The following is a 60,948-nucleotide window of genomic DNA, read 5'->3' as shown; positions in this document are numbered from 1 at the left end:
CCATCAAGCTTATTTGTTTAACTAATAGCTAAGCTGTCCCAAAATGTCATCCAGATACCTTCTGTTGTTGTTGAGGTGTCTTCTTCAACCAATTTCAGTAGTTTGTTTCAGATTCCCACAACTTTGTGTAAAGAAGTGCTTCCTGGCTTCAGTCCTAAATGCACCTATACTTGTGAATACAAGGTGCCACAATTCACACTGCATCTCAGGACAAAAAACAAACCATGAAGTCTAAGAAACTATTTATAGACCTCCATAAACAAAATGTGGTGAGGTATAGATCAGGGCAAGGAGATAACACCATTTGTAAAACTTTGAGTGTTTGCTAGGGACACATTGGCCTCAATAATTATGAAATGGAATAAGTTTGAATCCACCAGGACTGGACAAACTGTGTAATCAGGTAAGAAGAGTCTTGTTCAAGGAGGAAACCAAAAACCTAATGGTCACTCTAATAGAGCTCAAACGTCCTCTGCTGATATGGGAGAACCTATCAGAAGGCTGTCCATCTCAATAACACATCATCAATCAGCTGTTTATGATAAAGTGGTTAACTCCATCTTGGAGTATTCCAAACAGTATTTAATTTATTCTTCCTTGTAGTGTTGAAATAGAGAATACACTGCAAAAAATAAAATCTAAGAAGGTGAAAGGTATTTACAGTATATCATGCCATTAAATCTTATTTTCCTAATTGTAAGAATTACTGAATTATCAAAAAATTTGTATTTGCTTACTTTAAGAAATGGTGTCAAGTAAATTTAGCTTACCCCATTGGCAGATATTATTTTCTAAATTAAAGCAAAACAATTCCCATTTAAATTTTCTTTTTTTATCTGGCTTTTGTATATGCCTTTTTGGCAGTGCGGGGTCAGAGTTGGTGTGAACTTAATGGATAAGCAATTATGATAAACTGAATTCACATGGTTACAGTTGAGTTACTCAGTGCACTCTTTTGCCCCCATCCCTCCAATAGTTAATTTGGATTTTGTTGTAATAATGTCTCTCGTTAAAGAAATTTGAATATGTAAAACTGCTGTAATAGTATTTCATCTGGTTCATTAGCATACCAACCTCTTGTTCCATGTTGCAAAGTAGGATAATACTTAATGCAGTGGTTCTCAACCTGTGGGGTGGGCCCCCTAGTGGGGTGCGAAGTAACAAAAAGGGGGGCGCGAAAATGTGAAAAAAAGAAAACAAGAATCAAAAATATGAAAAAAACATCAGTTGAAACCAAAACAAATGAACTTAAACTACATTCTGATACTAGAACAATAAATATAGAGTTAGATAAATGTCGATAAAAGTAAAGTAGGTATAATAAAATATGCATCTACATTTCAAAAAAATGTTAGGCGGGCGCGATTTAAACTGTTATGAAAACTCGGTTGCAAATGCTTAAAGGTTGAGAAACAATGACATAATGTAAATAACCTTCAGCAAAAACTATTTTAATTTGGGCATTATGAGTCATAATATATATTCATATTTCACATGCTTTATGACTTTGTTTCTTGTCTTACTAAAGTTTAGTTTCAGTTTGAGTGTGTGGACTTACAGCACCTAAAATCAGTCATCAGAATATTGTCAATTTCTGGTTGAGCAAGTTTTCATATTTATTTTTGTACTTTTCTAACTTTCATTGTTTCTTTAATTGTTCTAACTGTTGGAAAATATGATTAATGGGTCTTGTGGGTCTTTTGCCCAAAGAGCAAACGCCATTTAATTGTTTGGAAGAAAACAAGATTAACAAGTCTTAATGTCTTCTCAGATACAAGTCCTATTGGGACTGTTCTAAGATGGTGGATCTTCTGGCTTGGAGGACTTCAGGCTAGAAGAGGCAGGTCCAGGCAGATGGACACCAGGAGTGACGTCAGTGGTGATAAGGCCATCAATCTTCCAGTCTGCAGAGGGAGGAAGTGAAGTGAAGAGACATTAGTACATCCATCCATCCATTATCCAACCCGCTATATCCTAACTAGAAGGTCACAGGGGTCTGCCAAAGCCAATCCCAGCCAACACAGGACACAAGGCAGGAAACAAACCCCGGGCAGGGCGCCACACACACACACACACACACACACTAGGGACAATTTAGAATTGCCAATGCACCTAACCTGCATGTCATTGGACTGTGGGAGGAAACCCACACAGACACGGGGAGAACATGCAAACTCCACACAGTGAACCCGGGTCTCCTAACTGCGAGGCAGCAGCGCTACCCACTGCGCCACCGTGCCACTCATTATTACATGTATTCATGAATTTTATTTTTATTCAGACTTTTGAAGTTGTGTTTCCACTTAACTAGGTGACATATTTACTCCCTAATTTTAGTGTACACAAAGAGAAACACATATGAAACAATATAATACTGAATTTACACTACAGTTCAATATTCTTTTCACAAAAATAGACAAATACTAAATTTCCTACAAATGGAATGGTCTAAAATACCTAAAATACCTGCTAATACCTGCAGATAACAAATATGTAAAATATGCATTTAATATAATGCTAAAATAAGCCTGTGAAGGGGATGCATCTAATTAGCCCAGGTGTAGAAATTAAACTTTTTAAATTAATATTCCACAATTAAAAAAAAAAATGTTAAAACACATGTGAAATACTGAATTTTTATCCTAGAATCTGTTATAATGTCAATGCTTATGGAAAGTGGAGATGGTTGCCAATCACTATGAACATCTTCTTGTACTTGTTTGCTGGGGATACTGTGTACATTAAAATGTATTTCCTTAGTAGATGATTTTATTGAAAGCAACTTACAAAAGAGGTCAGCACAGTCGGGTAAACATTACTCTGGAAGACTATTTGGGAACAAGTGTTACAGGATAAGGGGACAAAAATTGATCATCAAAAGGGAAAACCTCAGAACCAAATAAACTACACAAAAAAAAAAATAAATGGACCCCTTTTTAATCTGAGTATAGCATCAAGTCAATGAAACTTGTAGGATATTGATCTGGTCAATTAAGTAGCAGAGGGGCTTGTTCATCAGTTTCAGGTGCTTTGGTGCACTTGAGGAGCAACACTGAGATGACCTCCCAAAACAGGAATGAATGATTTAACAGGTGGAGGGAGGCCAGTGACATTTTTCCTTCCTCATCTGTTTTTTTCACTCTTTTTTTTTTTCATTTGACTACGGTCAGTGTCACTACTGGTAGCATGAGGCCATACCTGGACCCTACAGAGGTTGCCCAGGTAGGCCAACTTCTCCAGGATGGCACATCAATACGTGTCATTGCCAGAAGGTTTGCTGTGTCTACCAGCACAGTCTCAAGGGCATGGAGGAGATTCCAGGAGACAGACAGTTACTCTAGGAAAACTGGACAGGGCCCCTCGTAGAAAGAATGGCCAATGTCCACTAGTGGGCCCTGTGCTCACTGCCCACCCAGCACAGTGGAGCTCGATTGACATTTGCCATAGAATACCAGAATTGGCAGGTCCACCACTGGCGCCCTGTGCTTTTCACAGATGAGAGCAGGTTCACCCTGAGCACGTGACAGATGTGAAAGGGTCTGGGGAAGCCGTGGAGAATCAGATCAGAATCAGAATCTCCATCAGATTAAAGTGTTCTATCATATTCATTTCTTACTCACTTATACAGTGCCTTTTGAGTATGCTCACCATGAAAGACGATTTTGAACATAAATACTTATATCTGTATAAGAAGATAGTTGTTTTAATAGAGTAACTGTAAAGGTAGTTGTCCAGTTATAACACTGGTCTACAAAAAATATTTTTTGTTTGCTTCTGGGACCTTCAGAGCAGCTCTTAATTAAGTTTTTTTTTTACACTGTGATTTCATATATGAAATCGGAATTAAGCCAGCACGTCAGGTTTTTGAAATACACATCATTGACATTTGACACTTTTGAATATCAATATATCAACATGATATCTTGAGTTTACGTTAAAGCATATTTATGTCAATTTACCTCAATATAAAAGTGAGGTCACCGTGCCCAAAAATGTCTCTCTTTGCAAAAACCAACAGTAGTTACCCATCATGCTCGGAGTGAATTTTACCCGATATCAGTTTTCAGTTTAATTTTGGTTTCGCTTTTCTTGACACCAAACTTATTTCTTAAATGCTGAAATGCGCCGCCTTTACTGTCCAGTCACCAGTTGTCCAAGACCTGGAACATCATAACTGAAAAATGGGACGTGCTGGACGAAAACGGTTTTCAGATTTGGAGTCAGCAAGCGAAATTTGTTCAAGTACGGGTGAAAGAATCCCAGTATCAAAACGCTTGTTGACCAGTGTTATCTTTAATGCACAGTAGTTACAAGATTGTCATTTGCAGGAAGTAGGAAGTCTCGTCTTTGCGGTTAAATACTTTAAAATCCATTCATAAAGTTCTTTTTTATTCGTGTTTGTATGTATTTTATTTTGTTTCATTTAGAAGTTCAGTGGTAACTTGATGTGCGAATTTAATTAATATTTCTTCAGAGAAGGTGACGAGCATTTAAGGAGTAGGCTACTAGCTGATCAGCCATCAGGACTTCAAAGAGAAATGCCGGCTGTCTAAGAAGCCATGACACTTTTCATCGCACTCTTTTTTATTCCCAGTAAGTATCTGATAATAAAAATCGCCAGCCTATTTAAGATCACTATTAAACGGAAAATCGGGGGTCCTATTTTTTGATAATACAGTATATTTTTTAACGTACCTACTGGATAAACCCAGGTAAGCTTCGATTGTGCACAAGTATGGAAAACGCACATACTTCAAAATATTCCTCTTTCCATTTTTCTTAGCCGTCACTGGCCAGTTCAGCGTCTCTGTCCCAAAACCCGAAGTGACTGCGGCTCTTTATTCGGACGTACTGCTGCCATGCACGTTTTCTTTGGAAAAGCCTCAACATCAGATAAAGTACGTCGCTGTGATCTGGAGACACAAAAACAAGCAGCTGGCCGCGTGCACGTTTGAAATAATAACACACAGCATCAAGGTAGAACTGAAAAAAAGTGATCTGGAGAGGAATAACGCGTCTCTGCTTCTGAAGAATGTCTCCATTGACGATGAAGGGGTCTATGAGTGCTACGTTTTAGAGGCGCCAAACGAAGACAAGGGAAATGTCCGACTCAGAGTTACAGGTAAGAAGCATCTTCGACTGGGAACGTGACTTTCATTAATTCGATGTGCCAGGCTTTCTATTCGTTTTAGGAAATGCAGGTTTGTTTGTTTTTTTTGTTTTTTTTTTTACAAAGGGTCAGTAATGGCGCTGGGTCCATTTATATATATAAAAGAAGAAAAACTTACATTAAGATCGAAAATAATATTTATTTTTTGTATATTCCGCTTTATTTATATTTGAAGAGTTTTCTCTTACTTTTTCTAATTGCAAAGTCTTTGATCGGATCCTCAAAACTTGTATTATATGCGTAACACATCTGCTTCTATACTTAGCATAGACAAGGCATCCAGCCCGTCTCTATTATTACTATTTCATTATTATTTTTATTATTGTATACTGTATGCATGTGTGTTTATAATTTTTTCAATGAATGTGGAAACTATTTCAGCTACACCATTTGCAGTTTTACACTATATGGCCGGAAAATTTCTGCGGTGAAATTAGGGCGATGCCCATAAACACGTGCTTACTGTGCTTGATGGTTAATCCAGTCCTGCTTAGGAGCCAGTATGACTTGACTCGGCACAATATGAGAACAGCAAATAGTATGTGTGTATGTAATAGGTGTATACAAATCCAGAAAAATATTGAAACAGCATGTGAGATTATGAAAGGGTATATATTGATATAGCTGTAGCAAAGGATTATTTTATCTGTAGTGTGTTCAGGACTTATAGTGTCGGTCAGGACACTGGTAAATGATGCAGAAAATTCCACACAGCAGCTCAGAATGAAATTGACTTATTTATCTGAAGATATACACCTGTATTTGAATAGGTATGTATGTGTATGTGTGGTCTACAATAAAAGAATGCACAGTATAAAACTTGATGGCAAATTACACAGAAGTCCACTAGATGTCAGTATTACTCAAATTAGGCACTAGCTTATCGGCAGTATGAAATCCAAATCAATAAAGTATCAGTAAACAGTTTTAACAAACTTACAGTAAAGTACATTGATGTAATACCATAAACTATTATTAAATAATATTTCTACATGTAACTAACACTAAGGCACATTCCTAAAATATAAACGCTAAACAGCACACTTAAACAACTTTGCATCTGAATGTATAAAAACATACAATGCAAGTAAAATGCAAATCACAACCCCTCTGGTCATTAACGCACACTACTTATTAATTCAGGACACTACTGACTCTTAGTTATTACAAACAAATATTCATCTAAACGGAAATGCCTATAGTACACGTGCATCTCTTTCACTTTTTGAACATCCCATAATATGTGCTCCCGTGCATGATGAGAGGTGCACCTTGAAATGTGAGCCGTGTCTCTGTATTATTATTGTCTTTCTTACAATACCAAATATTAAAAACACAGTCTGATCCCTAAACTACTTATTGTGTGTGTGTGAGAGAGAGAGGGAGGAAAGAATATTTTAAAAGATTATTCTGGGAATGGCACAGTGGCATAGGGAATGGTGGGCGTGGCTGGGCCCAGGCCTACCCTGATTGGCCTTAGACGCAGCCAATCAGTTCATTGTATATGAAATTTTCTGTTCAATGTTGCAATTGATTGGGGATTTGTTATTTTATTTTCCTTTGGTTTCAAAGTGGTATGCCAAGTACAACTTGCAGTGTTGAGAGAGTTTTTTCATCTGTTAATCGGATCAGGATGTGTTTGAGTTCATCAGTTTGTCTCAACAACTTGACTATCTCATCATTTGAACATGATCTTGCTGAAAATCAAGATCATGATGAAATCATCGACTAGTTCGATCTAAAGCCCCAATGCATGCATCTGGCATAAAATTTTACAGGACAGGGAGGGACTGATTTTTTGTGTGTGTGTGTCCGCCATGGCAAAACAACACTCGATTGCCTTGATAATTTTGCTCAAATTTTGCATGGTCCTAATAATTCAGTTATGTGAATGTACCACAGTTTGAATAGATGTATTGTTTGGAAAAGCGCCCTTATATATCCTGATAAAAACTAAAACATCTATTTTTTCACAGGCCCACCCTAAAATATATTCCTGGCTATGCCCCTGGGTTCCACTACAGCTTAGCAATAAGGAAACCAGGGTTCAAGTTCTCATGGTCTCCATGTGTCTGCATGGGTTTCCTCCCACAGTCCAAAGACATGCAGGTTATGTGAATTGGTGGTGCTAAATTGTTCTGTGAGTTTTTTCCACTGTGATTAACTGGCACCCTGTCCAGGGGATTGTTCCTGCCTTGCACCCTGTGCTAACTGGGATAGGCTCCTGTAACCCCCCATGACCCAGGATTAAGCAGGTTAGTAAATGACATGACATTGTTCCAAACAGACTTTAGCATTAGACCCCTAGAGCTTCACTCCATTGAGGAGGTTGTTGTTTTATAGTATACGTCAGTGATGACGCCTGGTTACACTGTGGTTAAGATCAGGACTAAGGGAGGATTACCTAAATCAAGTCAATAGTACTAGGGTGTTGTACCGTGTTAGCCATTACGAATGTAGTGACAACTCAAGTAAAATGACTCCTTTTATTGACTTTCTAAAAAAGATTACAATATGCAAGCTTTCAAGGCAACTCAGGTCCCTTCTTCGATGACATTCTTTTGATAACATCTTGCCTGAAGAAGGGGCCAGAGTTGCCTTGAAAGCTTGCATATTGTAATCTTTTTTAGAAAGTCAATAAAAAGGAGTCATTTTACTTGACTTTTCACAACATTCATAATGGCTAACACAGTACAACACTTTAGTGTTACTGGTAGTCAAAGAAACACTTTCAGGGCCTTGTGAGCTCAACTTTTATAATTTTTAGCAAGTTGTGTGAATACCAATTGATGAACTGAGTTGGGCTGTAAACACATTTTCCCATAAAGGGCCTGGAACAGATCACCAAGTCAGATGGCACCATGAGAGCATTTAAAACATAACCAGTTAAAAAACTGGGAACCGTTAGCACATAAAAAGGTTAATAGGCTTCACACATAGAATGAGTTGACCTTTCTATCTGAAACTGGATTCGTTTTTTATATTAGTCTTTGCATTATTTTTCATAGGGTGCCAATTAGTGTTGAAACTCTTTTCTTTTTTATTCAGCTGCTCCTCACATCTCTCTGAAGCCATCCCTAGTTGAGACAGATGTACCAACTATAGTGGAATGCAGTGCCAAGAACTTCTACCCTGGAAATATCACTCTGGAGTGGCTGGTGGATTCAACACCTCTGCTTAATCAGGAACATCAGCAGTTGTGCCCTAATCCAGATGGCACTTTTAATGTGGTGACACACTACAACATAACAGCAGGTGGAGGTCAGCTATCCTGTCGGGTTAATCATGAGTCCCTGGAGGGAAGACCTCTAGAGAAATCGCTACAAATCTGCAGTAAGAGTCATTTTCAATGTCAATATTCCCACTCACCATGACTTATGATTCTAGATCCAAATTGCTTTCCTATTTCATTTTACACTTCTTCTGTTTCACTTATTCTCCCCACATGTACATTTTTTATTTTCCTCTGAATACGCCCGTTTTCCTCCTTAATGGAATACTCTAACTAAAAATGATAAGTTATTTTATGTTACTTACTCCATGTAGTTTAAAAAGTTTCAAGTTTTAATACAGAATGAGAGAGAAAAATGTTTATGATATAATAGAAGCCTGTAATGTTCTGTAACAATGGCAAAAAATGTGAAAAACGTTAATGGAAGAAAAAAATCTCACATTACTTTTGTTGCGCAATCCACATATCGGGTATCCATTCGGATGCTCAAGGCAGGGCTCTTGACCAATGAACGAGGGAGAGAGGTGAATGCCTTTCCAGCTTATGTTGTATGCTGATATTTCTGGAAGTAACTATCTCTGTCTGTCCACTATATAATAAAACACTAAGATCTGTGAGTCCAGTCCCTCAGAACACTCTGATTGGTCAGTTTAACTTTGGTGTGATTGGTGAGTTTTTTTTAATGATGCAATAAAAAAGGACGTGTAAGTGTGAGATTCATGAAGAAAAGTAAAAGCACACGCTGAAAGAATCGCGATAAGACGTCCTTCTATCTGGTCGGTGTCCATGCCTCTGCATGAGCGTAACGTCATTCTGCATTTATAACAGGGTGGGGATGTCCAATGGAAAGAGGCATCAAGACGTAGTAAGATAAACGTTTGTAAATACAAGATGCCATTGAGACAGATGGGCTTACCATACTACCATTAAACCTGTTTTACTAAATCAGTGTTTCAATTTGTGTGAATTTCCCCTTGGGATTAATAAAGTATCTATCTATCTATCTATCTATCTATCTATCTATCTATCTATCTATCTATCTATCTATCTATCTATCTATCTATCTATCTATCTATCTATCTATCTATCTATCTATCACTTTGCTAGTTAGTAATATTTTAGGAAATAATGCATGGTATTTGCTCATTTTTGAGCATATGAATGGATAACAGACATGTGGATTATGCAATATAAGTAACGAGAGAGTTTTTTACTTTGTTTCCACAGACGTTTTTCACTTTGCTTGACATTGCATAGCATTGGTTACCATTAGGGTCTCTTATATCAAACTTTTTTTTCCTCTCGTTCTGCATAAAGATATGAGATACATTTTTTTTATGCCATCACTACAAACTACATGGGGTAACGAACATATAATAAATACATCATTTTTCCCTGAATGCTACCCTGATAGCCCCCAACAACAACACTAAACTAGACCTAACAGGTACTGGTGGTTAATGCTTGTTGTAAAAGTTAACACTAAGAGTAATAAATCCAAAAATGTAATGACATTGGGGTTTGTAGTTATTCCAAGTTAGTATGATCTTATTTAAATCTTTCAGGGCTGATGTTGACTTTTTTCAAAAGGAGGATGAGTTGATGATGGTAATCAATTGTAAACTGTGACAAAATCAACCGTTACATTTTAGTTAGACTCTCGTTGCTAGAAGGAAAGTTAGCTTCATTGGTTTGACTGAGATTTCCTCCACTTGTGTGAGTAGTAAGGCGCAAACAAGAGCAAAAATGGCACTGACATAATGGCGAGAGATCAAAGCAAATGCATAAAGCAAACTACTCCATGGACGAAGTTTTGCCTATTATCTCTGAACCGGACTATGACTTGCCGGACTCCAATTTTGATGCAAGTGATCCAAAATGAATGTGAGGTTCCAGCTTCAGCCGACTGGTCTCCAGATAATTGTGGTGCTGTACAGGTTCATGTAGCTGACACACCTACGTCAATGTTCATCAGGAGGAATGCCACTTAACAATGATAAGAAGTAGAAACCAGATTGCAATGCACTGAGACTGTGACTGCTGCTTCTACTGCCCCAGCCACGTGAAGACAGCCTGGCAGCAAGCCTCCCGCACATTCTTGGCAAACTGGCAGTCTCATAATGCAGCAACAGATGTTTAATGTTGATTTTCTGTGTGAAACCATTGCTTTTCAGAAACTATGTTTTTTGGAAAAAATAGTCAGCCCTCAAAAAGTTAAAAGATATTCAAACAGCTTTTCTATAATTTGCATATACTGTACCATAACAAAAGTATCAGCATTGTGGTGGTACAGGGATTAACTCTGCTGCCCCACGGATTTACTGTCTTGGGTTCGACACCTGGTCCTACTGTTCATGTAGAATGTGAATGTTCTTCTAATATGTGCTTGGTGTTTCTCTAGGTGTTCATTCTCATGAATGAAGGAGTCTCAGGCAAGTGGTCTCCTCTCACCCCTCCATCCCAGGCACTGCACAGCATGTGTGTCTCAGTTTCTGTCTCTCAGGTTCAGTCTGCCAACATTACCATATTTTATTTTTGGTAAACTTGTTTCGGGTACCTTTATGTTTAGAACAGTTCTAGAAACTGGCAGAATAAGGCAGAAGAATATGCAATGAACAACAGAGACAAATGTTAGCAATTGGTATAATTAAATATACATATCTAACATGACATTTTAGTGTTATTAATAATAATAATCTTCGTTTGTATCTTGATCTTTGTTTAGAGACAGCTAAAACATAGGCATTGCATTAAGAATCTCCTCCAGGCTTATACTACTGAAGACTGTAGTACGCCAGTCACACCTCAAAACACAGACATTCAAACTAAACAAATTGTTGTGCTTTAAATTAACTAAAGACATCTTCATTTAGATCTTGATCTTTGTTTGTCCGCGAATTCCACTCATGCATAGACCACCGTCCAGTTTAGTACGTTGTTGTTACTCACGGATGTCAACAATGTGCCGGAATAACGAAAGGGGTGGTGAACAGTGTTACGCTGGTTAGAGAATGAGGCCTGGTTAGAGAATGAGATTGCCGAAGATAAAAGGTACGTGCCTACGTAACATATGAATGAAAGAAAGACAGTGGGTAAAATGAATGACAACATAACAACACGTTGTAGCCGGCAAGTGCGGCGCGTCTCACAGTTGTACCGTGGCTTGCTCACATGTCAGTAAAGTGATCCCTATTTATGCTTTAAAGAGCCTGGATACCTATGTGTCACCCTTTTATAACCATTGCTCCGTGTATATTGCCTTACTCTTTGGATTGCCACAAAGCAACCTGCGAGATTGGAGAAGGGTTGGGAAGAGATTGTGAGAGGAAACGACAACGTCGTGAAAACGAAGATGGACTGTGAACAGACAGAAGCATAAATGCTCCTACACCACCACATAATTACGATTCGGACAGAGATTCTGAGTAGGCCGTTCCTATCGAATCAATATCCAAAGGTTTTCTTTTGTAATTTTGTTTCCCTTATAAAAAATCATAATGCTGTGCGACGAAGGGCCCAGTTCACGACTGGCAGCCGCGTTTAAAGAGGGAGCCCTTCACAGACAACTTTAACACATGCAACGTAGTTGGCCGCACATGGCTAGTTAATAATAATCAGCAACAGAAAGCTTTTGGTTCAAATAGAGTTGCAATGTTTGGTAGCCTCCATCCTTCCTTTAAAAATAAATACAGGAATAGGCTAAACGTAGGAGCAGAACTCTGCTTAAAGTTAAGTTTCCAGGTTCCCAAAGTAAAGCAGCTACTAAGTTGGTTTAGTAGGATCCAGCATGAGTCAAACCTATAACAAAAGAAATTCCACAGTCCAATAAAGTTCTTTTCTAAAAAGTTTAGCGAAAGTTTAACAAAACAACCTGGCACAAAATTCAGGATAAAAGTTATTACACAAGCAGAATAAAAGGCAAAAGTGAAAAAAAAAATGTTTCTTGTCTGTTACTTTACAGTCTTAGCTTTTTAGTTTTAAACTTCTGTTATGTTCTATACTTACTGTAAAAGCTTTGTTACTTATTCATGGTGAACTTACATAGGCTTCACTTCTGTACGTCAGTATGTTCAATAAAGTTTGAAACTGTTTGCCCTCCATGCCTTACCAACTGCAAGGCAGATCATAGACTGAACTAAACTTTAAAATGACAAGAAATAATTAGAATAGTCCATTTACATGTTGGGCAGCACAGTACCACACTGGAAGCATTTTTGCTTTGCAGTAAGGTGACCAGGGTTCACATCTCAGGTTCTATTTATGATAAAATGTTTGCCTAAATAGTAGTGCATAGTGAATGGAAGGTCCTATTATAACCCCTACAAGCTGACTTGTAAATGTCTGTTAGTCGTTATCTAACCCACTAACCCCAACCACACACTAAGGCTAATTTAGTATTGCCAGTAACCTGCATCATCTTTGGAAGGAAATCGTTGCACTCCGAGGTCTACCCACACAAACATGGAGAGAACATGTAAACTCCGCATATGAGGGATCCAGGATGCAAACTCTGGTCTCCTTTCTGCGAGGCAGTGGAACTATCACTGTGCCACCGTTTATTAGAATTATTAACTTGAAAGAAATAAAGTATGAAACATATACAGTGGAGAAATAAAACTAATCAAAACAAAGGCTAAACAGAACAATAAGAGACATAAACTATTCAAACCATTGTAAGTATAATAAAGAGTAGATATATCTTCATAAGTCATCATTGACCAAAGGAAAACACAAGTCTAATCTACAAAAATAAATGAATAATGTCAAATGAAATCAAAAAAACTTTGCCAACAAGTTGTATAATTCTATTACAACAACTGTATTAGTTATAATGGATATAAAAGTAAAACTTTTGTTTGGTATTAAAGGTGTTTCTCATAGTTGGATTTACTCTGCACCTGACAGTAGGTTTGTAAGCTCACTTTAATTTTTCCCTGCCCTCTCTTTCTAAAACAGAGCCATCACTCTCGGTGTCACACAGAACTCTCTTGAGGAGCGAGAAGCAGAATGTGACATGTAAGCTGGATGGCTGCCTTTTCAGTCAAGTCAACATTAGCTGGATTCACAATAGCACCACTTATAATGAATCGAATTGCAAAAATGCTACAGAGTGTTCAGGCACAGTGGCCTTAATGCTTCCCCATGAAGAAAATGAATTGACTTTTACTTGTAAGGCTGAAGTGGAGGGGTTTGACAAGCTACTTACTGAAGATGTCACCTTTAGTCTCGAAGGTAAGGCACACACTCACACACACACTGTTTCTTGAAAGATTCTGTGAGTGATATTGTGGTGAAGTGACAAAAAAACATAATCATAAGTTCAGTAGTAAAATATTATAATCATTAGTAATGAGAGAGATTGTACGTGAAAAAATTATCTAATCAGCCAATCAAGCAGATATTAGTTAGGAACTTCAGCTAATGTTCACATCAGCTAAACAGAGAGATACTGTAGGTGATACTTTAGTTGTCTGCAAAGAGAAATGAAAATTTTACGGAAAAATGGAAAAAATAGATATTATAATAATAACAATCCCCCAAACTCACATAGAAATGTCTGGCTTGGATAACATAGAGCTGCTGCCATCAATAACGGATTTGTAGGTGGAAGTAAATGAGGCAAGACCTCCTCGAATGATACCACAGAAGTCAAATCTTAATATTAATAATTAATGACATTACAAATCGATAATTGCAGAAAACAACAACAAAGTGAGAGAGAGATCAAGCTTCTGTAAAGGCTGTCACAAGCAAACACTAGAATAGGGATCTGTGATCTCAGTGATTTCGACCATGGTAGATAATTGATGCCAGATTGTCTGCTTTCAGTATTTCTGTAACTGCTGATCTCTTGGAACTTTAATGCTCAGCAGTCTCTAGAGTTAGCTCACAATGGTACAAAAAGCAAAAGAACATCTATTGAGTGTCAGTTATGCAGATGTAAATGCCTTGTTGATTAGAAAAGTCAAAAGAGAATGGCCTGACTGTCAGTAAGTCAGTCAGTCATTACCCAACCCGCTATATCCTAACTACAGGGTCACAGGGGTCTGCTGGAGCCAATCCCAGACAGCACAGGGCACAAGGCAGGAAACAAACCCCAGGCAGGGTGCCTGCCTACCGCAGGATGTACACCCACACACCAAGCACACACTAGGGACAATTTAGGATCGCCAATGCACCTAACCTGCATGTTTTTGGACTGTGGGAGGAAACCGGAGCAGACATGGGGAGAACATGCAAACTCCACGCAGGGAGGACCCAGGAAGCAAACTCAGGTCTCCTTACTATGAGGCAGCAGTGCTACCACTGTGCCACTGTGCCGTCCATGGCCAAACTGGTTCAAGCAAATAGAAAGGCTACAGTAAATCAGGTAACCTCCCTGCTCAACTGTGGTGAGTGGAAAAGCATCTTTGAATGCAGAAGATGTAAGACCTTGAAGCGGACAGGCTACAACAGCAGAACACCACATTGGGATCCTCTGTTGTCAGCCAAAAACAGAAAGCTGAGGCTGCAGTCGGAAGAGGCTCAACAAAACTGGACAGCTGAAGGCTATAAAGGCTTAGCCTAGTCTGATGAATCTCGATTTCTGCTGAGGCACACAGACAGTAGGGTCACCAATATGAATCCATGCAACCAACCTGCCTTGTATCAACAGTCCAGGCTGCTGCTGGTGGTGTAATGGTGTGGACAATGGTTTCTTGGCAGACTTTGGGCCAATTACCCCTTGAATGTCCACCCTATCTGGGTATTGTTGCTGAGCGTCTTCATACCTTCATGGCTACAATTTTCCCATCTTATAATGGCTACTTCCTGCATGATAATGCACCATGTCAAAAAGCAAAAGTCATCTCCGGGTGGTTCCATAAACATGACATTGAGTTCAATGTTCTTCGGTGGCCTTTCCAGTCATCAGATCTGAATCTAATTGAACACCTTTGGGATGTGGGGGAATAGGAGATTTGCAGCATGAATGTGCAGCTGACAAAAGGTAATCAACGTAAACCTTGGCGTATTCAGCATTTTTGTTAAATGTTTCATTGCACCATCTATTGGAATGTATTTTGTAATGCATGTAGTAATAAAATACATAGCATTTTTCATTCTAACAGATGGAACTTCATAAACATTAGCACTAGTAATCCCATACCAAGTGGCATTTAAGAGAGACATAGCAGCCAGATGGACAAACAGATACACAGACATTACTCCTTTGTTTAAGGTGGATTCTATAACCAGCATAATCAGAAAGCCATTTGCAAAGTATTCAGAAAGAACTTCTCACAGCAAATCATTCTTGAACACATAATGCCTCGTCATACAGTGTCTTGCAAAAGTTTTCGTCCATTCGGTCATCAGAATTCTGGTTGGGTTGTAGGGGATTAAATACTTATTTCTCTCAATTACATGCAAATCAATTTATAACTTTTATGTAATGTGTTTTTTCTGGACCTTTGGCTGATATTATGTCTCTCTCCATTAAAATAAAACTAACATAAGATTAGAGACTGTTCATTGTTTTGTAGGTGAGCAAACTTACAAATTCAGCAGGGGATCAAATAATTGTTTCTCCCACTGTATACACCCCTAAATAAGATCTGGTCCAAACAATTAACTGCAGAAGTCACATGGTTAGTTGATTAGGGTCCACCTGTGTGCCATCAAAGTGTCACATGATCTGTCACATGATGTCTGTATAAATAGACCTGTTCTGAAAGGCCCTGACTGTGTAAGGAGCACTCAGAGACAGTTCAGAGACACAGTGGTGGAGAAGAATTATAGGATGGCCACATGTTAAGAGCCATTGGCAAGAATTAACATGAGTGGCCAACTGAGTCTTAAGCTGACAACCTGTTTTAGAAATGTTGATTTTTATTATAGAGTCACAGCAGCACAGTAATGGGTCATGCCACTACACGATGCTTTAATCTGGACTCGGTACTACATTCTTCTTATGTCTACCTTGGTTTCCTGAGTGAATTATGATTTCCTGTCACAATCAAAAGACATACCATCAATGGAATAGAAAACACGTAAAGGGATACTTCAGCCAAAAATGATATTTTGAACTTTTCAACTGAAGACAAGACTCTTCACCAGTGAATCAGGGAAGATGCAGGTCTACAATTCAAAAGCACAACCTAATGAGAAAGGCCTTTTGGGTTTTTTTAGAGGCATTGATTTAACAATATTTTAGTAAAAAATGCATATGTTTTGTATGATGTGAGCATAGGACGGGATGACTTGACATGTGGATTATAAGACACAAGTAGCATGACAGTTTTTCATAAATGTTTTTGATTGGTGTTGTCAAGCAAGTATGCTTCCATTTAAGCATAAACTTCCCATGGAAATGTAACATTAAAATTTTTCTTGGACATTACTACAAATGACATGAGGTTAGCATCCATCCATTATACAACCCGCTATATTCTAACTACAGGGTCACAGGGGTCTGCTGGAGCCAATCCTAGGAAACAAACCCCGCGCAGGTCGCCAGCCTACCGCAGGACACACACACACACACACACACACTAGGGACAATTTAGGATCGCCAATGCACCTAACCTGCATGTCTTTGGACTGCAGGAGGAAACCGGAGCACCCGGATGAAACCCACGCAGATATGCAGGGAGGACCTGGGAAGCAATCTCCGGTCTCCTAACTGCAAGGCAGTAGCACTACCCACTGTGCCACTGTGCCACACTATGAGGTTAGCAACATATAAAAAATTATAATTTTTGAGTGGAGTATTCCTTACATTGGCCAACAGAAATCCAAGTGTATAGGTTTATGTGTAACTTTACTTTGTGATGGACTGAAGTTTTGGCCAAGATTATATTCTATCTGAAGCCCCCTAAATTCAGGATAAGCTACAGTACCCCAATGGCATGAACAGGAAAAACAAGGTTCATAAAATGAATGGATGGATGTCAGTCATCGGTTGGTCATTTTCAAAATTATTTCATCTAATTTAGCATTGCAAAGGGATGACGACTAAGGGATATACATATACATACACATACACTTGTGGACTGTGCTGCTACGCAAGCAGTGTACTGACTATACTTGCATGCGTGCTTTATGTAAATCTGGAGGATTCCACCAGGTGGCAGTGTAAGATGCTGTTGTGAAAGCACAAAAAAATTAAAAAAGACAGCAACAGTGTCACAGAGAATGGTATGTGAGACCTTTAGATATATTGTGTCATTATGATGGGAAATATGCAAGGCTTATATTGCCTATGTAGGAAATGGATGAAGAAAAGCACCACAAATACTTTCATATGTCAGCATTTAATTTTGATGATTTGCTTCACCGCATCGAATTATTCATTAAACATTGAAGCACACACATCAGTCCTATTGGAGCTGCAATGTGGCTTGCCGTCACACTGCGTTATTTTGCAACGTCCGAATCCCGACTTCTTTTCTGTGCCATTTTTTGCTTTGCACAGACGTATTTATCTCAAATTTACTTCAATTTCATCTTGCACATTTCCACCTACTTTCAAAGGGCTGCCGATTTAATGCCAGCTGTTCTAACAGACATTCGTCATTATGGAGATGTTGATAGTAACAATGCTGATGTCATGTGCCAAAACTTGATCATACACGCCACCCAAATATTTCCTGGTACCGCACTTGGTGCACACATCTCGTTAATTTCTGATGACGTGCTCAGAGGACACGTCAAAAGAACGAGTGGCAGCCATGATGCCTGTATGTAAGCATTCGGAGCAACAAGTATATCCCGGACAAACAACTATTGGAACAAGGCAGGAAAATCTGTGGACAGGGTGCCAGGCCACTGAATGAATATATATTTTAATTTTTGTTTTAAACAGGTGCAACCATGCCTGAGAACAAAAGGAATAGGATCTTCATCATCCTGGCCATTGTTGTACTTGTAGTAGTAATATTAATACTACTATTCAAACTATGTAAGTATTGAGTTTCTTTACTCTTATTAAAACAATTTTCATTTCTCATATCACAGCAGCTGTGGTGATTAGCAGTTGTGCTTAATCTTTCCACCATCCTGGGTTTGATCCCACACAGCTGATGTGGATTGTATGGAGTTCATATGTTCTCTGTGTGGCTTTTCCTCTGCAAAGCTTAGTTTTCTTCCTACATTATCACATTATGCATTTTTGTTAAATTTTCAATACTAAATAATGCTGGACCCTATCCAGTTCTGCTTCCTGCTTTAAACCCATTACTATCATGATAGACTCTAATCTGCCATGATATTGGATTGAATTCAAAGTTATGTTACTACTCAAGCACCATTCTAGTGAAGTTGACAGCCATTCTGATTGCAAAAAAGAATTTCTTTGTAATTCCATTGGCTTTGAAATACCTGTTTTACCAATGCTTCTCTGTTTGTGTTCTTCTGCCATCAGAGTAAATTCACACTTAAAATTTAAACTCCCCATTCTTTCATTATTTCCTAGTCCTGTTTTCATAAGGCAGCGTTTCTCAACCTTTAAGTATTTGCGACCCGAGTTTTTATAACAGTTTTAATCGCGCCCCCCTAACATTTTTTTTTGAAAGGAGCCCATTAATACCAATTTGTTCTTTTTTAACTAATGTAATATCATAGATGCATATTTTATTATACCTACTTAACTTTTATCAACATTTATCTAGTTCTATATTTTTTTTTCTAGTATCAGAATGTAGTTTAAGTTAATTTGTTTTGGTTTCAATAGATGGATTTTTCATACAGGTATTATCGATTCTTGTCTTCTTTTTTTCACATCTTCGCACCCCCTTTTTTGTTATTTTGCGTCCCCCTAGGGGGGCCCGGCCCACAGTTTGAGAACCACTGACATAAGGTATCAGATTATAACTTTCCACAGCATAGTACTTTTCTGAATATATGTTTGGAGACGGTGGCCTGGCTGATGTAGCGGTTGGAGTCCTGGGTTCACATCCATGGTCGCTATCTCTGGGGAGTTTACACATTTTCCCCATTCCTGTACAGGTATCCCTCAATGGAACTTTAATTTTCATCCTAAAGCTGTACAGGTTAGGTCAAGTGGTGAATGTAAGAAGACGAAGGGTGAGTGTGGATATGTATATTAGTTGGACCTGTTATGGAGTCACCTTCAGTCCAAGGTAGCTTTGTGCTTTGGTAGCAATGTTACAGAGACAAGCCACCCGTGACCGTGAATTGAATTGAAAAAGTGCATAAAATGTATATTATATTTAGAGAACGATCCTCTTGTGACGATGCCATCCCAGGTGCAAAATACAAGGTGCCCATTATCTGGTAATTAACACTTTGAAACCCTTGAAAGCCAGAACATCAAAATAACAGGGCTCCGGAAATTAATTTTTAAAAACTTGTAATTGTGTTATAAGTCAGTCTGTGCCCATTGCTGGGTTTGTGAGAAGCTAGTGTAGCTCGTTGGTATGGTGGGAAGACAGTGGTCTGTGAGCATTTCAAGTGTTTAGGAGGGGCTGGATATTTTATAGGCAGCAGGCTAAGCTGGGCTGAACATTTTAGTGTCAGCAACACATCCAGCAAGTTAAGAGAGTGTTTCTGTTGACAAGCCTTGAAAGGATTCAAAATTTCAGAAAGAGCCCAAAGATCTTTACAAAAAGTACAAAAAGGACCTCAACACAAGCATTAGTGCATGCCTTGACCTCAATGATGCCAAAGAATGTTAACAGTGGACAGCAGAAAGTAACAGAGATTGCTGATAAGTGCCGTACCTTCCCTTGGCATCCATGTTCTAAATTAACTAAAGCTGCAGCTCTGTTCTGTGTCAGGAGGGCGAAAAGGTTCACGACACACAATATTCCTAACCGGCATGAGGAAATAGCCATTTTAGTGTTGCACGCATATTTTGTAAATGTGTATGTCTTACGAAAAGTGGTTGATCTGTAGGATGGTGGTCAGAAGTAAAAGGTAGCATGGCCTTTGTTTACAGATTGTATATCCACATGTGGTCTGATTTGACTAGTTAAGCCTGGTCCTAGCTGGTTAAGGCTGGTCCAAGCTGACAGCATTCCCATAGCTTATTTATTGTATATTCCAGAACCCAGCTATAGGGGATGCACAAACCAGTGTGTTTCTTCGCGCCGGTCCCAAGCCCAGATCAATGGGGAGGCTTACGTCAGGAAGGGCATCCAGTGTAAAATTTTACCAGCATCGTACCAACTTTTTAATGCCATCAGCAAAACACGTAGCCACAGATGCAAAAAGTACAGAAACTTTTTGAAAGGCCCTCGTATAAAAAATGCTGTATACACCTTTCCTTGCAATTTACCTTTACATATCACAATCATCTTGTAAATGTCAGTTTAATGAATGTCAAGACTCATGATTCAGGCAGTTCTTGCACATACGCTTGAAACATCTACCATCATCAGCGAAACAAGAGACGACTGAAGGCATCACACAGGACATGCATTCGCTTTAGCACTCCCAATGAAGTCCACTAACTCATATGATTCACTGTAAAAAGTCATTCAAAAAGAATGAATCCCGTCTAAATTGCTCATCACTAGAAGTCATTCCATTTAGTGCTGTGTTATAAAATAAAAATGAACATAATATTAGGATAGAGATGCGGGGCCACAGTCACACTCACTATTACAATTATTTGGCTTCTGAGAGGAAACCAGAATCTCTACACCATAATTAATAAGGATGACATATAAATTCCATAGAGACAATGACCACTAGAGATTTTGGTTCGGCCACTTTAACCTTTCCTAAAACTCGATCACATAACTATGGGAGCTGCTAGGTCTTAACAATGAGATCTGAACAAGAAAATAATTTTCTTAATTTTTTTATTACCCAATAAGAAATACTATTCACTAATAATAATTATAAAAGGGAATTGCTTCATCTTAGTAAGGGACTTCAGACTTTCCAGGTCTGTTATGTTTTTCCACTAACATGGGACATTTAAAATTTTGTAATGCATTTACAAAATGGATGACTACCCACAATTCTGATTGAGGATTGTGGGTAGCCAGTGTCTTGTCCAGAAGCATTAGATAAACATAAGATAAGAAGGAACATAATATCTTAGGTTATATTGTAAAAAACATTGAATATAACTTGAATGACCTTGTGCTCAGACAATATAACACACTAGTATGAACACATCCAGAGGATTGTCTGCAGTTCTCATCATCACACTACAAGAAAGACATAGCAGCACTTGAAGCTGTTCAGACAAGAGAACTAAGTGTATCCTAGGCAATGCGAACGTGGCCCGGACACAGACAGGCAGACATGTTATTTTTGCCACACGTTTATTTGCAATATTTACAAAAGTCCTGGCCACACAACACCTTTCTTCGGGCCGCCTCTACTCTCTCTTCTCCTGCCTTGTCCTGCCTCCACCCAACTCCAGCCTCGAATGAAGGGAGGTGGCCCCTTTTATTAGCACCCGGATGTGCTCCAGGTGAATTCCGGCAATCACCCACCGACACGCCCCTGTGTGGCGGAAGTGCCGGCTGTACTCCCGGAAGCTCTCCGGGTGTCCCTTCTTCTCTTCCTCCCAGCACTTCCTGGTGTGGCGGAAGTGCTGAGGTCCAGGGCTCCAAAGGCATCAGGGCGCCCCCTGGCGGTGACCACAGGCCCCTCAAGGGTTGGGCTTCCAAGCCCTCTACCCGTGGCCCCAAAAGCAACCAGGGTGGCAGCCCCCATGTGATCCAGGGCTGGTGTAGACCCTCTTCCGGTCCTTCAGGGCATCCCGGCCGGGTCGTCACCCCTGGCATCCCTGACAGCACATAAGGACCAATTATATTCTGACAGCCACAGAGAATTAAACCCGTTTATTCTCAAGTAGAGAAGACTAAGTGGGGACCTCATCCAGGTCCTCAGATCTTAAAAGGCATTGATAAAGTAGATCCAGCAGAGTTCTTTCAACTTAAAAATGAATCAGATAGTCGAAGACACCGTTGGAAATGAAGGGAAAGCACTTTTTCATTCAAATGGAAATCTGGAAACAGACTCCCAAAACATGTAGTTGAAGCTGAAGCAGAGTTCCTTGAGTTATTCAAGGGATGAAAAACAATAACAGATTCTACATTCCCCGCCTCTGCTAATGCTGGCTGCAGGAAGCAGCTTTTGAAGCTCCAGAAGAGTTTCCCGGTCCTTTTGTTAAATATGACCCAGCAATCTGGCAGAGATACTTGGGTTTACCAGATGGGGCTCTGGGCAGATGACCCCAGAAGTTTTGTAGGGCTATGTCTGACCTGGAGGTACTTCAGAAGACACTAGAAGTGACCTCAGAAATACTCCAGAGATGTGACTTAGGAATAAGAGTTCACTTGGGAGAAGGAAGGCTAAGAGAGGTGTAACACAGGAGAAAGGTAGAAGGTGTAGACAGGGGAGGTGTAAAAGGTAGTTTTAGTGTCTTGTTTGTTGTATGTGCCTCCAAAACCATGAACCCTTCTTTGTTATTGATTTTAGTTGTAATAAAAACCCTTTCAATTTCTTATATTTTTAGTTTCTTTAGCATTTGTTAGTTTTTGGAATGGCAAGAGCACCACACATAGGCCACCATAATAATAAAAACAAAACACAGCTCTGTATAATGTAAAGGGAAAGCAAGCAATGTAACATAATAATAATAATAATAATAATAATAATAATAATAATAATAATAAGTAGAAATATATATTATATTTGAAAGAGTAATATTTCCTAAGCAGGTTTCGTATAAAATTGTATACGACTACATAGCTTGTTGTATTCCCAGACCACAGCAATACATTTAAATATTGATTGAACTTCATGGATGCCTACAGCAGGTTTAATGGATGAGACCACAACTGATCCAATGGACAGACTTATTTGTCAAATTTCTGATGATCTCCACTTCCCCATTACTACATTTTTGTTCTAGTTCATCCTCCCTGTTTACTGACATCTTAAGTGGAACACCTTATAGCTAACAGCCTTGTCTCTGTCTCTCTTTCTGACAGGTCACAAGTCCTCTGCTGCTGACACTGAAAGAGGGGCAAAATCCACACAAGATGGTGGGAATTCAATTCGTCCAATCCTGAGAACCATACAAAATGAGAGTAGAATAGAAAGAAAACCGCTCTTGAAAAGAGCTGGAAAAGCAACGTTCAGAAACCAAAGTGCTACAAAAAAGGGTAAAACCAAACAAAATCACAAAGGTCAACAAAAATAACAAAGGAAAGGACACTAGCATATATCAGTCACTCTGAAGAGTCTGCGGTCCATTGAACTGTCAGCTGTTTTTTTCCTGCCCCCCTCGTTTTCGGTGTTATCTGCCTAGCACTGCTCCCCAAAAAGTTTTAGGTGCTTACAGGTTAAGAGTTTTTGTCTCCTTTTTGCCTAAGAAACCTTCCGTGAGAACCCTAAATCCAAAGAGGACTGTTTCATTTATGTTAGGTAGAATGCCCAGAGGGGACTGGGCAGTCTAATGGTCTGGTACCCCTGCAGATTTTATTTTTTTTCTCCAGCTATCTGGAGTTTTTTTTTTTTTGTTTGTTTTTTCTGTCCTCCCTGACCATTGGACCTTACTCTTATTCTATGTTAATTAATGTTGACTTATTTTATTTTCTTACTGTGTCTTTGATTTTTCTTTTCTTCATTATGTCAAGCATGTTGAGCTACTTTTTGTATGAAAATGTGCTATAGAAATACATGTTGTTGTTGTAAGAAACCTGCCTTTTTTTTTAAAGAACACAAACCCTCAATAGCCAGATGTGGATTAGAGCCCAAACACTGTGCAGCAGCAACAATGACCACCATGCCACTCAAATCTTAGCTTTATCCCATATCTCAAAGGTATGCAAGTTGGGTTGACTGTTGATTCTAAATTGGCCCAGTAAAGGTATGTTCATGATTGGATTGTGCCTTGTTCCTGGTACAGCATGGAAAGGTTTTGCTGCTCGTAATAAATGTGTAAGTAACATTACAACGACAACAACAGCAACATTTATTTATATAGCATATTTTCATACAAATAATGTAGCTCAAAGTGCTTTACATGATGAAGAAAAGAGAAATAAAAGACAAAATAAAAATTTAAATAAGAGAACACTAATTAACATAGAATAAAAGTAAGGTCTGATGGCCAGGGAGGACAGAAAAAGCAAAAAAGAAACTCCAGACGGCTGGAGAAAAAATAAAATCTGCAGGGGGTCAGACCATGAGACCGCCCAGCCTCCTCTAAGCATAACATAATGATCAGATGGAAAAAAAATGGAAAAAACGGAAAAAGAATAGAAGAGAGAGTACGGGTTAGTACGGATTTTGAAGCCACCATGAATAGTAATAATTAATTGAATTTACAGAGCTTCAGGACTAAAATAAAGCTGTGAGAAAGCCATATTAAAGTAATGTGTTTTCAGCAGTGTTTTAAAGTGCTCCACTGTATTAGCCTGGCGAATTCCTATTGGCAGGCTATTCCAGATTTTAGGTGCATAACAGCAGAAGGCCACCTGCCCGCCTCACCACTTCTTTTAAGTTTAGCTTTTGGAATTCTAAGCAGACACTCATTTGAAGATCTAAGGTTACGATTTGGAGTGTAATGTGTCAGACGTTCCGAAATATAAAATGGAGCGAGATTATTTAAGAGTTTATAGACCAGCAGCAGTATTTTAAAGTCAATTCTGAATGACACAGGTAACCAGTGTAGTGACATCAAAACTGGAGAAATATGCTCAGATTTTCTTTTCCTAGTTAAGATTCTACCAGCTACATTTTGCACTCGTTACAATCGATTGATGTCTTTTTTGGGTGGTCCTAAGAGGAGTGTGTTACAGTAACCTAGCAGGCTGAAAACAAAAGCGTGAACTAATTTCTCAGCATCTTTCAATGATATAAGAGGTCTAACTTTTGCTATATTTCTTAAGTGAAAAAATGTTGTCCTAGTGGTCTGATGAATATGCGATTTAAAATTCAGGTCACAGTCAACAGTTAGCCCTAAGTTCTTTACCTCCGTCTTGACTTTTAATCCTAATGCATCAAGTTTATTTCTAATAACCTCATTATAGCCATTATTGACAATCAATAAAATTTCAGTTTTCTCTTTATTTAGCTTGAGAAAATTAATACTCATCCATTCAGAAACACAAGTAAGACATTGTGTCAGTGAATCAAGAGAGTCGGGGTCGTCAGGTGCTATTGATAAGTACAGCTGCGTGTCATCAGCATAGCTGAAGTAGCTCACGTTATGCCCCAAGATGATCTGAGCTAACGGAAGCATGTAAATCGAAAAGATCAGCAGACCTAGGATAGAGCCTTGTGGACCACCATATAGAATATCATGTGTCTTTGAAGTACAATTACCACAACTAACAAAGAGTTGTCTACCTGCCAGGTAGGTTTCAAATCAATTTAAGACTGTGCCAGGGAGGCCCACCCACTAACTAATGTGATTTCTAAGAATATTCTGATCAATGGTATTGAATGCGGCACTCAGATCTAAGAGGATGAGAACAGATAAATGGCCTCTGTCTGCATTTACCCGCAAGTCATTTACTACTTTAACGAGTGCAGTTTCTGTGCTGTGATTTGTTCTGAAACCCGACTGAAATGTATCAAGAATAGCATGTTTATTGAGGTGGTCATTTAACTGCATAATGACTGCCTTCTCTAGAATTTTACTTAAGAAAGGCAAATTAGAGATGGGTCTAAAATTTTCAAAAGTAGAGGGGTCAAGATTATTTTTCTTGAGTAAGGGTTTAACTACAGCAGTCTTAAGACAGTCTAATAACAAGTTTACTATGTCAAGAATATTGTCAATTAGCACGCCGGATACTTCTTCGAAATTAATTTACACTTGGGGCCTCATTTATAAAATTTTGCATGAATTTGATTGTGGAAATGTGCACATGCCTAAAACAGGGCAATGCATATGCTAAACAAAAATCAGATTTATAAAAAATGGCATACACACATTTCTTCACACTTAACCTTTATAAATCACAATCATCTTGTAAATATCCATTTGTGAACACAACTCATTGCTAATGCAATCACAATTCTGCAGATGTTAATTGACTGGTAGAGCAGCCTCCCACCTGATGCATTGAAACCCCTCCACCTGCATTCAAGACTATCCTTCAGTCCACAACTGAGCATGCAACATCATGAGTGGTATTATAGCTTGTCTCCTCTGCCTTCTGAGGGTCCAGCAAAGGCATAAGTTGCCAGCATCTGAGCGTGATGCCACTATTACCCAGCTCATGTAATGACGGGATTGCTGTTACAATAAATAGTACAGGTGATATGAAAAACTGAGGGTTCAGCCAGTTAGTTAGCTTACCAGCAAGCCATTCACCACATACAGCACCGTCATGTCTGCCAAAGGTAGTATGCCTCAAAATAAATGAATCACGGGTAGAATGGATCTTTATCAAGCAATGGTTCTATGTGGAACCACACAACCCAGTAAACGGTAGAACTTTCAGTTTCAAGAGTGTTGATGCTATACTGAGCACTGATGGCAGGCCAGAAAAAGCATAGCAACTCTACTTTGCTGTCAGTAAATAATTCCTAAATAAGAAATAAGTGCCAGGTCAAACAAAATTTGCATCTTTGAAACAGTATTTGTCCTGTTGCTGACCAATGGATGTGAATCATAAGCAAATAGACCTGAAGGTTACAGACAATGGAGATGATGTACTTGTGGAAAGATGTTGGAAAAACCAGATAGAAAAAGATCTGAATCAAGATGATTAGAATATAGTTAGAGATAGGGAAGATAGTTTAGTCATGTTATCCAAAATTAATGCTGGAGGCAAGAGTTGAAGGAAGTTAGGGCAAGGGGATGCAGAAAAAATATCTGGGTAGACTGTGAAGAAAACAGGAAAGACTGCAAGAAAGATAAGACACTGGTGAAGGATCGAACCCAATGGCAACACATCCAAGACATAGAAGAGGATCACTTTAAGTTATTTATTTATTTTTTTAATAAATGTACAATTAAATGAGACTGCAGGGGCAAGACCATGATTAGACTTGAAATAACACTGATTGCAAAATTTTAGTGGAAGCAGTTATGTTGTTGATGTGGGAGCAATGCATTCCAGTGTTTAGGATGAGTGCTTTACATAGTCAGAGGAACGAAACACCAAGCAGAACAGCCTGAGCTAGTCCAATTGAGATGGAAAAAGGCATAGATGAGAGTCAAGAATGATCTTGTCTCAAGACCCTGTCACGTTACGTGATTTTTCCAGACATTTTAGTTTTTCTGAGTTGCTTTGGCCAATTCTCATATGGCAGTTAAGGTTCTCAAAACTAAATGAAAACCCAACACCATTTGGACATACAGCAGAAGGGCATTTCTTATTGTTTCTCAACACTTGAAAATGCTTTAGTCCAGTTCTTCAAATGGCAAAGTACAATTCTTGTTAAAATGGCACAATTATCAGTTGTGTTAATCATATTGTTACAATAGATTATATTCCTTCTCAATAGAATTATTTTACTCTGGCATATATTTAGGTGCCTATGCATTTTTGTGAATTATCGCAAGCAAAAAGGTTTATACAATTTTCAAAATCGGTCAAGTATATTGATGTTGTATTATTGTAATGACTATTAAATCTATAAACTGCATATCAGGTTATTCTTGAAATTCATTTACAGAGATGGGGTTTCAAAATGTTATTTTAAACAATATTTTCCATTCCTAAATCCACTTGGGGAATTCTTTTTCTCATGGACGTGGAAGTGTACAATCTTCAGGCTTGCAACTAAGTGTCTTTTTTTACTGCAATGGATGCTGGCTGTAAGGACAACACACCAGAGGCATGTAATATTGTCTTGTTATACAGTACTTTTCTCCCGCAATGTACAACAAGATGTACTACCTTATGTGAGGTCGATGAAAGTCTGTGGTCAGACAGATGGGAGTGACAGGATGTCTGATGATGTGGAATGCATCTACAGTAGAGCACAGTGTCTTTTCTTTGGGTTTCTAGATAGTATATTTGGTCACCAAAATACACTTGCTTGGTAGCAAAGGGTACAACAACAACATTTATTTATATAGCACATTTTCATACAAACAGTAGCTCAAAGTGCTTTACATAATAAAGAATAGAAAAATAAAAGACACAATAAGAAAACAAAATAAATCAACATTAATTAACATCGAAAAAGAGTAAGGTTCAATGGCCAGGGGGGACAGAAAAAAAAAAACTCCAGACGGCTGGAGAAAAAATAAAATCTGTAGGGATTCCAGACCATGAGACCGCCCAGTCCCCTCTGGGCATTCTACCTAACATAAATGAAACAGTCCTCTTTGGATTTAGGGTTCTCACGGAAGGACTTGATGATGATGGTCACGTAGACTTCTGCCTTTTAATCCATCCATCATTGTTGGAGCATCATGAAGCTTTGAGTAGGTGGAGGTGGCGCAGGCCACCACCACAAAGAAAAACGGAAAAAGAAACAGAAAAGAGAGTAGGGGTCAGTACGGATTTTAGAGCCACCATGAATAGTTATTTTGAGGAGATTGAACATACAGAGTATCAGTATTAAGTTAAATTAAGTTAAATTGAAGTTATAAAAAGGCCATGTTAAAGTAATGTGTTTTCAGCAGTGTTTTAAAGTGCTCTACTGTATCAGCCTGGTGAATTCCTATTGGCAGGCTATTCCAGATTTTAGGTGCATAACAGCAGAAGGCCGCCTCACCACTTCTTTTAAGCTTTGTTCTTGGAGGATCTGAGGTTCTGATTTGGAATATAACATGTCAGACATTCCGATATGGAGCGAGATTATTTAAGGCTTTATAAACCATAAGCAGAATTTTAAAGTCAATCCTGAATGACACAGGTAACCAGTGTAGTGACATCAAAACTGGAGAAATGTGTTCGGATTTTCTTTTCCTAGTTAGGATTCTAGCAGCTGCATTCTGCACTCGTTGTAAACGATTTATGTCTTTTTTGGGTCCTGAGAGGAGTGCGTTACTGTAATCTAGTCGACTGAAAACAAATGCGTGAACTAATTTCTCAGCATCTTTCAGTGATATAAGAGGTCTAACTTTACTTATGTTTCTTAAGTGAAAAAATTCTGTCCTAGTGGTCTGATGAATATGCGATTTAAAATTCAGATTACAGTCAACAATCACCCCTAAACGTTTTACCTCCGTCTTGACTTTTAATCCTAATGTATCCAGTTTATTTCTAATAGCCTCATTGTATCCATTATTGCTAATCACTAAGATTTCAGTTTTCTCTTTATTTAACTTGAGAAAGTTACTATTCATCCATTCTGAGATACAAGTCAGAAGCAAGTCAGGGTAGCTTTATTGCCTTGGAGGAAGGAGACTGGGGTTCATGCCCTGGGTCCTCACTGCGGAGAGTTTGCATGTTCTCTATGTGTCTCTGTGGGCTTTCTCTGGGTGCTCCACTTTCCTCCAAACTGTACAGACATGCTAGTTAGATAAAGTGGGGTTGCTAAATTAGCACTGGTGTGTTAGTTTGTGTGTGTTTGTTCGCCCTGGAATGGACTGGTACCCTATCCAAGGGATTGTTCCTGTCTTGAGCCCTATTCAGGCTGGAGTAGGCTCCGACACTTCCCTCAACCATGGTCTGGTAATAAATAGTTTATCCACTTAGTGTACAAGTAGAGCTCTCTTAGATTCACCAGTAGGAAACCATCAAAATTTATAGATCTAGGACTAGTCTCAGTGGTTAAGTTGAAGAACTTGTTCAATTTTTCGGACAGGAAGGACAGCTGTTGGATTGGCAGCTACAAATTTGAAAATATTAATTCTATGACATAAATCACTCAAGAATAGAATGAGCAATAACTACAGATTTGACGAGAATTATTTGAGTCACCAAACTGAATACACAACCACCAACACGTCTGTACGGAGGTTACAGTTTTCTTGATCACTTTGATGCAATTCACACATCAGAAACATCCTTCTCCACACACTTGATTACATCTTGCCTGAAGAAGGGGCCTGAGTTGTCTCGAAAGCTTGCATATTGTAATCTCTTTAGTTAGCCAATAAAAGGTGTCATTTTGCTTGACTTCTCACTACATTTATAATGGCTAACATGGTACAACACCCACGTACTACACACTCTTAATGCAGTTCTGAAATCAGTAACACATTTCTCTATACACATTAGTATTTCTCATTGTGTTTTTACAAATTACCATTGCGTCGACACAAATTTCACTACTTAAAATTTTGTTGTGGTTGTGTTGACTCATTTATCATCTGACTCTGGCAACTCATGACAATAATTTCTACAGTATGTTCGTCAGTCAGAATTACAGACTGCTAATTTAATTTGATGCTGTCTTGCATTGCATTTTGTTTTCAATCAAATTACTTTAAACTTTTTTTTTTCAAAATGTTTGGAAATGCAAGGCCAAACACACACTGTCATGGGTAGCAGTACTGTAAAATCACCTCTCATATGAAAATTCACAATGCAGCAGTCACTGGGTGTTGCAACACAGACCGGCTCCTTCACTTCTTGGATAGGCTTTACAATGCCCTCATTCCAGAAAATGAAAGGGGGATTTGTGACGCCCAACATGCAGGTCATGTGGTGGTTTGGGAAAATGTAAGTTGGAATAGTTTGAAACCCATCAGCGCATGTTAAAGGTGTTCCTGCCTGTATCCAGCAGGGGGCACTAGCTCCCTTGTTGGAATGAGTTCTGTTTTTAATTGCGGCATGTTATATAAACCAAATCTATACAGATATAATATAAAAAGGTGATATCCCTCCCTTAGTGATATGGCGGTAAGAAATCACATAGGAGAAATAACTTAGCTTTCTTTAATGACTATTTACGCAGCATTACAGATGAAAGAAGTCAATGGCAAGAACCCAATTGGGGAGTGGGGGCCCGATGTGTAGAGTCTGCCATTTTGGCCGCTGCGTTGGAAAGATTTTTGGGATTGGATGACGTTATCTCACATCCGTCCGTCGGCTTCAAAGATGTGCCGGGCAATGTTCCAAGGCTTTATACTCTTTCTTTACATGCAGGACCCTAGGCAAAGAGAGGATACAATTTTATGCTGAGTTTGACGCACAGAAATAGTATACAACAGTCTTCAATCTGACTGCCCATTTCGCAGTTGTCCCTAAGTGTCTTGTCTTAAAATGCTTGCCTAGCAGTTCTTATATGGTGAACCCCTGTGCTAAAGCTGGCTCTGTGTCAACTGTGCATGTGAGTAGAAAAAGGCAGATTTATAAAATATATTTGCAAAGAGCACAGTGACATAATAAACTTATATATTTATTACACTGCCACCTTATACACCATTAACCCACCCAATTGAGAACTTTGTCTCTGCTTAGAGGTTGAAGGTGAATAATCAGATGGTATTATTGCAGGCCATGGATACTGGCCGTGAAGACATTAGGTGTAATATAGACACAAAGATGTGGCCTAATAGGGGCTGGATGCTCCTTGACAGATTTCAAACTTTGCATTTTGTAGCAATGCTTTTGATTTATAAAGGTATATGCAAATATTCTTATATATGTAGTGTGAATTTACTGTACTATAATTGGTGTATATATTCTATATTTGATTGTATGTTTTTCTTTGTCTATTTTCCAATGCATAGCTCCACGTGTATTGTTTAGCTGTTCTCTGTTACAGAAATTGTATTGTGCAAATTTACAAGTAAATCATTCACATTTTTGTACTCTACATTTTTGCAGCACTCTTCTTTAGTAAGGTTTTGATTCAAATCTCAAAACATTTGGTTTCTACATCTTAAAGCACTGGTGAAAGGGTTTTATTCACTCTTAACAATGTTGATGTGATTGACTGACTGACTGACTTTGAATGTGCTGACACACGTGGATAAGGTTTTGATTGTTTTAGTGGCTTCTGCACAGGTGAGTTGGTGTTACGAGAAAGATCTGAACTGTTTTGGGAACTGAATTAAGAGTAATAAGGATGACAATTCTTCTTTTTTTTTTTAAATTGTATTAATTTTATTAACATTCCATACAAATAACTCGAGTTTTACAAGAGAGAAAAAAAAGTTAGAAACAATTCAACCACAAACCGAGAAAGAGAGCTAAGCTAGCAGTGTACAACTTTATGCTAGTAAAAATAAGTAAACAGATAGATTAATAAATGAATAAAGATAAATGGAATAAAAGAGGAGAGAGAACCTGCTTCCTCCATTTAAATGCTTATTCTAAAATGTTATTGATCAGATCCTGCCAGGTTTTGTAAAAGTTTTGTACAGATCCTCTAAGTGCAAATTTGACTTTTTTCAGTTTCAAATAGTATATAACATGAGTTAGGATTCTTCCAGTTGAGCAAGATAAGCCTACGTGCCAGTAGTGTAGCAAAGGCAACCACAGTTTGTTTGTCCTTCTCCACTTTAAGCCCATCTGGAGGAAGGAGGGATTGGGACCCCCAGGCTGTCTGATAGGCATTTAAAGATTTTGGTCAGGAATGATGTTAATTTGGCGCAGGCCCAAAACATGTGACCCAGTGAGGCTGGAGCTTAATTGCAACATTCACAGGTTGGATCTCGCCCTGGAAACATTTTGGACAAGTTTGAACAAGAGAGATGTGCTCGATATATAATTTTGAGTTGAATAATTGTATGGTTTGCACATATGGAGCTCGAGTGAATTCTCTGCATTGCTACCTTCCACTTCTTTTCTGAGATGTTTCCCACTGTCCATTTGGATCTTTGAAAGGGAGGAACTGTAAAATGGTTTTATATATTACAGGAATGCTTTCTGAGTCCTCGAGACTGAGCAATATTTATAGAGGTAGGAAGGAGGTGAGGAAAATTGGGTGGGTTTTGTTTAACAAAGTTTCTAATTTGAAGGCAGTGAAAGAAATGTGTTAAATTTAAAATGTAATTGTTCGTGGGATGCAAAGACGTTGTCTTTGTACAGAACTCTAAGTGATTTCATCCCAAATGTTTTCCAGACATTAAAAACTGCGTATGTTTGAGAGGGTGGGAAACGGTGGTTCTTGGGCAGAGGTGCCACAGGTAGAAGCTTCTGTTTCTTAAAATACTTCCTACATTGGTTCCATATTCTGAGTGAGAATGACAATTCTTCTATGTGAAAGGCATCAACACAATCAAGAAAAACTGTAAGTGGGTTAGAAAATGACATGATTTGACCTGCTGGTGCCCTGTCCAGTTGCTGTTTCTGCCTTGTGCCCCATGCAGGCTGGGATCATTTCCAGCCCCCTACGACTTTGCTCAGGATTAAGTGGGTTAGAAAATTACATGACTTATTGATACATTTTACAGCATTTTATTAGCTTTTTCACTATGTATATTATGTTTAGAAATGAGTACATTAGAGGGTCAGCTCGGGTTGTACGGTTAGGAGACAAAGTCAGAGGGGCGAGATTGTGTTGGTTTGGACATGTGCAGAGGAGAGATGCTATGGGAAAAGGATGCTAAGGATGGAGCTGCCAGGTAAGAGGAAGGCCTAAGCGAAGGTTTATGGATGTGTTGAGAGAAGACATGCAGGTGATGGAGGTGACAGAGCAAGATGACAAGGAACGAAAGATATGGAAGAACATGATCTGTTGTGGTGACCCCTAACGGGAGCAGCCGAAAGAAGAAGAAGAGATTATGTTTATATTTTTTTCTCAGTTTTGAATCTCCTGTGTATAGTACTGTGCCGCAGGCATATTACAATAAATATTGCTTCTTTACATGTAAATTTGATTTCACCATTAAGTGTTTTAAAGTTCAATCTTTTCTTACAATATACTGCAGAGTGGAATGTTTAACACAAGTGCATGTGATATTTGGTTTGTTATGCAAGCAGCAATAGCATTCAGTTAGCAACAGAGAAATTATAATTTGTAAAGTGACAAATTAGAACATTAGAACATTAGAACAATCTAGACGAGAACAGGCCATTCAGCCCAACAAAGCTCGCCAGTCCTATCCACTTGTTTCCTCCAAGAAAACATCAAGTCGAGTTTTGAAAGTCCCTAACGTCTTACTGTCTACCACACTACTTGGTAGCTTATTCCAAGTGTCTATCGTTCTTTGTGTAAAGAAAAACTTCCTAATGTTTGTGCGAAATTTACCCTTAACAAGTTTCCAACTGTGTCCCCGTGTTCTTGATGAACTCATTTTAAAATACAAGTCTCGATCCACTGTACTAATTACCTTCATAATTTTAAACACTTCAATCATGTCACCTCTTAATCTTCTTTTGCTTAAACTGTAAAGGCTCAGCTCTTTTAATCTTTCCTCATAATTCAACCCCTGTAGACCTGGAATCAGCCTAGTCGCTCTTCTCTGGACCTTTTCTAGTGCTGCTATGTCCTTTTGGTAGCCTGGAGACCAAAACTGCACACAGTACTCAAGATGAGGCCTCACCAGTGCATTATAAAGGTTGAGCATAACCTCCTTGGACTTGTACTCCACAGATCGTGCTATATAACCTAACATTCTGTTAGCCTTCTTAATGGCTTCTGAACACTGTTTGGAAGTTGATAGCTTGGAGTCCACTATGACTCCTAAATCCTTCTCATAAGGTGTACTCTCGATTTTCCGACCGCCCATTGTGTATTCAAACCTAATATTTTTTACTTCCTATGTGTAATACTTTACATTTACTGACATTAAATTTCATCTGCCACAAATCTGCCCAAGCCTGTATGCTATCCAAGTCCTTCTGTAATGATATAACGGATTCCAAATTATCTGCTAATCCACCTATCTTGGTATCATCTGCAAACTTAACCAGCTTTTACTTATATTCCTATCTAAATCATTTATATATATTAAAAATAGCAGCGGCCCTAGCACTGACCCCTGTGGAACACCACTCTTAACATCGCCAGTTCTGATGAGGTTCCTCGCACCATCACCCTCTGCTTCCTGTGTCTGAGCCAATTCTGCACCCATCTAAAAACATCACCCTGAATTCCCACTTCTTTTAACTTGATGCCCAACCTCTCATGTGGCACCTTATCAAATGCTTTCTGAAAGTCCAGATAAATAATATCATAAGCTCCACTTTGATCGTATCCTTTTGTTGCCTCCTCATAGAATTCCAACATGTTAGTAAAACACGACCTCCCTCTTCTGAACCCATGCTGACTGTTCAGAATAACTCCTGTCCTTGTCATGTGTTGCTCAATCTTATCCTTAATAATTCCTTCCATTAATTTTCCTGTGATGCTTGTTAAGCTTACTGGCCTATAGTTGCTTGGATCTGCCCTGTCACCCTTTTTATATAATGGGATGATATTTGCCATTTTCCAGTCCTTTGGAATCTCTCCAGTGCACAGTGACTTCCTAAAAATATGTGTCAAGGGTTTATATATGTACTCACTAGCCTCCTTAAGAACACGAGGATAAATATTATCTGGGCCTGGTGATTTGTTTGATTTCATCTTATTTAATCTGAGCAGCACTTCTCCCTCTACAATTTCCAAATCCCTCAGTACCTCCTTAGTAGTTGTGTTTACCTCTGGCAGGTTATCCACTTGCTCACTTGTAAACACCTCAGAAAAATGTAAGTTTAGGGCATCTGCTATTTCATTGTCTGTATCTTTTAATTCCCTTTACTATTCCTGATGAACTTGACCTCCTCCTTAACTGTTCTTTTACTACTAAAATACTGAAAGAATCTCTTGGGGTCTTCTTTCGCCTTATCTGCTATATTCCTCTCCAACTGTCTTTTAGCCTCTCTGATATCCTTCTTAATGGTTGCCCTCATGTTCTCATACGCTACTACGGTTCTCTTTGCAGTCATTAGTCTTATATGCCTTATACAGCAGTTTTTCCTTTGCAACTTCTTTTTAAATCTTTATTAATCCATCGTGGAGTTTTTTAGTTTCCTATTACTTCCAAATTTAGGTATGTATCTGTCCTGCATTACATGTAAAACATTTTAAACCTGTTCCACTGCTCCTCGACTGTCTCCACATTTAAAAGCTTATCCCAGTCTATCCTACTTAGACTTTGTCGCATCTGCTCAAAATTAGCCCTACTAAAGTTCAACTTAACAATTTTAGTCTTTGCATCTGTACTCTTACAAAATACTGAGAATTGTATTACATTATGGTCACTTGACCCTAGTGGTTCAATCACCTCTACACCCTCAATTCTATCCTGATTATTACAGAATACTAAATCCAGACAGGCTTCACCCCTTGTTGGTGCTTTAACATGCTGTGTTAAAAACAGTCGCGATTACTTCTAAAAACTCCTGCTCTTGTGCTCCTCCATCTGTAAGGTTATCCCAGTTAATATTTGGATAATTAAAGTCCCCATGACTATAATATCCCCTGTAAACTTGCCTTTTGATATTACTAAAAGATGTGTGTTGAAATTACTGTCTGAATTGGGTGGTCTATAACACACTCCTAAAATGAGACCTTTTCCCTAATATTTTCCAGGCGAAGCCACATGTCCTCACTAAGATGGGGCTCATCATCCAACTGAAGATGACTTACATTTAATTCCTGTTTGGCATAAACAGCAACCCCACCTCCTTTTCTGTTCTGTCTATCCTTCCTAAAAATGTGTATCCCTCTATGTTACACTCATCCCCATCTTTGTTATTTAGCCAGGTTTCCGTTATTGCTATAATATCATAATTGTGCTCTGCTACATACAACTCCAACTCACTTACCTTATTTTTGATACTTCTAGCATTAAGGCAAGCTATTTTTAATGTGTTAATCCTTCTATCTTTACGTGTTTGCTTAAAATTTACATTACTATGCATTTTTATTTCTACACCATTGTTTGTTCTTCCATGTATAGATCTAAATCTGGCCTGTCCTAAACTCCCTGCCCCCATTCCCTAGTTTAAACAATCCTCGACTAGCCTACACATACGCCTCCCCAATACATTGGTGCCCCTCCGGTTCAGATGTAACCCGTCAGGCGAACAGGTCCCATCTGTTCCAAAAGGAGTCCCAATGCCCCATAAACCTATACCCTTCTACCCTGCACCAAGATTTGAGCCACGCGTTAAGCCTTCTAATCTCCTCAATCTTACCTGGACTGGCGCGTGGCACAGGCAGAACTGGAGAAGACTACCTTGTCAGTTCTGCTCCTCAGCTTGGTACCTAACTCTTTGAATTTGGATCGCAGAACTGACAGACTACCCTTATGTATGTCATTTGTTCCAACGTGGACAATGACAACTGGATCCACCCCGCTCTGGCCAAGAGCCTATCCACCCTTCCAGGAGGTCTCCCACCTGTGCTCCCGGAAGGCAACACACCGCTGAGACTCTCTCTCTCTGGAGCACACCTGCGCTTCAATCCCCCTAATGATTGAGTCCCCAACTATCACTACCTCTCTCTTTTTGGGAACTGGTTTTGAGGTGGCCCGTTGGGGCTCCTCAACCCTGCCTACCACCTCAGAATTATCAGAGTCACCGTCCAGCTCCGCCAGGACATGATAACGGTTAGACACTTCTAATTCTGGGGTTGATGCCCCCGGACAGTGTGCACCCTTTACCTTACGCCTTGTGACCGTGACCCACCTATTCCTACCTGTCTGGTCTGGAATCTCCTCCCGCCACCTTAGGGGTGCACACTATCTCTAAAGGACACCTGGGCCAAGTCCGCCAATTCTCTATTACAACGCAGGTCAGCCAACTCCTCCTCCAGTTCAGCGACCCTGAGCTCGAGGTGCTGGATCAGCTGGCATCTCTTGCAGATGTAGCCCTCATAGACAACTGGCTCTTACAAACCATCATCTAAAAAGTCCAACATCCAACAGGACTTGCATTGCACTGGCCTCATTATTAAAATTTGACTTGGGATTACTAAGCTGCCTTAACTATTTTTTTTTTTTCTTAAAATTAAATTTCTTCTTCTTTCAGCTGCTCCTTAACTTAAATGGTAACACTAAGATCTGCTACAGATATTTTACACCTTTTACCCTTAAGCTCCTGTCCTGTTCTCCCTCTCAGATGCCTGCTGTTTGTCTTTCTATGAGGTTAACTTTACTTTTCTCTGTCTCTTCTCCTAACTTTGCTCTCATCTTACTTATAAGCTCTTCACTCGCACTGTTTGTATTCCCCCGTATTAATGAACCAATACGCTGCCGCCCACTTAACTGTTAAAATAACTAATAATAATTTCTCAAAATACTTCTGTGGTTCAAGGAACATTATGACTGGCTTGGCTCGACAGAATGATCTGGGGACTTTCCATTTTGGTGGTATACACGAATTTGCTTTTCAGATTTTGCAATGTCATGCTGTAGCAAATGACCTATTTTGGGAAATTGTATGTAAAGTTGAGGAAACTTCAAGACTGTTTTGGGAAATGGGGCAAAGCAACTGAGAAAAACTAGAAGTCTGTTTTGAAATGCAAAAGTGTCCAGGAAATGCACTCTAACATCTGAGGTTCTTTTTATATTGGTGAACAAGAAATGTCTAAAAGGTTAGCCTTGATTCCTAAATAAACACCTATTCAGCATTCACTCAGCCCACAGAAGCTCAAATATAAAGCAAGAATATCTCAACACTGGTTGAACACCTCAACTTCGATACCTTACCTCACGAGGCGTTCCTGCCGGGATTCACTTACATGTTGATCCACCTTCAGATTGCTTCCCCTGAAATGGTTGCACTTCAGAATACCCCAAGCAAAAGCCAGAAACAGCTACTTCTGTCCTGATGGCTGCCTTTAAAAGAGGTAAACAATTGAACTGAAGTTAAGGGCTAATTGCTACCCCTGACAGTATGTAACTTCAATGGATATGGTTTTTTTCATCGACAATCATTGGCGATTGCTAAATGTCAGTAAACGACAACTTCGGCAAAGCAATACTGAAACAATTTCAACCATTAAATGTGGTTGTTTAGGGGAAAAACCAGGCATACATGTTAGACATGAACACATACCATACAACCTGAAAGATTCAATTCAGGGTCACACAGCAAGCTACTTATCGGGTGGCTGTAGTTTTGGTTGTTGCAGTCTTTGTTTTCTGAAACAAGATGTGTGATGCTTGGGAGTGGAGGGCCGGTCCGTAGGTGGTGGTCTTCTATTCAGTAGCTGTGTGTCTCTCTCTCTCTCATCCTTCAGGCAGTTATGGTGTTGCCTTTTAAAATCCTTTGAATTTATGGTCTGTTATTGACGGACCCTTTTCACAATAAACACACTGCCTTATGTCAAACATTTGGGAATACCGTTACACTCCCATGGTCTGGTTGATTGTTGATTAATTTACTTTCAGCTAACCATGAAACACATTAATCTTAAAGTCCCAAGCCTCTATTTCATATGTACTTACAAGCATACATGCCCTGGTCACTTTATCTAAACTTGAACATGTATATTTGAATAAACAATGGCACTCTTTAACAATTTCTACTTGTTTTCCCAGAATTCCTGTCTTTGCCTATTTTGCATACACCCCACTTCCAAAATTCAACACTTCTGGAAAACGACTTCTTGAAAGCTAATGATCTAATGAGGCCATTTGCCCTTGATACATAGATAAAACTTTATTTGTCCCCAGGAGGTAATTTGGATATTAAATAAATAAATATATACCATATATACTCACGTATAAGTTGGGTCTCGAAACCTGAAAACTCGATCATAAAATCAGACCCCGACTTACACGACCGCTCAAAAATGCGATTTCTTTCGCTACATCAGTGACTTTTCAGTTAAAACCAGCTTCATATTTTCTTCTGATCGAACGCTCCATTGTAGATAAGGGATGCTCTTACGATAAAGGTGTATGAGGGTGTCAGATACAAAAAACACAAAACTGTGCAAACGTCACTTCGGAATAGTTCAGGTATTACCGTGTGGTCACGTAGGCACGATACATAGAAAAAAAAAATGCAGTGTGCTCCTTGGTTACCCTCTCAGATGAGTGTTAGCATATCATAATCTCTTGGAGCAATAGCGTGAGTTTTCTGCATTTGACTTATACGACCAACATTATAAAATACTGGAAATTATACAGTAAAATCAAGCCCCAACTTATCCGCAGGAGAGCTTATCCGCGAGTATATGCGGTTCACACACTTTGGTCTGAACACACACCAGAATGACTAAAGTGCAAGAAAATTAAAAAAAGAAAGTGAGGTTCTGACTTGGCAGTCGAAGTCTCAGTGAGGTGCTATACAGACGATACAAGTTATGTTATGATATATGATGGCTGGAAACTGTTTGCCCTCCATGCCTTGCCAGCGGCTGTAAAGATCAAAGGCTGCACAAGTCTCTACTCAGAATCACAACAAATAACTTATAATATTGAATTTTCAAGTTAAAGTAGAACCCTACATTATCGTTGTATTTGCTTAAATACTAATATCTAGACAAACGTTTTAACACAACTAGATAAATTCTTATTTTAATACAGGTTGAGTATCACTAATCAAAATTTCCACAATCCAAAATGCTTCAAAATCAGAGCTCTGACCTGACAGCACCTATGCTCCCTGTAATGTTCCCTGTAATCTTTATTTAACCACTGAGTGGATGTGGAACAACATATGTACAAATACCAAGTGGATTTATTCATTCCAAGCATTAGGTCAGGTCGCCTGTGAATCATCGAGTACCATGAAGTTATGAGGAAGTGGGCACCAAGAAGCACCTTCACCTGATTGACTGTCAGGAGGTGCTGTTCCCCTGTGAAGCGCTGTGATGTAGCATAGATGCTGTGTGGGATGTTTTTGGTGAAACAATAGTACTTGAGCAGTTGTTCAAAAGTGCTGTGCGACACCAATAAAACAAAAAAAAAAAAATACAATGTCACAAGTGGAATATTCGGTAACACTATAATAACTGCAAACTATGAGGCATTATTAAGCATGACTAAATACTTTGTTCATCATTTAGAAAGCATCACTTCCACATTAATTGGCATTACCAACCACTTTTTCATAGTGTGCAGTTATTATAAAGTGTTTCCGCATTTATAAAGTGGTTGCTAATGCCAATTAATGTGGAATCGATGCTTTCTAAATGATGAACAAAGTATTTAGTCATGCTTAATAATGCCTCATAGTTTGCAGTTATTATAGTGTTACCGAATATTCTACACCTGGGGTCACATCTTGGCATTACAGATTCTCGCTAGGCATCCTTATTTCAATATGAGTGCAGTAAAGTGCTCCGATTACACTGGACACTGCTGCAAATTACCTATGTGTGTTATGTAACAGCATGTTCTTGTTTCATGTACGTACTCCCACACCATAAAAAAGAAAAGAATGTTGCGTCTCCTAAGTCAGCGGATGGTCTTCACCACAACAGGCAAGATGGAGTGAAGCTTGGCTGAGATTTTCCTGACCTGTCATTCAGTTCCCTGAGAAGTGACAACAGGTAACCAATATAAACTGACAAAAAAAAAAAGGGTATTTGGTTCAAATGCGCATCATTTGCCTTCTTAAAAGGTAAATGAAATACAGTCTGGACATCATATTTGACACTTTTGAGATTTCATTATTTATCACATTAAATCACACTATAAACATGGCTTGGTGATGTGAATTATTACATGCACAACTCATCATTTAGCTAGTTTGGCTGCTGGTTTCTGTACATGATCAACTGTATCTCATTACTGTATTTGATCAAGATATCTCGTTATCCATAGGAATGAAAAATCAAAAAACAGAACTCCTTAATATCTTTTTGGTTTCTCCGAGACCACAATGAGATCAGGGAGAAATAAAATGGAGACATTTTCTTTTGTCTCATGCTTCTCAGATTTTTCCCTGGTATCCTCACAAGAGTCACCTCTTAAGTTTCAGCTGAAATCTCAACAAAGTTACACAGAGGGCTCAGATGCTCCAAGCAGTGTCTTGACATGTTTTGCAATTTGAAAGTATTTGTATTGTGTGTTCAATAATATACAGTGAATATATATGGACAATTGTCTGGAATACTCCTTGGATGTTTTACGTAACTTTGTTGAATAGGACTCTGACTTGTCAAGTTCCTCCAAGTTTGATACAAGTGATCTGGAGATGGAACGAAAGTGAGGTACCAGCATCGTCTGATCGGTCCCCAGCTGATCGTGGTGCTGAACACTTTTGTGTAGCTGGTGTGCCTACAGCACCGTTTGCCTGGGAGGATCACCACTTATGATGACAAGAGGAACAAACCATATTGCGTCACACTGCGACTACCACCGCCACCCACCTGCTGTGCAAAGACAATCAGGCAACCATCCCACCGTGCATTCCTGCTGACCATTGAGGTGCCCCCGTTCAGCCACTGCCACCAGAGATGCCAAACATGCGCCAACAGCAACCACTGCACATAACAACAGATATTTTATGTTGATTTATGTGTGAAATGATTGCTTTGTGTTTTTTTTTGGAAAAAATATTCAGCCCTCAAAGAGTTAAAACACTATTAGGATCATAAAGCTATAGTTCTTGCTTCTCAATAATACTATTAGATGTTGTAATTTATATTGCAATTAGATCAAAGTTATTCTGGCAGAAAAGGCAGGTAGTGGTTAAGATGGTGAACTTCAAACCCTGTAGTTGTGGGTTAAAATCCCACTACTAACACCACTGTGCGACCCTGAGAAAGTCAATTCATCTGCCGGTTCTCCAATTGGCAAAGCAAAAGAAATGGAACCAATCACATGCTATGAGTCACTCTTGATAAAGGCAGCAGTCCATAAGGTATGGAGTCTTGAAAGAGAGTGAAACAAGACTAGAAAGAGATCTCACAACATATAACATGCTTTTCAAACCAAATTCTCAATTTTGACCCTTTCTACCTCAGTCTCATCTCATGTCTCCTTAATCTTCTAAAGATAAGAAATTTTAGGAAAAACATCTATGACAAAGTTGATTCTTAAATAAAATATAAATGAGAATCTATTTTAACTCTCACCAGCCATCAATCAACCTTTGAGCAGCACAATTGTCATATGAGTATGTATATTGTAACAGAATGAACAGGAGACTTCATATAATATATGCTGGCTGCAACTAGGTAAGTTTTTTTTTGCTGAGTTGTGTTCAGCTCAAGGTCCGAAACAGAACTCATTCATATGTGCAAAGGTGGTGGCTTTAAAGGCTGAGACCGGAAGTGACGTCATCATGGGCGCCAACACCTGAAGTGACATCACCATGGGTGCCGTAACTGGAAGTGACTTCATCATGACCATCCGAACCGGAAGTGACACCATCACAGCCCCAGGAAACCGGAAGTGACATCATCACGCCCGTAGGAGACTAGTAGTGATGTCATCATGGGAGCCTGAAACAGAAGTGATGACATCATGGGCGCCGGGACCCGGTGGGATTTCCCGTGAATGGGCTGCAGAGGACTGAGAGAGAAAGTCAGTGCACCCTACCACCCCCTGGTCTGGCGTGGAATTGTCACTATTCAGGCCCATTAGCTGCCTCCCGTTCACACGTGTGTGACAATATGTAAATATTCCAAAATCCAAAAATATCTGAAAGCAAAAATACTTCTGGTCCCAGGCATTTTGGTTTATGGATATTGAACCATATAACATAACATTATCTTACTATAAATGGCTCTTACAATGACAATATAACATATGAAATAAATACAACGCAGAAAAATGAAGAGCTGAGTTGCAAAATCAGCTAAGTATAGGAGACAACTTTTTGTGAAAAGGAGAAAAATAATTTTTAAGTATTTGAAATGATATTTTTTAAATTCTTTTTGCAGAATGTTGGTTGTTACATTACTGAAGGTCAATTGCTGCACATCTCAGAAATCTGAATATTTTACATTTTTGTAAAAAATAGGAAAAAAACATACTTAGCAGGTTTTGACACTAAATCAATGCTATTCCATAAACCTATAAGTAGAAACTTTCATCAAAAGTGCTCTGGATCTTGAAATATTTTTATTATATAACAAAAGAAATTCAGAGCTTTTAGTCTCTAAACTATTTAGCTAAAAAGTAATGCTAAAAGTCATGAATTCCTGTTAAGCATTGTTGAAGTAGTAAATTAAACAAGTTATAAGCAGTCTCTAGAATGTCAATATTCTACATCGTCTTCATCATATATTTGAGTATCACTGTCTGCCATTGGTTTAGTGTTTTTGTTGGCTGTTCCAATGACTGGGAGGTAGAACTCTTTAACGTTTTCTGATTGCGGATTGTCCATATTGACTCCCATTTTGCTAAGCAACATTTCGACATCCTTTGCTTTTACTGGATTAACAAAACAATTCAGTGGAAGTGGGTCAGCTGACAAGTTTTTTATTTTGCTGCCACGTTTCACAATACTATGACTGCAAAAGTTGCCCAAATACGTGGTCTTAATGTTCATGTTACTTCTTGTTATTTCCACCACTCGAACTTTTGTCAAGTGAAATGGGAGCTTTTTTATTGCAGACTTTTGCAGTTGCAGACTTGTAGTTAAGCACCTGCCAGTCTCTTCCTAAAACTCTCAGTGTGGCATATTGAGATGATTGGCTGGTGTACTTAGCAGCTTTTGGAACTAAGCTGGTTGTGTATTTAACAGGTTTTGGAACTCACATCAAAATTTATAGGACTATATTTTGGTACTTAGCAGGTTTTGAAGCCCACTTCAATGCCAAGCACATAGCCGACCCTTTGATGAGTCACAACCATGCTTCACCTAAAGTTCGCCACAAAATGTACTTAGCAGGTTTTGGAACTCACCCCTTCAAATATTCTAAGCATATGGCACCCAAGTGAATTTCAGCACAGTCTTGTGGCTTGTGGTAAAATGTAAGTAGAGTCCACATAAAGAATGGGAGGAAGTGTAATCTTCACATTCAGGAAATCCAACTGAACCACACTGTGTTATCTCCAACAATACACTGTCAATGATGAAAAGTGTAATCTCTGTTATCAGGAAACTCTACTGAGTGACAGGATGTCCTTGATGGTTTCTGTCTCTCTGCTGCAGTACACCTTGTTGTTCTCAGCAGGCTAGAAGAAGAGCTGCTCCAAGACACCAATGGAACACTCCCAGTCGTCTAGAAGTGGTGCTAATAGGGAGTCGTGGGGATTTCAGATATATAGCATGGACAATCACAGTGTAAGAGAAAAGACAACAAGACAGAGAAATGGCACATGGCATCTGTTTCCTTCTGGGCTGTGAGATTTACGGGATAAACAAAAAAAAACTCACTTCTCTGCCTTTGAGTGATAGTGGTGGGGAGTTAACCTCTCTGGTATTATGATTGAATAGCTTTGGTCATTTTTTAAATCTTCTGGGCAGCACATGGCGCAGTGGTAGCACTGCTATCTCCCAGTTAGGAGACCTTGTTTCGCTTCCCGGGTCCTCCCTGCGTGGAGTTTGCATGTTCTCCCCGTGTCTGCGTGGGTTTCCTCCCACAGTCCAAAGACATGCCAATTAGGTGCATTGGCTATCCTAAATTGTCCCTAGTGTGTGCTTGGTGTGTGGGTGTGTGTGTGCCCTGTGGTGGGCTGGCGCACTGCCTGGGGTTTGTTTCCTGTCTTGTGCCCTGTACTGGCTGGGATTGGCTCCAGCAGATCCCCGTGACCCTGTTTTTGGACATAGAGGGTTGGACAATGACTAACTAAAAATTCTTCTTATTTACTGTATTTTCAGGACTGTCTTCTACATTTTGAAACATAAGGACTGCAAATACAACAACAACAACATTTATTTCTATAGCACATTTTCATACAAACAGTAGCTCAAAGTGCTTTACATATTAAAGAATAGAAAAATGAAAGACACAATTATAAAACAAAATAAATCAACATTAATTAACATCGAATAAGAGTAAGGTTCAATGGCCAGGGGGGACAGAAAAACAAAAAAACTCCAGACGGCTGGAGAAAAATAAAATCTGTAGGGATTCCAGACCATGATACCGCCCAGTCCCCTCTGGGCATTCTACCTAACATAAATGAAACAGTCCTCTTTGGATTTAGGATTCTCACGAAAGGGCTTGATGATGATGATGGTCACGTAGACTTCTGCCTTTTAATCTGTCCATCATTGTTGGAGCATCATGAAGCTTTGAGTAGGTGGAGGTGGCGCAGGCCACCACCACAAAGAAACCGGAAAAAGAAACAGAAAAGAGAGTAGGGGTCAGTACAGATTTTAGAGCCACCATGAATAGTTATTTTGAGGAAATTGAACATACAGAGTATCAGGATTAAATATTTAATTGCATTTGTTATGAAATATTGTTATAGTGGAAAAGAAAAGAATTATTCTTTGTTTAAATTTTGCCACAACACCATTTTGTTTTTGTTAAGGTACCATCAATTTGGGACTCATTCACTGCTGTGCAGCATTTCTGAGAAGCCACAACGAGTGTGGATCATTTGTTGTCCAAGTTTGTTGATACTGTTCTCCCCTCAGGCTAAGATATATAAAGGATGAATACAACAGAAAATGACATGAATCTTAGTCAAGAGTCTGAAGCTGTCCTGGATTAGGCGGTTCTCCTCTACAGTCTTCACAAGGGCTTTCAAACTAACTGGGGAGAAAGCAATGATCCTTACTGGAGCAATCAGCAGAGGCACACTTAGATTCAGCCATGTCATAAAGCAACTGGTCCATAAAACTATAAAATCCAAAAATACTAGCAAATGCTCCCAGTAGTGAAAGAATTACTGTAAACCTTCAACTATATAAAAAGGGGCAGACAAAAAATCTTAAGAAATAAAACCTTTATTTACAAGGAAAATATTAGTAATGCAAGGATGCTCAAAAGAGAGTAAAGAGGTGAATGTCTCAAATATCTCAGATGTGCATTATCTACTTAAAATGTACTTTTTAAGACAAAAATTCTGCCACTACTTACTTTTCTTTTTTCAGAGATTATTAGACATAAATAGATTTATGATTAAGAAAAGCAAATTAGAAAATGATAACACTGAACCAAACGGGGCTGGCACAAGTTCTAGTAGTAAGACACACAGGACCGATGGTGTTACTTCTAAATCAGTTTTGCACCGATATAAAGAAGACTTCTTGTCCTTCTGATTCATTTGCTCTGCAGAAGAAGAACCACGTGCTGTGTTGCAGCGAAAAGCTGGCAAACCAAGCTATGGTTCCAAGCGAGTTAAAAAGACACTTTTACACAAAGACTCACATTTACCCTATGTGAGAAAACAATATATTTAAAAGGCTCATAGCTGATCACACACACCAGTCTCAACAATTTACAAAAATCTCAACTATTTCTGACAAAGCCCAAGAAGCAAGTTATGCTGTTGCAGAAATCAATGCAAAAATAAGATGAAATCACATGCAATTGCAGAGTCAGTAATATTACCACATGTTGTAAAATTGTAAATATTATGCTTGGCAAAAAATATGAAAAAGAGGTTTTGAAAATCTCTGAGTCCGATAACATCTGTGGAATATTGCCCAGACACAGACAGACACCGAGAAGTCCTAAAGCACATGCTTTTATTTCTCTATCTGTTGCCTCTTCAGCATAATGCACAAATCAGTAGCAGACAACATTATTACTCTGTCCCTTCTTCCTCTTGTTTCTTCTGCCACCTCTACTCCTCTCTCGCAAGCTCTGTCCTCCACCTCCCGACTCCGGCCCTTTGAATGGATTGAGGCGGCTAATTTTATTCTGCAACCAGAAGAGCTCCAGGTTATCTTAAATTAACTTCCGGCTGCAATCTCAGGTGTGGTGAAAGTGCTGCATGGACACCTAGATCCTCTTCTGGCAGCACTTCCGAGTGTGGCAGAAGTGCTGCATTCCAGGGCTCTGATACTGTCCAGGCAATCCCGCAGGTCTGAGCTTCTTAGCTCCAAGCTCATTTTGGGGTTCACCCTTTCGTGTTCATGGTAAGGATTTGCGGCCCCAGCTGTCTGCCACACATCATTCATTAGTTGTCAAAAAATCTGATGTCATAAGACATTGAGTCAGACATTTTTTACCATCCAGTTGGACGAGTCAACAGACATTACTGGAAAAGCTAAACTCTTAACATGGTGTTAGTTGATTGGAGGAGATTATAAAGTTCTGCATATTAAGAGTCAGATGACGTGATGTATTAAATTAGGAAATGTGATTAGAAAAAATGTATAAAAGATGATGAATTGTTTAATTTATTGCTCACTCCATGGACTGAGACATTTGTGTATAACTTTGGGTAAATGAAAAAATGTTCTTTATTCTCATCTAGGCTCCGTGATTGCCTTCTTTGAATATGGAGGAAATTTTTTTCCAAGAAAAAAAATCACCTGTGATAATTTCTACACCAATGTTGAGAAATTAAGATTGTTCAGAAACTACAGATGTTGGTACTTTCATTCCCATTTGTAGCATTTAAACATGGACTCAGTGCAAATTGGATAGATTGGTGCTTATGCTGCTCTGACATGACGCTATTGCAGGGTTGGCTAGCATAGTTATTTGACTACTGACAATGTATAACTGTTTTTAGGGTGCAAATTGAGTAAGCCAGTCAGTGATTTTATAGCCTGCTTAGTCCTGAACAGGGTTGCAGAGGTCTTCTGGAGGCTATCCCAGCTAGCATAGGGTGCAAGGCAGAAACAAACCCTGGACAGGGCGCCAGTCCTTCGCATTACAAACACACACACACTCCCTTACCACACACTAGGGCCAATTTTAGAAATCGCCAGTTTACTAACCTGCATGTCTTTGGAATGAAGAAGAAAAATTGAGCACCCAAATAAAACCCACACGGACATGGGGAGAACACGCAAACTCCATGCAGGGTGGACCACTGTGCTGACCCTAAATTGAGTAAGTGAAAGTGCTAAACAAAGCTCTGTTCTAAACTTAGTGGGTGTTGTGATGCAAGATTTTGCATATAACTTGATAAATATCTTGTATATCTTTATTTGTATTTTAGGCAAAGCAATGTAATTTAGTGTTACATTATTGAGAAGCATTCATGTTTACCCAATTTACAACTGAGTCTCTTTAAATTTTATGACAGAGTTGGGGGGAGTGCTTGACACAAATGTTTCTCTGCTGGAGTCTTTCAACCCCTGCAAGAAAGTAAGGTTTGCCTGACTGCTAAGCTGTACCTTAACATATGGTTTGAGGACAGGTGTTAAGATGTTCTATTTCCCCCATTGATCTGAAGCATGTCTGTTTGGAACTGGCTTGTATCAAAAGCCTTTAAGTACTCCGACACCCTATTGGCTGTAGGGGTTGGACAGAACATCTATAAATTTACTTGCTTAACCTCACACTCTCTCTTACTAACCTCTGATGATGAAGAAGCATCTCTCTTACTAACATATGATGAAGAAGCATTTCACACCATGAACTGACAAGAACAACACAATGAAGAGCACAGCTCGGCAGCTATATTGGAACAGGCATACGGCCTGTTCTGAAGAAAGCTGAGCACCAATGTTGCCTTAACTAGAGACATTTTAAATAACTAACAAGTCTGTGTGCCGCCTGAACTACACATCACCATTTAATCAGGTTGTATGGTTGCCAATATTCAAATGTACTTTGCATATTGTTATTATTTATGAATATTATCAATAATACATTATTTTATGTGTAACTTAACTCCTGCTTGTTTTTTTTACTACACCTAATTGCCTGAGGTTATAGATATAGAAAGGAAGGTGGGAAGAAGTTATATACAATAATACATTATAAACAGTGGTAAGTCTGTGGAATTGTGACCAAGGCTACATCTTAATAATACAAAGAGGAAAGTAGAGCAATATATTACTCTACCAAGACAAAACAGTGGGTATAAAAGTTTACTTGAAGGGGAACCCCCCCATTTTCCCACTCCCTCATGGTGCCAAGCCTGGTCAAAAGGAAAAGAAGTCATCTGCCCTGTAAAAAAGGGTGTATTCATACTTCATGGTCTACACTAACTTTACAGATGTAGAACAAATGCGGTACTGAACTTTAGTTTATTGATGTATATTGTAATTGTCCCTTTCCAGGCAGGAGAAATAAACTGTATGAGCAAGTGGTTGCAGCAATAAAAATAAAGTGGATTTATTGCTCTTCTACATTAACTGAACATGCACACTCAAAACAAACTGTGCCCGAACAAGAACAACCATGTTTCAACACCGCAAAGCTAGTTTGGTTTTATTATTTCTTTCTTTGGCATTAAGAACTTCCTTAATTATTCCCCTCCTCAGCATTCCAGTTGCCGCTTTATTTGAGAGTGGCAGATGGAGCTCCTGTGTGTCTGGCCCATTCCATAGCACTCTGAACAGCTTGCATATCTTTTAGGACAGTCTGTCTTATGGTAATTTGCCAGATAGTTACAATATATTTTTTTTTAATAAAAGGAAATGCAATGAAGGGAGGTGACGGTGTTAATAGCTATAGTATAATGGAACCCTAAAATGCATTAAGTTCTCTGCATTTTAGCCACCAGCATTTGTTTTGTTTCTTATACAGAAAGAACCAAAAGAGACTAACATTTCACACTTGAGGCTACCTTGCAGCTTACCTTTCTCTATGAGGCAAGGAAGTAAACTTTTGCATCTCCTGTAGAAATTGGTCTAAAAATAGTTTTTTTGGTGGCTTGTTTTTTTTAACCACAACTGTGCACATTTGTAGGCATAGCCACAGTGCCACTGTTGCAAACGCACATAAATTACAGAAAGGAAAGTAAAATCATAAAGTAATCCAAGCCGCTGAGGCAGCAGCTTTAGATCTTCGCAGGATACCCTCCATCAAATATGAAGACCCTCTTCTTTATTTTTCTCTTCATATCCAGTAAGTACAACTGTTGTACTCATTTTAGGTGTTATTAGGTGAAGAGAACTGAACAAAAAGATGAAAGGAGACAGGTTATTCATTTGCAAGTTTGACTATTACTTTAAGCTTATTGCCTCCACTTGAAAGGTGACACTGAAATAGTCGATTCTTAAGTCAAGGGCCAGTGTTTATGATGAGTTTAACACTTTTTTTTAAATACTTGAAGTTCTCGCTCTTGTTGACTTGTTTGACTGGCAGAAGGTAAGACACATACACTAAGGGAGATAATACACCTGCATAAGGGAAACAAACCTTTGAAACACCTTTAAACATCTGGGGTGCATCGTCAAGTGCAAAATTCAAAATATTCCAGCGTTCTGTTTTTTTTTTGTTTCTCTGTTCCTAGAAGTTGCTGCTTCTTTCCATGTCTCCTCTGCACATCCTGAGGTCAGAGCATCTCTCCATTCAGATGTTCTACTTCCCTGCACCTTCACCATAGGCAGACACGGACTGACATACACAGCTGTGACCTGGAGACACAATGGTATGGAGGTGGCACACTACAAGTTCAGGAGAGTGAGAAACACCAGCAGGGCAGCGCTACTGGAAAACGAACTGCAGAGAGGAAATGCCTCCCTACTCTTAAAGGATGTCTCCATTGCAGATGAAGGGAACTATGAATGTGAGGTGTTTGAAGTCACAAGCACCATAAAAAAGAATGCGCAGCTTCGGGTGACAGGTAAAAAAGTTTGGACTATTACGTTTTGTGTCGTCAGTTTGTGACCCTCCATCTCTGCTGATTGTATGTTCTAAGACTTGGATTTGTCTTAGAAGCCTGTCTATGCTGAGAGTCACAAGCGCTCTTGAACCGCAGTCGTTTTTCTAAAGAAGTTTATTTTAAGATGTATCGATTGTTATAATGAAGACGAAGCTGTGACAGATTTATGGGGAATGGTCTGATCACACATCACCACAGATCACTGGAGCCACTGGCCACACTATACTGTATGTGGTATTTTCCACAAAAGGAGCTGTCGCTTTAGTCTAATTTTAGAGAAGTAACAACCTCTAAACTTATTTGTGCAGTACTGAACCTCATGTTTGCCACATTAAGGAACAAAATGTGAAAGGAGTCCTCTTTGACTTTTAAGAGCTCCTATTTGATTTTATCGTGCTTTGTAATGTATATATATTTCTTTTTTTTTTTTCACTTTTTCACTCCCTTATTGCTTCAACTGTAAAGTTTCACATTTCTGAGTTGAAACTCTAGCTAGTTAAATTCACACTAGTCTGCATGGAACTTGCATGTTTTTTCATGAATCTGTGGGTGTTTTCAAGGTATTCTGCTTTTCTCAAACATGTGTATGATATGTCGATTAACGACTATAAGCAGACCATGCAGTGGTGCTCAGTCCAGAATGGCAAGGCAAATAATTCTGAGAACTGTTGATAACCACGTGAGGCGGTGAATCTCCAGATCCAAAGAGCCCTTTTTGTAAGGCCACCACAAATTGGCCACAAAAAAATATAAATAATATTTTAAAATAGAAAAAATATGTTGCTCATTTTGAGGTGAAATAAAACATTGATTGACATTGATGTGTTGCAATAGTATGATGTTACAGACAACAAATGGATGGGCACCTTAATATCTGAAATGTGGACAAAAAATGATAATAAAATGAAAAAATCTAAGCTGTGCTCAAAAAAAGCAATTGACACAGCAGACCATTGCCAGATTATACGAGAAAAACAGAAATCATCAGTGAAAGAGGAAGCTGGTGAAATGCTCCCAGTGTCTTCAATGTGGCAGACTTCATGCAGCATCATCACAAAGGAAACACATCTTTATCACAAATAAATAAATATCAGGAATGAACCAACAATAAATGCAATATGCTAATATTCATCAATAACTCTACATAACAGATATTCAGTCTGGTAGATTATAATTTTACACTAAATGTTATGTTTTCCAATGTCTAGGTATTAACTGGCAGCATATTAAGTTGACACACATATGTCCATGTTTACTATATAATTACAAAGTTAAATGGCTGTTAGAGTCGATGAAATCAGCAAAGACCTGAATAGACCTCTGGCAGATAATTTTTATGTTATTAAATGTAAAGTTCTGCGTAAAGAGCTGCACTCAAAATCTATCATGGTTTTCTACCTTGGACAATTTAAAATGTACTAGATTCTTATAAAGGAGTGTAAGTGCAATGGAGGACAGAAGGGCATCCTGGCAGGACAAAAGGAAGATTGTTTTCCCGAATGGAAGGATATAATGGACAGACCAGCAAAAGCCTCAGGCCAGGAGTAGTTCCATCTCCTCTATGACAGATGGAAGTGGTCCTCTCGTGGTGTCCCGGTATGGACACCTGCAGAGGTGCATAGGAGTTGTAGTCTGTGAGTGCAGTCCTGTTGAGGTCCTTGGGTGCTGTTGGGGGAGGACCACCGTGGCTCCCACGTGACCCAGGTGCTGCTTCCCAACTCTGACTTGGCCACACTCACCAGTAGGGCAGAAGGATGGCAGTGGTCCTGTGTATGTGGCTGTGTGCACAATAAAATATTCTAGCGACTTCCGGACCATGCTCGAAAAAAAGACGAAGTAAAAAAAAAAACCAGACAGACACAGTAAAGTCTCTCAAAAGTTTTACTTGAACAGTCAAGAAGAAAACACCGACCTTGAAAACCCCCAAAACACAACCTTCTAGCACCCTCTTCAACCCCTCCTCTCATCCCGGGTCCGAGTAACCGCATCAATCCATACCCGCTGTTAGTCTGCCGTGCTGTACTTCGCCCTCCCTGAGTCGGACCTCACAGTCACATACAAAAAAAAAAAAACAAGAAAAGGCTTCAATCTGACTGGGATGCTACAATATATTGGTGATCTATGAAGATCCCTTATTTAAACCTGGCACTGTGTTGGGCATTACTGTGTCTGGGGTTTGTGGGTACAGTGGCTCCCCTACTGGTTACAGGGAAGACGCTGCAGTTCAGATCTTTAATACATTCAAGGCCTTTTTTGATATTGTCTTCTTCTCTTTGCCTTCCAGCTACACCACAAATCTTCTTGAGGCCCCGTCTAACTGTGGTCAATCAGGTAAACCACTTGGAATGTCACGTTGAGAACTTCTACCCTGAGAACATCTCGGTGGAATGGCTAAGGGAATCAACACCCCTGCCAGCCCAAGAGCCTCCTAAGGTGATCCGTAATTCAGACGGCACATTTAGTGCAGTGAGCTGCTACTCTTTCACTCCCACCATTAAGGATGAGGATGTATCCTTCTACTGCCGAGTGAAGCACATGTCTTACCAGAAACTTGAAATAAAGCTACAGATATGCAGTAAGTGAGGCTTTGTATTTGGAGAGAAAGGGAGTGTGGAGTTTTAGTTAAACGTGCACTGATCAGTTAGCTGCACACCAAAGCCTATAAGAAAAAATAAGTGTGACCTGAGTTAGTCAAATTCCTCTTGCAGTCTATTTCTACTCTAATTTTCTGTGTGATTGGACTCTGTGGTGGGCAGGCTGGAGAAAGTGATATCTGCATACAGCTGTGTTTCTTATAATTCATGTCATTCTTAAAAAAAAATGCAGAGTCATGCTTCATGTAAAACTGTCGTAAAAAGTGACAATGGTGATTTCCTGTTTCTGTGTAAAGGCCAACCAGTGAGGTATATAGCAGGCGACAGATGCTACCACCTCCTGGCTTGTAGGAAACAGTGGGTTTATTATAACCTCTGGCACTTTAGAACTGATAAGAAACCTAGGGGACACATTAGGATGAGCTTTACTTTAGCATCTGGGCTACAATTCTTGAACCACTCTGAATGAGAAAGTAATTTAGGATGGAGCAGATGTGATTCTAGGGAAAACTTTAATAACTCAAATTCCTGCCAGCCTACACCACTTCTCCAGTTAATTTCAGGTATAGGCTTCATTTAAATAATCTTAGCAAGCTGAGAATGGTCAAGGATGGTGCCCATTACTACCATTCATGACTTTCCCATTGACTAAGTCATAGTGTTATAAAATTCACCATGACCAATCCAACAGACTAAGTCTAATTCTGTTGCTAGCTAAACAGGCAGGTTACTTTGTGTGTTAGAGTTGGCAACCGATTGGGATTACATTAGTGATCGGCTCTGAGCCCTTTCTTATTTGCAATGGTGATGGACAGGTTGACAGATGAGATTAGACAGGAATCCCCGTGGACTATGATGTTTGCTGATGACATTGTGATGTGTAGCGATAATAGGGAGTAGGTTGAGGAGACCCTGGAGAAGTGGAGATCTGCTCTAGAGAGGAGAGGAATGAAGGTCAGTAGGAACAAAACAGAATACATGTGTGTGAATGAAAGGAGGGTAAATGGAATGGTGAGGATGCAAGGAGTAGAGTTGGCGAAGGTGGATGAGTTTAAATACTTGGGATCAACAGTACAGAGTAATGGGGAGTGTGGAAGAGAGGTGAAGAAGTGAGTGCAGGCAGGGTGGAATGGGTGGAGAAGAGTTTCAGGAGTGATTTGTGACAGACAGCATCAGCAAGAGTGAAAGGGAAGGTCTACAAGACGTTAGTGACCCAAGCAATGTTATATGGGCTGGAGATGGTGGCACAGGAGACAGAGCTGGAGGTGGCAGAGCTAAAGATGTTAAGAGACAAAGTCAGAGAGGCGAGATTGTGTTGGTTTGGACATGTGCAGAGGAGAGATGAGGGGTATATTGGGAGAAGGATGCTAAGGATAGAGCTGCCAGACAAGAGGAAAAGAGGAAGGCCTAAGAGAAGGTTTATGGATGTGATGAGAGAGGACATGCAGGTGATCAGAGTGACAGAGCAAGATGATGAGGACAGGAAGATATGGAACATGATGATCCACTGTGGCAACCCCTAACGGGAGCAGCCGAAAGAAGAAGAAGAGTTGGCAACCGATGAGTGCTCAGGTAAAGAACAATGCATGTAAGAAAGAAAGAAAGAAAGAAAGAAAGAAAGAAAGAAAGAAAGAAAGAAAGAAAGAAAGAAAGTGGGTGTTTGGGACTGTATACACAGAAGGAAGGCTTATCTGTCAAAAGTCCTGTGTTTGTCAAGAGAATGGAAAAAGAAATGTAGGACATTTGAAACTCAGCTGAGAAGCTGTGAAGGAGCTTTTCTTATCCTTTATCCACAATGACTCCTTTTTGTGTGATCTGACATTCACAAGGCAGTGAGAGTCAACATTCAGTAGGTGTGGGATGTTCTCCAACTAAAAAGTTGTGCAGGGTGATACCACCCTTGATTGAGTATAGAGCTGGAAGGACTAAGAAGGAGCATTTAACTATCTGGTAGTGGCCGCACCATTAACACAAGAGGAAAATCATAGATTAATAGACCAAGGCTGGAGTAATTCAGCATGTGTACCTGTTTTAATTATATGATCAGTTCAAAAACTGTTTGAAGCCCCTGCTATCTAAATAAAACCACTTGCATGTCACATAAGCTTGTCGTTTAGTGTTCTTAGGCCTCTAGCCTCAAGTTTTGGATTTTTTAAATTGTTTCTTTTGGAAACTTAGCCTGTGTTTTCCTGCTTTGTGTGTTGTGCATTTGTATGATTCTTCCCCCGATTTCTGAATATCAGAAAAGCATTTTTTCAAGCAGATGACTACCTTTTCAGTTGCTTGTTTGGCTATTGAAAGCCTGGACATGATTATCTGATTTGGTTTCTCCCTATGGTATACATTGCATTTTGTTTGATGCCAGATGTTGGCTATATGTGTTCTCAATTTTTGGTCACTGGGGTACCCTTGCATATGAAGAAGGATGTGTATAGAGTAATACAACGTCTTCACATTTTCTGTCTTATGCATTATCTTTGCACCATTTCTTATTCTGCAGATAATTCATCCAAAAAACAAAATCAGTGTAGTCATTGCTACCCAAATATCAAACACATCATGCATGACTTACAGTATAGGTAAGGCTCCTGGGCTTTGCTTCACTCACACACTGCTCTCCTTTCTCTCATCCTTTAGATCCCATCCTGACATTGCATTCCAGATTTGTGCTTAGCCATGAAGAACTGAACCTCAGGTGTAAACTCAATGGCTGCTTCTTCAGTGAGGCTTCTATGAGCTGGAAGGAAAATGGCACTACTTTGGTGAAATCTGAATGTGGAAACGTTACAGAATGTATCAGTGAAGCCAATTTCACAATCACCACTACAGAGAAACGGAATTTCACATGTGAGGGCGTCGTGAAAGGATTTGACAGACTGCTGACTAGTTCTGTGACATCTACCTTTGCAGGTAAAAGAACAGAGTCCATCTTTGTGAATCTCTCTGAATTGATTGTTGCAGATTAGTATGCAAAAATAATATCTTCCCCTCCATCTATATCCCTTCAGTAGCTTTCTTTTTTATTCCTTTGTTTAAAAAGAACTGCAGGCGACTTTGACCCTTCCTTTGGTTACAGCAGAGTACAGTATGAGAGACTAAACAAGAAACTTCCAGCTCTCTGAGCAAAATGACAATGCTTCAAAAAGCCACAACTTCCCAATTTTTTCTGTGGTTGAATAAAGAAATGTGTATTGACAGAAGAAAAGGTTTATCAAAATGTAAGCAAACATGTCACCTTAGACGAGAAGAATCTGTTTCTTGGTGGAAACCAGAAAAGAAAATTTGATTGAGCAGTTAAAGATAAGATGACCTTAATCCACTGCCCATTCACTTACACAGTTGTGGTCCCACCACCGCATCTCTTGGTTTTCTCACCCTCCACTCATTTTAAAATATGTAACTCTGTTTTGGCCATGTTACCTTATGGAGTCCCGTTTAAGAAGCAAAGGGTTATGATAAGGGGAACTTTTTTAGAATTAAGTGATGTTGAAAATGTCGCCCTTAGGGATGAGTGCTGAGTCTGCTGCTCTTTTTAATATACATAGAGGAACTGAACAGGAATACTGTATAATCAGTAAGCTGGTTAAGTTTGTAGCTGATACCTAACTAGGTGGAAGGACTAATAATGAAGAATCAGCTAAACTGTTACAGAAGAACTTGGACAACATACAGACTTGGGCAGAGTAAAGTATTACATGTAGGAATAAAAATGTTAGATTTTATAATGGGAGGTCTGAAACTTGGAAGTACCCCTTCTGAGAAAGACCTAGTGAACTCATCACTGTCTCTATCCAAACAGTGTACAAAAGCCATTAGGAAGACAAACAGGATGCTCAATTATACATCATGAGTTGTAGAGTACAAGTCAAAGTTATTTCTTCTCAAACATGATATACTGTACAGGTAGTTCTCAAGTTACGGACATCCGACATACGACTTACGAACGGTGGGCCGCAGCTGCTCGTTTATCTGTCTGGGGGACGTGACACAGGCGTCTCAGTAACTGCTGCTCCATCATCTTCAGTCTGGGTATGCTGCAAGCGGTGGCTTGATGGGGGCGATTTCGCTGCTCACGCAGTGTAGTGTCCCCCGGACGGCTCCGGTTGATGAATAGGGCAGCTGGGGCCACACCTCATTCATTCTCAGTGGCCGGCAAGCAATGACCTGGGGTCCATAGTCAAGAATAAGATTGATTTTATAATACAAATTCTATTTGTGAGTAGTCATTATTACTTCACAATTGCAAAAAGGAGATAAAACCAAGTGAAAGTGTCGGGGCACCAACTTAATGAACCAGATTAGATTTGATAAACGTTATTAATCCCAAGAGGAAATTTTGATGCATACATATTTGATATATATATATATATATATTGATTGATTACTTGGTTAGCTGTATTATTTCTTCTGTGAGTCTGTATCCTTGTTTTTTATGCGGATATTTTTGATGCGGATTTTGTGCGGATATTTCAAAATGAACTTAATGAGTATATTGGGAGGAAGCATTAAATTGCCTGATGGCTTCTTAGAACACCGTGGTGGACTGAGCCTGTGGCTAAAAGTGCTCCAAGAGAGCATTTCCTGGGAGGATAAATGAGATTTTTCATGATGACATCCAGTTTTGTCACCACCCTCTTTTCCATAGCATCTTCCAATGTGCCCAGGGTTTACCCTGTGATTGAGCAGCTTGTTATAATAAATTTGTTTAGACATTGTGCACCTTTTGAGCTCAAGATGCTCCCCTAGAAGACCGTAGCATGGAACACCACACTTGCTACTATGTACTGATAGAACATTTCTAGCAGCTTACTGCACACATCAAAAGACCTGGGTCTCCATAGGAAGTCCAGCCTGCTCAGGGCCATCAAAACTGTGTTGTCAGACCAGTCCAGTTTGCTGTTATTTGTAGCTCTGTACAAACTTCCACATACTCCACTTGAATGGTGACTGGTCTTAGAGGCTTCTTAACAAGCCAGAAGTTCACCACCAGCTCTTTTGTACTGCTGATGTTGAGTTGCAGGTTCTCACTGCATCACAAGATGATGTCCTCCACAACCTTCCTGCACTCTGACTAGTCTCCATTATTTTTACAGCCTATGATGGAGGAGTCAACACAAAATTTCTATAGATGGCAAAGGCAGGTATTGTGCTCTAAGTCTATTGTGTAAAGGGTAAACAGGAAGGGAGACATGACAGTTCCTTGAGGTACTCTAGTATTACTCATCACCATTTCTGGTCCCTCAGCCTCACAAACTACTGTCTGTTCGGTTCAGCAAATTGTGGGGGCAGTAAGATACATAGCTTATTTGAGGAATAATGGTGTTTAAGGTACTGGAACAATCAAATAACATTATCCTTATTGTCATGCCAGCTTTCTCCAAGTAGGAGAAGACTCTATGGCACATGTAACTAAACACATCCTCCACACCTCTATGTGTCTGAGGCAAACTGCAGAGGATTGAGATAGCTATTTTAGGACCAGCCTCTCAAAGGTCTTCATGATGTATGAAGTAGGAGCAAATGGTCTGAAGTCCTTAGGATCCCTGGAATGCCCTATCTTTGGCACTGAGACCACACAGGTTGTTTTCCACATCTGGGGAACCTTCTGCAATTTCAGGGAAAGGGAGAACAGCTGCTGAAGTACTGTACAGATCTGGATGGCATATGTTTTAGCACACTGGGGCTGGTTCCATCACAGCCCTGAAGCCTTGTTGATGCAGAGTTTCCCCAGCTCTCTCCAAACTTGATTAGTAGAAACACACAATCCAGGGAGTGGAGGGGAACTGGAAACCTGAGTTGTGAAGTTACCTTAGGTTGTGCAGGGTGGAGATGGCAATTGAGATTTCAAAACCTTCTTAGCTGGCATACAGGATCTTGCAATGTTGGGGGAGAGCTGGACTGACAAGAATGCAACAAACCTATTGAAGAACTTGTTTAGTTCATTAGCTCTAGAAAAGCACCATATAAATGTAACTAACTAACTAACTAACTAACTAACTAACTAGCTAGCTATTTGCAGGTATGAACTATATTTGGACAAGTCATCATTTCCATTGCAGAGCCCATTTACATGAATGCATTATTTGGCTACCTAAAAACTGAACTAGTATTATCAAGGAAGGGTCTACACATGAGTGTGCCCAGCATTGGACTGACATTTAATACTGTATTCATTCCTTCCTTAGTAAAATGACTCAGTAAAGAGAATAACAGGCTTTTCCAATCCAGTCAGCACTCCTTGTTTATTTTTAGATTTGACTGATTTGGGAAATTGTGAAAGGTCATTTCTGGAAGGCACCCATACTTAATCTAGTAATTTTCCATGTCATCAAATGGTGACACACTGCACACAGCCTTTTATGTCTATGCAGTGTGGAGAGTTTGATTGTTAGTATAGTTCATCTTCTAGATTGGTGACTTGCATTGCATGTTGATCTGACACAAAAATAAGAATTTCACTGTATTCTACTGTATATATAATACATGACAATGTTGCTACTACTACCAACACATTTAACTCCTCAAATAAATAAATAAAAGAAGTAGTATCAGGTAAACCAGGATTTTTTACTTGTATGTCCTTATTGTTTTA

At 39.2% G+C, this 60,948-nt stretch overlaps 1 protein-coding gene across 2 annotated transcripts; it reads left to right on the top strand.

Annotated features, from left to right (window-relative positions):
• Nucleotides 1-4,176: 4,176 nt before the first annotated feature.
• Nucleotides 4,177-23,789, top strand: LOC120536678 (tyrosine-protein phosphatase non-receptor type substrate 1-like). 2 transcript variants are annotated; one of them, XM_039765113.1, is made up of 7 exons: nucleotides 4,179-4,242; nucleotides 4,475-4,593; nucleotides 4,784-5,122; nucleotides 8,219-8,503; nucleotides 13,359-13,634; nucleotides 18,247-18,342; nucleotides 23,360-23,789. In XM_039765113.1, the coding sequence occupies exons 2-7, from the start codon at nucleotides 4,560-4,562 to the stop codon at nucleotides 23,569-23,571; spliced, it is 1,242 nt and encodes a 413-aa protein (XP_039621047.1). In that variant the 5' UTR covers nucleotides 4,179-4,242; nucleotides 4,475-4,559; the 3' UTR covers nucleotides 23,572-23,789. The 2 variants fall into 2 exon arrangements, with proteins under 2 accessions (XP_039621046.1, XP_039621047.1); XM_039765112.1 differs by having other exon boundaries at nucleotides 4,177-4,593.
• Nucleotides 23,790-60,948: the final 37,159 nt, after the last annotated feature.

The sequence above is a fragment of the Polypterus senegalus genome, chromosome 10, assembly GCF_016835505.1.
Source record: "Polypterus senegalus isolate Bchr_013 chromosome 10, ASM1683550v1, whole genome shotgun sequence".
Taxonomy (NCBI): Eukaryota; Metazoa; Chordata; class Cladistia; order Polypteriformes; family Polypteridae; genus Polypterus; species Polypterus senegalus.
Note: the sequence above shows the minus strand (reverse complement) of the source record. Positions and strands in the feature narration are given on the sequence as shown.

Bases quoted from the DNA above. Each gene is read 5' to 3' on its own strand.
- LOC120536678 (XM_039765112.1), top strand. From the start codon at position 4,560: ATGACACTTTTCATCGCACTCTTTTTTATTCCCA. The intron at 5,123-8,218 runs GTAAGAAGCATC...TTTTTTATTCAG, and splicing joins TGTCCGACTCAGAGTTACAG to CTGCTCCTCACATCTCTCTG. The intron at 13,635-18,246 runs GTAAGGCACACA...TGTTTTAAACAG, and splicing joins TGTCACCTTTAGTCTCGAAG to GTGCAACCATGCCTGAGAAC.